The 70,207-nt window shown below is 47.8% G+C and overlaps 2 protein-coding genes across 2 annotated transcripts in view; one reads left to right on the top strand and one right to left on the bottom strand.

The window, feature by feature from the left end:
- Positions 1-7,930, bottom strand: part of CEACAM20 (CEA cell adhesion molecule 20) — a 14,309-nt gene extending 6,379 nt beyond the window's left edge. Inside the window, 7 exon segments of the mRNA XM_032613410.1 lie at positions 38-292; positions 1,685-1,978; positions 2,321-2,376; positions 2,496-2,709; positions 3,041-3,099; positions 3,270-3,387; positions 7,867-7,930. Of these exon segments, the coding sequence (XP_032469301.1) occupies positions 38-292; positions 1,685-1,978; positions 2,321-2,376; positions 2,496-2,709; positions 3,041-3,099; positions 3,270-3,387; positions 7,867-7,930 (1,060 nt within the window).
- A 45,425-nt stretch (positions 7,931-53,355) lies between these two features.
- On the top strand, positions 53,356-69,978 carry IGSF23 (immunoglobulin superfamily member 23). The gene is given in 6 exon segments (XM_032613409.1): positions 53,356-53,422; positions 59,977-60,063; positions 60,066-60,317; positions 64,223-64,492; positions 66,459-66,603; positions 69,891-69,978. Coding segments are annotated over 6 exon segments (909 nt in total).
- Positions 69,979-70,207: the final 229 nt, after the last annotated feature.

Genomic DNA, 70,207 nt, shown 5'->3' with positions numbered 1-70,207 from the left:
GAGGAGAAGAAGGTCCAGGCTCGGGGCGACTCATAGCTGATGTTCAACTTGAGGGGGTCACTCCATACCCGGCTGCTCCAGTTCCAGACCTCACACTCATAGGGCCCTGTGTCATTGCACTGAAGGCCATGGATGACCAGGGTCCTGTTGTCAGCTGACAGCCCCAGGTGCTTGCTGGGCAGAAGGAGCTGGCCCCGCAGGAACCACTGGACTGCAGCTCCCTTAGGGGTGGCCTGGCAGGTCAGGGCCACCAGCTGGTTCAGAGGCAAGACGCAAGGCTTGGTCAGCCTTTCTGGAAACACATAGAGAGACAGGATGGGGTCCAGGGTCCCTCTGCCAGTCTCCCACCCATATGGGGCCCGCAGAATTTTCGAGGGATGTGTGTATATGTTGTGGGTGGTGTGTGTGTGTATATGTGTTTTGCATATGACTGTATTGTGTGGGTGGTACGTCTAAGTCTTTTGTGTATGAGTGTGTGTTGTGTGACAGTTATGTGAATGTGTCATGGGTTTTGTGTGTCTGGAGAGTGTGTGGTATGTGGATGTGTTCTGAGTGTGTGCTTTGTGTCTATTTATATGTGTGTGTTGTGTGTATATGTTTTGTGACTGTGAGGTACGGTGGTGTAAATATAGGTACTTTGAGTGTGTGTTGTGTGAGTATATATTTTCTGTGCAGGAGAATATGCTATGTGTCTGTGGTAAGTGTATATATTGTACTGTGTGCGTATATGCTTTGTGTATCACTAAATTGTGTGTGTAGTACAGCTATGCATTGTGTGTGTGTTCTGTGTCATTGTGTATGTGTTGATGGTGTTGAATGTATGGTATGTGGGGTGTTTTCTGTGTTGTACATGAGGATGTTGAGTGTCTGTGATGTGTGTGTGTGCGTCTATTGTGTGCCTATTATATTTTGTGTGTATGTGTTTTACGGGAGAATATGTTGTGTGTCTGTGGTATTGTTTGCTCCATATGTGAGATACGTGTCTGTGTTTTGTGTGTGAGTATTGTGTATGTATATGTGTGAGTGCATGGTATGTACATGTTGTGGGTTTGTGTGTATGTTATGTGTATGCGTTGTGGGTCTGTGATGTGTTATGTACTGTGTGTTTCATGTATTGTGTGTATCTGTTGGGTACGTGTTATATGTATCTTGTGTGAGTGTGTATTCTGTGCTTTTGTATGTTGTGTGAGTTGTACGTGCCTGTGGTGCACATGTGTGAGTGTGCTATGCGTGTGTGATTGGTTTGTTTTTTTGGCCGCACCGTGCAGCATGCGGGACCTTAGTTCCCTGACCAGGGATCGAACCTGTGCCCCCGCAGTGGAAGCGCGGAGTCCTAACCCCTGGACCTCCAGGGAAGTCCCCTGCATGTGTGATTGTTATTTGTGTGTGTGTCCCTATGTGTGTATGGGGTCTGTGAGTGTTGTGTTAGTGTTTGTATGTATAGAGAATCGCCTCCCCCACTTCCAGAGAATCAAGTGACAGACGCCCCACGGAGAGCCTACAAGGCCTTGTAGAGGATGTGTCAAGCCAGGACCCAGGTCCTTGCCTGTGGCCCGAGCCACGATCTGCCACCAGCCACATGGGAAGTCCCCAGCCCACTGGGTCCTCCTCAGACTCTCGGATATTGGTGTAGCTCTGATTCTCAGAGAAACAAAGGAGAGAAATATAGGGAAAAGAGACTCACCAAGGACGTGGAATTTAAGAGCAGCCTTGTGGGACAGCTGGGTGGCACTGTTGGACACCAAGCAGCTACACGTGCCCTCATCTTCCCTGGACACGGCATAGATGGTAAATGTGCTTGCGGTGAGAAACGAGCTCGTGATGGGCTTGGAGTCATTGGGGAAAAACCATAATTAGGCAGCGGGTGGGTGAGACTGAGTTTCTACCGAGAAGGTCACATTGCTGCCCTCTATCACCTCAACTGCCTCCCCGTTGGGTACACCGGACTCCACCTTGATTTTGACGGGGTCACGACCATCTGGGAGGACAAGGACAATTGTAGCAGTAATAACAGCGTCAGTGACAGCTCTCTTAGGGGGACGTAGACAGTCAATAACATTTATTTTTCTCTTCTCCCCACTCAAGCTCTAGAAACATTACAAAGGAGATGCGAGAGTCTGACAGTGATGACATGTTGGCTTCATCCCTGGGTAAAGCAGGATTGGAAGAAATATCTAAAACATGCCGGCAAATGCTCTTTCCTCACCACTACCTAGGCAATATTTTGGATCAAACATCCGAAGGTTAAGGAGCTCAGTTTTAGGTATGTCAAGTTGGACATTCCCAGGAGAATCCAAGTAGAGACATCAAACAGTTATACGTCTGGAGTTAAAGCGTGGACAAGTCCGCATTCGGATGGTATTTAAAGCTGCGAGACTGAGGACTCCCCTGGTGGCCAGTGGTTGGGAATCCGCCTGCCAATGCGGGAGACACGGGTTCCAGCCCTGGTCTGGGAAGATCCCATATGCTAAGGAGCAGCTAAGCCCGTGCGTCACTAAGTCCCGGTGTCTTCCCGCTGGACAGGGAAGATGGTGAGGGTCTTGCCATCTGTGGACAGCTGCATGCACTCATGGAACACCAGGGGCTGATTGTTGGAGACCCAGTGGATGGTAATGTTGACATCTTTGGTGTCACAGTAGAAGGTCACATTTCCCCTGTGCTCTATGGCTGTGCCCTGGCTGATTGAAATGGTGGGCTTGGCCAGCGATTCTACAGAGGAAGAAACAGAGAGAGGGAAACAAGAGTCAGAGACACAGATAAAGGAAGACCAAGCAAGATATAGCCACAGAGGGACCCAGAGAAACAGGGGTGGGTTGGAATTGCATGCAGACACCCTGGAGCTCCATGACTGGGCTCAAATGCTGGATCTACTTCTCATTCTAGGTGTGATCTTGGGCCACTCACTTCCCCTCTCCAAGGCCCATTAAATGGGATGGTACAAATCAAATGGAGGGTCTGGGATATGACAGTGGGTCGTGCAAAGAAATCAAGCTTGTAACACGGATGACAGCCAGGTCCCCCAACCCACTTCTTAGCCAACCTTCCCCACCCACAGCCATGATAGCCACAGCCCACATCTTTACCACGCCCAACCCCCAGCTTCAACACAAATGATCGGACCAGTTGTTGCTGAGTGAGTGAGTGAGCCAATCAGGTGTGTCATGTTGGGGCTTTGGGCATGGAACCCTGATGGGCGCTTGAGGTGTGGAGACAGAGATCAGAATGACAGCCTTGTTTTCTGGGCCCTGAATCTATGAGTCTAGGGTGACCAAGGGGTCCCAAATATAGACGGAAAAACACCCTTCTCACTTTGGGTGACTTCAAGCAGGTTGGCATCAGGGGTGAGCTGGGCTGCAGCTGGCAGGCTCCACACGGTCAGAAGTGAGGCTGGAGGGGAAAGAGGAGGCATTCAGGGAGGAAGAGGTGTGTTGGGGGTGCCCAGTTACGGTCTTCCTAAGTGGAGGGAGGTCTGAGGTCATGGATGGGGCCCTCCACCCCTAGAGGCTTGACTTCTACCCATTACTTATTGGCCGCGTGACTTGAGGCATGTTTTCATCTTCTCTGAGCCTCAATTTCCCCATCTGCCTCCTAGGATTGTTGTGGGTGGTAATGAACACTGTAAAGCTTTAACTGGGTCTCCTGGGGGTTACTGTGCTCTCTCCAACGGTGCCCACTCCGTGGAAGATGCATGGTCAGCCTCCCGCTTCCACAGGGAGGTAAACAAATGCTCAGATTGGTGAAGTCACTTTCCAAGACCAGATAGTAAGTGTCAAAAGCTAACTGGAACCTGGCCTGCCAGCCCTTAAAGACTGCGCTCTCAACACCGTGTAATTCCTCTGGTCCAGGGATGGGCACAGAGCCAACCCCTGATAAAGGGGAACTTCTTTTATTATCTTTGATGGGAGAAGTTAACCTTTCGTACTTGCCCTCAGGCAGAGATTTCCCTTGCACAGGGGAAGGAAAGGGAACAAGGTAGTAGGAGCTTCCAGTTTTCCATGTGGCCATTTTGCACACAGTTCTGTGGAAACTTAAAGACTGTGGGCATAGATGGGGAGCCTCAACCCCAGCAGCCATGCCCATGTGCAGATGACCTTGACATTCCCCCCTTGCCCTAACCGTCAGCCCAATTAACAGAGGCTGGCAGCTATGCCCTTCTCTACCCCTCAAATGACCCCAGTTTAGCCCAAGCACTGCCCCATCCCCTGCTCAGTCAGGTTAAGTGCATGGGCTCTTAGTATATTTGGGAGCAAATATGGACTCTGCTGCTTACTTTCTCTATTATCATGGGCAAGGGGCTTTCTCTTTGTGAGCCTCAGTTTCTTCAACTGCGAAATGGGGAGAATAGTAGAACTTAGTTTATCAGGTTATTGTGAGGTCTGATATCAGATATGACAGCTCAGAGTAAGTGTCAGTCACTATTATTAGTACTGTTGTTTGTTTGTTTGTTTGTTGATTGGCTGCACTGTGCGGCATGCAGGATCTTGGTTTCCCAACCAGGGATCAAACCCAAGCCCCCTGCAGTGGAAGTGCAGAGTCTTAACCACTGGACCACCAGGGAAGTCCCATAGTATTATACTATTGTTATTATCACTATTATTATCATTATTATTTCCTGTGCTTGTATTTCTCTATCTTCAATGCTATTAGAGGTAAAGCCCATAGGCTCAGAGCCTGACTCCCTGGATTTTGAATCCCACTTTTGCTGTTTATTTGGGCAAGTGATGTCCTCTGTCTGAGTCTCAGTTTCCCCATTTGTAAAACAAGGGTAATAATAGTTCCCGCCTCATAACTGTCATAGGATAAATGAAAGAATGTGAGTGAAAGCATCAACAGTGGGCCTCATCATACCCATCTGAAAGAGGAAGCTTCTCTCTCTGCAAATCCTCCACCTGGACCCTTTCCCCCCGCCCCCTCCCCAGAGGGCCCTGCCTTCTGTCTCTCCAGGAGGAGGCAAATTTCAAAGGAAAACCCACAGATGATGGGGCTGATAAATGTCAGACCCCCATCCCCAGGAGGACTGCAAAGCCCCTGCAGCCTGCCGGGCTCAGCCAGGAAGCTCCAACCCGAGGGAAGGGCTGGTCTCAGGGCCACACAGCAAAGCCGGGCTGAGCCCTCACCTCTGCACGCCACACATTGCAAAATCATGTCTTTGCCTCCAAGACGCTTTTATAAAAGTTGAAGGATAGTTGATTTACAATGTTGTGTTACTGTCTGGTGTACAGCAAAGTGATTCATACACACACACATGCATATACATATTTATGTATAGTATATATATATATACACACATATACATATGTGTGTATATATATATACACACGCATATATAATACACACACACATATACACATATGTGTATAATATATATACACATGCACATACATATATATGTATAATATATACACACATATATAGGTATAATATGTATACACATGCATATACATATATAGGTATAATATATATATACACACACATATACATACATATGTCTAATATATATATTCTTTTTCCGATTCTTTTCCATTACAGGTTATTACAAGATATTGAATGCAGTTCCCTGTGCTGTACAGTAGGACCTTGCTGTTTATCTATTTTATATACAGCAGTGTGTATCTGTTAATCCCAAACTCCTAATTTATCCCTCTCCCCCTGCTTTCCCCTTTGGTAACCATAAGTTTGTTTTCTACATCTGTGAATCTGTTTCTGGTTTGTTTTTTTTTTTTGCGGTACGCGGGCCTCTCACTGTTGTGGCCTCTCCCGTTGCGGAGCACAGGCTCTGGACGCGCAGGCTCAGCGGCCATGGCTTACGGGCCCAGCTGCTCCGTGGCATGTGGGATCTTCCCGGACCGGGGCACGAACCCGTGTCCCCTGCATCGGCAGGCGGACTCTCAACCACTGAGCCACCAGGGAAGCCCCAAATAAATGTAAATTTACATACTGCAGTATTAATGAACAGGGGCAGGGTGCAATGGCAACGTGAAGGTGTAAAATTTAGACTGAGATCTGAAGGAGGAGTCATCCAGATTGAGAAAAAAAAAAATTGTGAGATGGGGGAAAGGACATCCAGGCAGAGGGAACAGTATGTGCAAAGACCCAGAGGAGGGAAGGAGCATAGACTGTCTGAGGAAATAAAAGAAGCCTGCATGGCCAGTGAATAGTGAGGAATGCAATTGTGTTTAGAAGATGATTTCCAACGATAAGGATGATGGTGCGGTGGTTTGAATGATGGTCCCCCAAAAGATACGTCCACCCGGAAACTATGGATGTGATCTTACTTGGAAAAGGGTCTTTGCAGATGTAATTAAATTAAAGCTCTCAAGATGAGATCATCCTGGATTATCTGGGTGGGCCCTAAATCCAGTGACACGTGTCCTTATAAGAGACAAAAGAGGAGAAGACATAGACACACAAAGGAGGAGGCCATGTGAAGATGGAGACAGAGATAAGAGAGATGCAGCCACAGGCCAGGGAACACCTGGAGCCACCAAAAGTTGGAAGAGGCAAGGAAGTCTCCTCCCCTGGAACCTTTAGAGGGAGTGCAGCCCTGCCAGTACCTTGATTTCAACTTCTGCCCTCCAGAATTGTGAGAGATAAAATTCTGTTGTTTTAAGCCACCAAGTTTGTAGTAATTTGTTATGACAGCCCTAGGAAACTAACACAGATAGTAACAGAAAAGTGTCAGAGGAACCAGATAACGTAACAGGCTGTGCAGGAGGCAAGGTGGTGATTTCCCTGTCACTGAAGGGGAAAAGGATGGGGACCTCCTCAGGAGGTCTTGTTTTCCAACTGGGATTCCCGCCCCCATCAGAAGCATCTCAAAACTAAAAGCCACTTGGTGTCATGTACTTGAACCTCTGTCCAGGTGTCAAACCCATGAACTGACCTCCCTCCCTCCTACGTTCCATCCTTCCCACCTGGCATCCATCCTACAAATCCCTCCAGGTCCCTCATCCTCAAATACCACTGTCCCCAGGACTTCAATGGAAACTTTTAATGGCATAAAATCACCAAAACTTCTTAAAGCAATAATACCCAATGTGGGCAAAGATGTTCAGAAACGGGCACTCTCATATACACTTTGTGGCAGGCTACATTGACATAGTTATTTTGAAGGGCAATTTTATGTCATGTATCAAGGATTAAAATGTGACCCGACTATTCTACTTGCAGGAATTCAGCCCAAGGAAATAATCTGTGACATGCAGAACAGATCTATACATGCAGCTCTTCATGGCGCATCTCTCGTCCCCCTCCCTAGCTCCGTCTCTTCATCTGGAAAATGGGGCTAATAGTAACAGTGCTCCCTCATAGAGGGACTGTGAGGACCAGATGAGCTGCTTATGAATGCACCTGGAGCAGTAGTGTCTGGCCCATCTTCAGCACCTGGTGAGGATCAGAGGGTATTATCACTTACTGGACTATAATCCTAGCCCCTGTCTTTTATCTTTTCATCATTCTCATTAATCACAGCCTAAAGCCCCCTGCTTACTATTTTCCAGGCACTCAAAACAGTGTTCATTTGGTCTTCACAGCAGCCCTAAGGGGGAGTCCAATTATTACCCATTTCCCAAATAAGGAAATTGAGCGGATCAGAGAGGTTGAGTGACTTACCTCAGGTCACAGAGGTGACAGAGCTAAAGCAAGACATTAACTTGGCTGGTGCCACACAAAGCCACCCTGCCCCACAGCCTCCCTTTTAGACATGATCACTTAACAGAGAGAAACTCCATCCCTGGATCTAGCACGATGAATATATGTCGAGTACGTGGGCTATGGGGAGTCAAAAGTGGGGCCAGCCAGGCCTTGAAGGCTGGCCAGACCCCCGAGAAACGCCCTCCCCCACCGCAGCCCTCAGTCACTCCTCACCTATGAGCAGGTTCCCCACCCAGGGCTCACCCCGGCCATGGGGAACATCCAGTTGCTGAGCCATGGGTCCTCAAAGTCCCCCAGAGCGCTTCCTCCTGAGGGGACCTTGGTCTGCAGAGAACATCCTGTGAAATCCCCAGGGCCTCTAGAGGCAGCCAGTGGTGGATCCAGCCCAGAGCCTCAGCTCTGAGGGGAGATGGCTTGGACTTCCATGCCCCGGACAAGGGCCGTGTGCAAGTGCGAGGCTGGCAGAGCCCTCCTCAGTATACCACTTTTCAGTGTCCCATTATCTCCTCATCTTTGACCATGTCCCTGGCCCGGAACTCATGCCCTTTGCTCACCCTGGTTACTCTCCTGGTAGGCAAACGTAGGCAGGGCCTGCTGGAAGTTCCCTGTCCTGCTGTAAAATTGGGGAAACAGAGGCCCAGAGAGAGCAAGAGACTTCCCTGGATGGCCCAGGGACTCAAGTCTGGCCCTGGCTGGGTTCCCATGTGTCCGGGCCAGTCTGAGGTCCCATGTGGAAATGGGAAGTGAAAACCTTCTTCGGGAGCCTTAGGTGGGCTCGTCAAAAAGAAAAGGAAATCCATATTTACTGGGAAACCAGCTTTGTCAATGCAACAGCAAAGTCTGTGGTTCAGCTTTCATGTCTCTCCAGAATCTGACTACTTCTTACTAGCTCCAACAGCATCTCCCACCTGGACCACTGCGGCTGCCTACCCACTGGGCTCCCTGCTCCTGCCCTCACCTTCCACTGTCTGTTCCCACACGACAGCCAGCTGGAGGGATCCTATGAGCGCCTAAGTCGGTATTGTCCCTTCCCTGGTCAAAAGCTTCCTCCCATCTCATGCTAAAGTCCCTATAGTGGCCCACAAGGCCCCACGAGATGTGGACCCATCACTGTTCTCACATCCCGTTTCTCCCCATCACTCCCCCCACTCCAGCCACTCTGTCTCTCCACTGTTTTGTAAACACACAGAGCACAGTCCTGCCTCAGGGCCTTTGCACTTGTTTTTCTTTCTGCCCCAAACACTCTTCCCTAGATATCCACAGGCTTCCTCCCTCACCTCATTCAGGTTCTTGTTCAGATGTCACCTCTTCAGAGAGACCTTCCCTTGTAACGAAGCAGGACCCTATGGGGCCTTCCCAGGACAGACCCCCACCCCCGTGTCCTCTTGCTTGTAGAAAAGCTTTAGTCTTCCAGGCCTCCCCTCAGTCTCAGAAGGCTGGCTCAAGAGCTAGAAAATGTGAGGATGTAGAAACAAAGAATCGCAGTTGGGCGGGGAAACTGGTAACAATTTGACTCTAAATCAGCCACATAGCAGAGTCACCAAGCTCCCAGTTCCCTGAAAGCTACAGATAAAGGTCTGACACACATTCTTGCGTTGTTGTTACAGGAAGCAGACCACACCAGATGAAAACTGCCGGCTGCAAGCACGTAGACCCCAGACCGGTTGAAACGAGATAGGTGATGCTCAGAACTGTATCTTGATGCCAAACAATATGAGAATTGTACACAAGCTGATCATAAACCCTGCCATGCCCTCCCTAACTCGGCCTTTAAAACCAATGTCTCCAGGACTTCCCTGGTGGCACAGTGGTTAAGAATAAGCCTGCCAATGCAGGGGACACAGGTTCGAGCCCTGGTTGGGGAAGATCCCACACGCTGCGGAGCAACTAAACCCGTGCGCTACAACTACTGAGCCTGCGCTCTAGAGCCCGTGAGCCACAACTACTGAGCACACGTGCCACAACTACTGAAGCCCACGCGCCTAGAGCTCACGCTCCGCAACAAGAGAAGCCTCCGCAATGAGAAGCCTGCGCACCACAAAGAAGAGTAGCCCCCGCTCGCTGCAACTACAGAAAGCCCGCGCGCAGCAACGAAGACCCAATGCAACCAAAAAAAGAAAAAAGAGAAAACAAACCTTTGTCTCCTAACCAGCAACTTGGAGATGGTCTTAGCACATTAGTCCATCATTTTCCCAGGTTGGTGGCCTCCTGAATAAAGCAACTTTTCCTTTTCCACCAACACTTGTCTCTTGAGTATTGGCCTTTCAAGCAGGGAGCTGCTGAACTTGGGTTTGCTACAAGTCTCCCCCCGTTACACCCTGACCACTCTCTGCACGCCCCAGCTCTCTCTGTGTCCCGCCTCTCTGGTTGATTTCACTCTGAAGCACTCATCACTGTCTGACACCGTCTCTCTGCCTTGTGTTTTTTTGTGGATTATCTGCCTCCCCCTAAATCAGCTCCATGAGGCCAGAATTTCTGTCTGTTTTGTCATCCACCCAAAGTTAGGACAGTGCCTGGCATATAATAGGTGCTCAATACATATTTCGTGACTGAATGTGTGAGATGTTGCCACCCAGCAGTTTATTTAATTTAATTTAAGTGAGGGTTTTCATTCCCATGGCACACAGACAGGAATGGAGGCTCAAAGAGGCCAGGTCACTTTCCAGTCACACAAAGCTCCGAAGGGGAAGAGCTGGGAGCAGCCTCCACATCTGTCTGATGCCAAAGCCCACATTCTTTTTTTTTTTTAATTTTATTATAGTTGATTTACAATGTTGTGTTTAATTTCTGCTGTACAGCAAAGTGATTCAGTTATATATATATATATATATATATATAATATATACACATATATATAAAAGAATATTCTTTTTCATACTTTTTCATTATGGTTTATCACAGGATATTGAATATAGTTCCCTGTGCTATACAGTAGGACCTTGTTGTTTATCCATCCTATGTATAATAGCTTGCATCTGCTAATCCCAAACTCCCAATCCTTCCCTCCCCCCACCACCCAAAGCCCATATTCTTAACTACCATTCTATACTGCCCCTAGACATGGGAGTGGTACTGCCGAGGCCCAGAGAAAGTGCCAGTGGCTGTCCGCCTTGATATCCCCTGAGTTAACCAGGAAATCTCTCAAAGATAAGAAGCAAAGGATATAAGGAGTCAGAGCAAGCCCTTCTGCAAGGAGATGCCCTGAATATCCCTCCCGATGCCAAAAGCCAGTCTTTCATACCTGGCTGAGGGGAGCTCCGACCCCTAGTGGCCATTCACGGGCCCTGCCCCATTAGTGTCCCGGGATGTGAATGTTGACAAGGGTAACACTTAGAAAAGGCAAATGCTTAAAATCCCTGATATACAAAAAGCTCCTAAATAGCAATAGGAAAAAGAAACACAGCACAATTTCTTAAATGGGTGAAATATGCAGCTAGGCGATTCGCAAAGCCTATCATCTTCAAAAGACCAACGCGCTTCGGAAAAGAGGTGCAGCTTCACTAGTGAAAGAAACGCAATTTAAAGCAATATTGAGGGCTTCCCTGGTGGCGCAGTGGTTGAGAGTCCGCCTGCCGATGCAGGGGATGCGGGTTCGTGCCCCGGTCCGGGAAGATCCCACGTGCCGCGGAGCGGCTGGGCCCGTGAGCCATGGCCGCTGAGCCTGCGCGTCCGGAGCCTGTGCTCCGCAACGGGAGAGGCCACAACAGTGAGAGGCCCGCGTACCGCAAAAAAAAAAAAATTGAGGAATGAACGTTCACACAAAGATGGGCAATAAAATGTGAACTATTAATTATATCCAGGACTGGGAAAAGAGACCCTTCCAAACACTGTTAGAGAAACTAAATTGATAAAATCTTTGGGATGTCAGTATTTATTAAAATGTGTAATACGTGTACCCTTTTCATCCAGAAATTCCACTTCTGAGAGTCTATCCTACAGAAAGAGTCACACGTGTGGACAAAGGTATAGGTATCAGATTGTTCACTGAGGCTTTGTTCTTAATTGCAAAGGATTAGAAACAAGCTGAATGTTGACTGATAACAGAGTGATTAAATAAATGCTAGTAAATTTCTACTATGAGATATTAGAAAGTCATTACAAATAATGAGGTAAGTCTACTGATATGGAAAGATCCCCCAAAACATACTATTAATTGGAAAGAAAACTACAAATAACAAAAAAAAAACAACCACCACGGGATTATGTAAGCATTTTTTGAGAGCTCTAGAAAGATCTACACCAAACTAATAAGAGATATGGTGCATATCTGTTGGAATTTTTAGCTGTCTGGTACCCCTTCCTGTGTTTGGAAAAATGCCGACCATGTGGGTCTTGGGAACAGGCTGAGCGCATCCTTCCCAACTGAAGCCTCAAAGCCCCTGGTTGGGGAACTGAGATCCCACAAACCGTGAGGTGCAGCCAAAAGAAAAAAAATTTTTTTAAAGCAGGACAATTCATTCTTCACATGGGGAGCAGAGGCACAGGTAGCAGACCGGTTCCAGCCCTGGGACATAAGCTGTGGACGCCCTTGCTGAGGGTTCCCCGGGGCTGTGCTCTTGAGTGCTGACCCCCTTTATTACTGCGGCAGGCAGAGTTCTCAGTTGCAGACAACAGGGTCCACTCTAGTGAGTCCAAGCAGGGCTGGATTTATTCTGAGTTTTGAGCAGCTTCTTGACAACTGGAAAGTTTGGAGGAACTGGCTCCAAGGTGGGCTTCCAGTTGAAGATCATAGGGGGCCCCAGAACCGGGTTGGCTTTGTCACAAAACAATAGTGGGGTCCAGTTTGGGGGAGATGAGCCTGGTGGAGGGATGGTTTTGATCACCCCAAAAGTGAGTATGAAAGGCAGGAGGTTGCCCAGACCCCCATCTTGTGCGCTCAGGGTAGGAACAAGGGAGGGAACCATTGGGAGACATATGATTACACACGACTGAACCAAGAGGGCTCAGAAGCCACGTCGAGGGTCTACATTTTTTTTTTTTTTTTTTTTTTTTTTTTTTTTTGCACTACATGGGCCTCTCACTGTTGTGGCCTCTCCCATTGCGGAGCACAGGCTCCGGACGCGCAGGCTCAGCGGCCATGGCTCACGGGCCCAGCCGCTCCGCGGCATGTGGGATCTTCCCGGACCGGGGCACGAACCCGTGTCCCCTGCATCGGCAGGCGGACTCTCAACCACTGCGCCCCCAGGGAAGCCCCGAGGGTCTACATTTAATAAGCACAGTCCCGGAGCTTACTCTTTTCCCCTTACTCTACACCAATTTTTTTTTTTATATTGTGCATGGTTTCTCTAACTTATATAGCCAGGCCCCTGTGTAGGGACATTTGAGTGGTTCCCAAGCTCATACCTGTGCAAGAGAATCTGTGGAATAAATGCCCAGAAACTGAGTCAACTGGTGAACGTATTGTAGTTACAGTTAAAACTTAGAGGGCAAGGTGACCCCAGCAAACTGGAGGACTCGGGGATGGCCAGGCAGGTGTGTCCTAAACACCTCAGACTTTCTTATGCGCTGGTCTCGCCTATCGACAAACGATGCTGTGGCCGGACCGGCCCTTGTGCTTTTTATTATGCTTGCAAGACACCCTTCATCAATATCGTTCAGGAAACTTTGGGGGAAAAGTTTTATCACAGGTCCTGGAAATTACACAGCACACGTGGGGTCACACAGTGAGGTCACGGGTAGAGAAAGAGAGAGAGAGAGAGGGAACCAGCACAGGCCTGGGGTTCTGCTTTCATTGGGGTCAAGGGTGGAGGCCTAAGGTTTCATGGGTTCACTCTTTATTGGTGAATTTAGAGCACAAAAGTGGGAATTTAAAGCATGGGAAGAGAAAAAACAAGTGGACCGAATGGTCAGCTATGGAAACCAACCAAGATCTCTAAAACAAAAGAGCCTGGGGCAGGGGGTGGGGTGAGAGTGGTGGGGTGTGGAAGTAGTCTGGGCGCTTTATCTATTGGGTTGGCCAAAACATTCTGGCCAACCCAATAGTTATGTGGCTGGTAACGTTTTTAGTCCAGATAGCCAAATTTGAAGTGGATGCCTCAACAATCAAAGCTTAAATCAGGCACTTGCATTACAAAAAAGAGAGAACCCAACTGTCAGGCCTTAAGCTACAGACTCTCGCCCCTCCCTGTCTCCAGCACCCACAGCCTTGGCAGTCACCTCTCTCCACAACTTTGCATCCACCGGAACTAACTCTGACCTTCATCCCATTTTCTGGTAGTCACCACAAGGGGTTCCAGAAGCCTAGATCGCCCTTCATCTTCTACACTTTAATCCCCTTATGGCTCAGCAAGTTCTACTTTCCATCCCCGACTTTCCCACCTCTCACCACAGCTCCTGAAACCTTTCCACTGAGCTCCCAGAAAGTCAGGTTCTGTACCAACCAGATCACAGAAGGCAACCTCTTCTGCCTTCTCTTTGCTCCAAAGGAAACCTGCAAGGGAAACATCTCTTCCCCGTAGCCTTCTCTAGGGGTGGTTATTTTCTTCTCTCCCACAGCCCTTTGCCAACAAGATTAGAGGCAGGTGGGTGGCCCTTTTTCTCTTCACTGCTGCTTCCAGACCACAGAAGTCCTCATGGAAGGTTCTCTGACCTGACATCTCAGCTCACTTATTCATCTTTAGCTGCCTGCATTCTATGACACCTACGTATTGAGCTTTTCATTTCAGCTGTTTTACTTTTCACAACGAATGCCTCTGGTTGCGTCGTCTTTACAGTGTTCTCCCCTGGCTTCTCACTTCCAGTACCCTTTCATCTACCAGAGGATATCATGTTTATTTTCACTTCTTGTTCTGTCTGCTCCAGTTATTCTGCTGTCCGGAATAGTGATTCATCTTCTCTTTATTGTATGCCGTTAGCTGTCTTAAGTGTTAGTTTTCCTAAAAAACACGTGGAATTGAGGTTCATCTGTCTGAACTGACATCAGAGTCATGTGTGATCAGCACCTGGCCAGATCCACTCAGGAGGGAAGGAATAAAGGAAGCGAGAGAGGAGAGGAACGGACTGGGAGTTTGGGGTTATCAGATGCAAACTATTGTATATAGAATGGATAAACAACAAGGTCCTACTGTACAGCACAGGGAACTCTATTCAATACCCTGTGACAAACCATAATGGAAAAGAACATGAAAAAGAATATATATGTGTGTGTGTGTGTGTATAACTGAATCACTTTGCGCTACAGCAGAAATTACTACAACATTGTAAATCGACTACACTTCAATAAAATAAATTTTAAAAAAAGGAAGTGAGAGGTGTCAACAGCCTGGCTTCCGGAAGCAAAGGGCTCTGAACATATTGATTTAGGAAGCAAATTGGAAATGCTTCCAAGTATGGGCTCTGGGTTCGAATTCTGACTCACTGCTTTCCAGCTGAGTGATCTTGGGCAAGTTACTAGACCTCTCTGAGCCACCATTTCCTCATCTGATAAATAGAGGTTACTATATACTTTTTCTTTTTTTCTTCTTTTTGGCTGCGTCAGGTCTTTCTCTAGCTGCGGCGAGCAGTGGGCTGCTCTTCGTTGCAGTGCGCGGGTTTCTCATTGCGGTGGCTTCTCTTTGTTGTGGAGCATGGGCTCTAGGCGTGCAGGCTTCAGTAGTTGTGGCCCGCAGGCTCTAGAGCGCAGGCTCAGTAGCTGTGGCGCACGGGCTTAGTTGCTCCACGGCATGTGGGATCTTCCCGGACCAGGGCTCGAACCAGTGTCCCCTGCATTGGCAGGCGGGTTCTTAACCACTGCGCCACCGGGGAAGTCCCAATATTACGTTTATCGTGAGGTTGTTAAGATATTAAAGTGGCTGCTAATTCTTTGTCACTCCTCTCACGAAAAGGTGGGGACCACAACCCCTCCCCTGGAATCTGGGCCAGCCTGGGACTCTTTCAACCAAGAGTGTAAGACAGAAGTGATGCTGCCTGACTTTCCTGGTGAGGTCATAAAAGGCCATGGAGCTTCCGTCTAGTTCTCTTGGTAGATTAGCTTCCTGTGGCTGCTATAACAAACTCCACAAGCACGGCGGCTTAAGAATAAGAAAACATCAATGTATTATTTCACCGTTCAGGAAGTCAGACATTTACGATGGCTTGGCAGTGCCGCATTCCTTCGGGTGCTAGGGCGGAATCCATTTCCTTCCCTTTCCCCTATTCTAGAGGCCATCTGCACTCCTTGGATTAGCTCGTGGCTCCTTCCCCGCATCACTCCGACCTCTGCTTCCACCATCACGCCTCCTTCTCGGACTCAGACCCTCTGCTTCCCTCTTATGAGGACTCTTGTGATTACACTGGGTCCATCTACCTAAGCCAGGATGATCTCTCCATCTCATTAGCCTAATTACATCTGCAAAGTCCCTTTTGCCATGGGAAGTAACATATTCACAGGTTCAAGAGACTAAGACGTGGACATCTTTAGGGGACCATTACTCAGCTGACCACAGTTGGATAGATGTCTCCTCCCTGTGCCTCAGTTTCCTCATCCTTAAAATGGGGGTAACAACAGTACCCACCTCTGAGGTTGCGGTGAAGATTAAGTGAAATCATAAGTGATTGGAACCAGACCTGGCACCAAAAAGGGCTCAAAAGTATTAGCTATTGTCTTAGTTTAGAATCTCCCGGAACATGACCCTGAAACTTCCTAGTTAGTCTGGGAAGTGCAGTGAACAGTGGTGGGAGGTGATACAGGGAAGGGAAATTAAATAATAAAGGGTGGCCACTAAGCCAGCTGCCACTTCAGGTAACCAGAGATCAAGCCAACAGGGAGAGTCTGGGAAGTGGGACAGAGTGCACACCTGAGGGGCGAGGGCGCTGTTTTTGCTCCAGTTTCCCTCAGTTGTCACCTGAGGGCTGCTCCCCCGGGGTGTTAACTTCCTGGCACTCCCAGTCTGGCCCATGCTGTGGTTCCAGAAAATAGCTCACAGGTACCAAGATGCACACTGGAAGTCCACTAGAGTGCCACGAAACATATGAGGGATATGGGCAAGGCTCTGAGAGCATTGCTGCAACTGTTGTTTTTTTTTAGTATTGCATTTTTAATAATATACCACATCTTGAGACAGTTTTTATGATCATAAGTATGTAAAGGAAAAACTTGAAATTATATTCAAACTATACCTTGTTAAATACACTATGATCTTCAAAATTTCCTATAGCAAAGTTTGTAGTTCGCGTTTTTATTCAAAGGATGGCAGCATATTTAAAATTATGTAAAAATGATTCCATGAGTCTCAGAGTAAAACATTACAGCATATACAGGTGTATAAGATTGTGGGTGATTAGATCACATTTCACTCTAAGAATGAGTTGAATCGTTAGAGAAGGCTTCCCATCAAAGATACACATAAATCAACTTTAAATCCTCTTTAAAAATAGTATTTTATGGTTCAGCCACTATGGAGAACAGTATGGAGGTTCCTTAAAAAACTACAAATAGGATTACCATATGACCCAGCAATCCCACTACTGGGCATATACCCTGAGAAAACCAAAATTCAAAAAGAGTCATGTACCAAAATGTTCATTGCAGCTCTATTTACAATAGCCCGGAGATGGAAAGAACCTAAGCGCCCATCATCGGACGAATGGATAAAGAAGATGTGGCACATATACACAATGGAATATTACTCAGCCTTAAAAAGAAATGAAATTGAGATATTTGTAATGAGATGGATAGACCTAGAGTCTGTCATACAGAGTGAAGTAAGTCAGAAAGACAAAGACAAATACCGTATGCTAACACATATATATGGAATTTAAGGGGAAAAAATGTCATGAAGAACCTAGGGATAAGACAGGAATAGAGGCGCAGACCTACTGGAGAACGGACTTGAGGATATGGGGAGGGGGAAGGGTGAGTTTTGACAGGGCGAGAGAGAGTCATGGACATATACACACTAACAAACGTAGTAAGGTAGATAGCTGGGGGGAAGCAGCCGCAAGGCACAGGGATATTAGCTCGGGGCTTTGGGACAGCCTGGAGGGGTGGGAGGGGGAGAGTGGGAGGGAGGGAGACGCAAGAGGGAGGACACATGGGAGCACATGTATATGTGTGGCTGATTCGCTTTGTTGTGGATCAGAAACTAACACACCATTGTAAAGCAATTATACCCCAATAAAGATGTTAAAAAAAAAAAAAAAATAGTATTTTAAAAGGATTTTAAAAGAATACCTCACATTTGCAATGTCATTTTCCTTATGAGCTAAGCCTCCCCTTGCTTTTTAAATTCATAACATTAGCCTGTGTTTTTTGAGTGTTCAATTTACACTATTGGAAGCTGTATGGAGATATATGAGATATACCTTGCATCTTCAATTTTACATTTAATTAAGTGATAAACACGTTAAACCCCCATTGTTTTTAATATTATACCCAGCTAAATTGGATAAGAATTCATGCAAGCTGTGTGAATGATCCTGAAACCGAGTCCCCCTAAAACCGAGTCCCTCTGTCCAGTTTATAATTAACCTGTCTGTCCACAGCTTTATTCCCTTTCTTGTCCTGAAACTTCTCCCCATCAAGATTGAGGAGTATCAGAGAAAGGGGGGTTTTCACCAAGCAGGACCACCTGCTCGGGACAGACACCCCCCCCCCCAGAAGTCCTCCACCTGCCTCTTGTTTATAGAAAAGCTTTAGCCTCCTAGGCCTTCCCCAACTTTCAAGTCAGAGAAGTGAGAAAAATGCAGAAACAAAGGAAAACAAACAAGACAAAACAACAATAGTTTAGCCGTTAAACAAAGTCAAGGACCGTTAGTTCCTCCTCAAGGACTATAGATAATATCCTGAGCCATATCCTCGAAGAAGCTAACTGTATGCTGACCACAAGCACAGAGATTCCAAACTAGTTGGAACCAGAAGGTTGATGATGCTGACTCCCAATTACCTCACCACCAACCAGGCAGAAGAACGTCCACAAGCTGACCACGCACCCCGCAACACTCTCCCTCACCCTGTCTTTACAACCTTTCCCTGAAAGCCACTGGAGGGTTTGGGTCTTTTGAGCATTAGATGCCCATACTCCTTGCTTGGTGCCCTGCAATAAACACTGCACTTTCCTTCACCACAACCCAGCGTCAGGAGATCGGCTTTACGGCAAGCCGGCGAGCAGACCCAAGCGTGGTTGAGTGACAGTCCTGAGGCTGTGGAAGAGAAGTGCTAAAGGCGCAGCCCTCTAGCTCTTAGTGCCTGCCGAGGCTGCCTGAGCCTTCTGCTTGAGGTTTTGTGTCGTGGGTCACCCCCACCTCATCCCCTTGGCATGAGACATGAGCTAGGTATCAATGGGCAGTGGACAAAGGAGGCCACACAAGAGGGAGGAAAACCACTCCCAAGAGGCTCGGCAGGAAACTGCCCCACTAGATGGACACCATATTCAATGCAGCAAACCACCCCCAAGAAGGGCACTCAAAGCAAATCAGGGTTTGGGGCCCCTGAGGAGGCCCATGCACTGCCAACACACTGCTGGCCTCAAAGGGCAGGAAATCCCAATGTGAAATCATTCAAGTGTGAAGAGGTTTTTTTATCAAGAGGTCAAAGGCTGCCTCCAAATCAAAGACAGGATGGGGCTGGGTCTCATGCACCTGAGCATCCAGGGCCCCCCACACCCTCAGAGCAGCTTCTCTCCATTCCCCTGAACTCAGACGGACCAGGTTCAAATCCCACTTCATGCCCCACAAGCTGTGTGATCTCCAGTTGCGTGAGCCCTCTGACCCTCAGTATCCTCATCTTGTTCTCATGCACAAGAGGGAAAATATTAACTTTCCTTCCTGTGGGAATACTGCCTGGCCCACAGCGTGGCTTTGGGTTTGTTATCGTATATGTGTATATATTATGTGTGACTATAACATATAATTATATACGTTACATATAATGTGCATTATTATTCTTAATATTAATTATCCTCTTGGGGACTTCCCTGGTGGCTCAGTGGTTAAGAATCCACCTGCCAATGCAGGGGACATGGGTTTGAGCCTTGGTCCGGGAAGATCCCACATGCTGCGGAGCAACTAAGCCCGTGCGCCACCACCACTGAGCCTGCACTCTAGAGCCCACAAGCCACAACTACTGAGCCTGCGAGCCACAACTACTGAGGCCTGTGCACCTAGAGCCCATGCTCCGCAACAAGAGAAGCCCCCGCAACGAGAAGCCCACGCACCACAACGATGAGTAGCCCCCGCTTGCCGCAACTAGAGAAAGCCTACGCGCAGCAACAAAGACCCAACGCAGCCAACAAAAAATAAAGAATTAAAAAAAAAAATTCCTCTCACTGACAAGCTCTCTCCACCAAGGGAAGAAAATGGCTGCAGCGGACCCCGACTTTGTCTCTGAAAGTCAGCCACCAGGGGGCGCACGACTCCCTGGTTTTAAGTCCCAGACACCACTTCTCCCTGAAGCCTGCTGGTGCCAGTCTTGGACATTCCGAGGCCTCTTCTCTAGACAGTTCATGGAAATGGAATCAGATGTCATGTGGTCTTTCGTGTCCAACGTCTTTTGCTCAGCATCACGCATCTGAGACGCATCCAAGTTGTGTGGATCAAGAGCTCATTCCGTTTTATGTAAATTGGTGCAGCCACTATGGAAAACAGTACGGAAGTTCCTCAAAACACTGAAGTTACAGTTGCCATATGATCCAGCAATCCCACTCCTGGGCATATAACCAGACAAAACTCTAATTCGAAAAGATACATGCACCCATATGTTCATAGCAGCACTATTCACAGTAGCCAAGATGTGGAAGCAACCTAAATGTCCATTGACAGACGAATGGATAAAGAAGATGTGGTACATATATACAATGGGATATTACTCAGCCATAAAAAAAAAAGAATGAAATAATGCCATTTGCAGTAACATGGCTGGATCTAGAGATTATCATACTAGGTGAAGTAAGCCAGACAAAGATAAATGTCATATGATATCACTTATATGTGGAATGTAAAATATGACACAAATGAACTTATTTATGAAACAGAAACAGACTCACAGACATAGAGAACAGACTTGAGGTTGCCAAGGGCAGGGGGGTGGTGCGGGAGGGAAGAATTCGGAGTTTGAGGTTAGCAGATGCAAACTATTATATATAGAATGGATAAACAACAAGGTCCTACTGTATAGCACATGGGGCTATATTCAGTAGCCTATAATAAACCATAATGGAAAAGAATATGAAAAAGAATATATATATATAACTGAATCACTTTGCTCTATAGCAGAAATTAACACATCGTAAATCAACTATACTTCAATAAAATAAGTTTTTTTTAAAACAGAGCTCATTCTGTTTTATTGCCAAGTGGTCTTCCACTGTATGGATGGTCCGCAATTGGTTTCTCTGTTCTTCTGGTGATGGACATTTGGATTATTCCCAGTTGGGGCTTTTATGAATAATGCATGAACATACAGATAGTGCTCTGGACACATATGCCCAAGTCTTCATGTGGAGGCTCTACCTCAGCTTTGAACTGCATTTATGCTATTTGGGGAATGGCCCCCTCAGTGATTGAAGTTGGTGGGGCCACTGGAGCCTAGACATTTCTGCCCAGTGCAGGACCTCTCCAAGGGGCCGTCATGGCTCCAGAGCTCCTCCCTGGGTGGCTGGTACTGTCAGGTCAGCACACGGTCTGTGTCCCCCTCTCCTCTCCTGTCACAGGTGTGCCTTTCTAGCAAACCTCTTGTACCACTAACGCAGTCTTGGTGTCTGCTTGCCAGAGAACCCAGCCTGAGACACACTTGTAAAGTGCTCGGAAGGGTACCTGGCACACTGCTCATCACTGTGATTACCGTGCAGAGGAAGCCACACGGATTCCGGTGCTGGATGCCAGGGTTCAGCTCCAACCCACAAAAGCCACCGCTGAGGGGAGAACAGCAGTGCCAGTGTCTGCCCCACCTGGGCCCACCCGTGGAGAGCTTTCCAGGAGCCTCCATGGCTCAGCCCAAAAGAGGGAGAGGGTGAGGAAGGAGGGGGTCAGAATCCCAAGCAGAGAAAATAGAGGAGAATTTCCCACGCTCTTTGTTCTGCCCTCAGCTTCCCAGCCTGAAGCCGCCTTCACTGGAGGAAGCAAGAATCTCTGTAACATTCTGAGTTTCCATGATGAAATGGTGCTGCATATTTTTATTACTGAACTGAGACAGCTCTTGGGACAAAAAGTGGCTTCAGGATCTCTTATAACTGAAGAGGATCTGAAACATATGCGTCCTTCCTGATGCAGTTGTGTCCAAAGAGCATGGGAGAATTGGCCCACATAGCAATCTACACGGACAGGGAAGGAAAAAAACAGATATGAGGTCGGCTTGTGCCCCCGGAATCCTGATACCTCCACTTGGGAGACGGGGTGGTTCCACCATGGTGATTCCCTGCCCCTCCCTGAAGACTCTGGGACAAAAACCATTAGGTGGGGCACCCAGTAGGCAGGGGTTGAGGGGGAGCTGTCTGGCCCAGAGCAGGGAGTCAGAGCCTGACCAGGGTGAAGCGGACGTCTACACATGGGGGCAGGGAGCAGGCATGGGAGAAGGTTACACATAACACTAAGAGGGCCCATCAAGTAAGCAAATGAATTCACGATAACAGGAGCTGGTCATCTCAGTGTCAGAGGGGGGAGGCCCAAAAACAGGAAGGGAGAAAGCTAGCATGGCACTGTGGCAGTGGGTTGGAATTGAAGGCATCAGTGTGTACCTGAGGTTTTCCCCAGGTAGTCAGAGATACAGGCAGACATAAATGTGTGTGTGCACGAAATGGTACCGAGCACGCAGATTTTGGCTTCTAAGTACCATTAACCACTAACAGGAAGCAGGGCTCTTTGAAGATAGGGCTCATTCTGAGGACAGGGCAGCAAAAGTTCAAGGTGAGCCTGGCACATCTTGTTGTGTCAGAAAGTAAAGACATGCACAAGGAAGGATGGGGCCATGTTGACAGGATACAGAAGCCACCTGACATCTGATGGCCAAAAAAGGGATAATTGGGGCATCAAAATAAATAATGATAACGTGTTTGTTTTCTATGGTTGAGGTAACCAAGTGCCACAGAGTGGCTCAAACAACAGAAATTGATTGTCTCACAGTCCTGGAGCCCAAGATCAAGGTGTCGGCAGAGTTGGTTCCTTCTGAGGTCTGTGAGGGAGCGTCGTCTGTCCCCCTGCCGCTCTCTCAGCTTCTGGTGGTCTGCAAGCAAACTTCGCTTTCCTTGGCTTGTAGAAGCATCACCCCGATCTCCACTTTCATTTTCACATGGCAGTCTCCCCATGAATCTGTGACTAAATCTCCCCTTTTAATAAGGACACCAATCATTTTGGAGTAGGGACCCACCCTACTTCAGTATGACCTCATCTTAAATAATTACATCTGCGATGACCCTATTTCCAAATAAGGTCACATTCTGAGGCCCTAGGGAGTTAGGACTTCAATAGATTTTGAATTTTGAGGGGGACACAACTCAACCCATGATACACAATAACATTATAATGCAATGAATAGGAAGCCACATGTCCATACTGACATATAAATACTGATTTATATAAATTAATTCACAAAGTAAATGTATGATAAGGAACATGATATTTACATAGTCTCAAAGTACCTCCCCACTAGTTAGTTATTCATTACAAAGGGGGAAAGAAGAACGTTTAAAGAGGCCCCATCTCCAAATACAGTCACATGGGGGTTAAGGACTTCAACCTATGAATTTCAGGGGCAGGGGACAAGATTTGGTCCATAACAACTGCCCTGCCCCGAGGAGGGGAACTCTGAGGGGATGTTGTACAGTGATTCTCAGAAGTCCCCAGCAGTAACCTGCTCATCAGTACCCCCAGGGTTGCCTCCTTCTCCTCCCACTTCCCCACCCGTTATGGGTGCTTCCTGGGGTCGTGCAACCAACCGAACTACACATCCTTGAATCCTGGTCACCGGGGCTGCTTCTGGGGACCCTGAACTCACCCGGTGCCCCTACCTCCAGCCTTGGACCACATGCCCAGCCTGGCAGTAGGGGAGGGGGGCGGCCAGATACCAGCGTCCCTTGGGGCAGGGGCGAGCACATCTCATGCAACTTCAGAATCCCAGTCTGGACACCAGACTTTTGCTGGCTGACAAGAGTCTCTTTCCCAGGGAATCTGGGACCAAGACCAAGAGATCCTGGCTCAGCCTCTTAAAGGACGTGAAAACAGGAGCGGGAGGCAGCCTCCTTTCTCCATGCTGGGCACTGAGAGGCAGGGGAAGCAGAGTTGCAGGAGAGGAGAAGAAAGATGGACAGAGACACATAGAGGTGAGGTAGTGTGGGGCTTGGATGAGGCTGTGAGGCTGTCCACTTCTGCTTCCTTTCTCTTCTGAGACCTGGCTGAGCCCTCTCACAACCTATGCTGTGTCCTAGGATACGCTCCTTCCTGTTTTAAGGTGTCCTGGGTTAGTGCCCCAGTTACTATTGCTGCAAAACAAAGTCCCCCAACATCAAGCACCTTGAAACAACCATGCTATTCTCTCTCCCAACTTCTACGGGTCAGGAATGCAGGAAGGGCTCCGTGGAGTGGTCCTAGCTTGGGACCCCTCAGGCAGGTGCAATCAGCCATGCCACTCCTACAAGCAGTGAGACAATTCCTTCTTATTTAAGCCACTACATTTGGGGATAATTTGTTTACACAGCAATTGATAATGAATACACCTAGAAAGTGGCAGAGCTGAGGCTTGGACTGAGATCCCAGTCTAAGATTGGTGTTTTCCGCCTTAGAAAATATGGAAGCTCCAAGCCCGGGCAGGGCTGGGAAGACTTTTGGGGGGATTGCAGGTGGTGACGATCGGGGAAGGGGGCAGCTGTAATGATCTCCTGAAAGGGAAGGCTGGAAACTTTTGTGAATGAACCCTGAAACAAGACAGACACACACACACAAGGGTGTAGAAGGTGGTCTGACTCCTGCCTGTTTCTTTGGGAAAGCTTTTTGGTTTGAGTTTTAGTGTAGTATGTGTTTGTTTCTTTGTGATTCTACCCAACGTTTACTGAGGAAAAATGTCAAGCCTACTCACAGGTGAGAGCAGTACAATGAACATCTATATCTCTTTACGTAGATCTCACAAATTGTTAACGTTTTGCCACATCCGTTTTAACACACTCCAAACTTTTTCTCGTGCGTTTAAAGGACAAATATGCAGGACCTAAAGAGACAGCTCAAGTTCTCACAAAGCTAACACCCACGTAAGCATGAGCTAGAGTCTGCCAGGGACAGAGGCTGCCCTTGAGTCTCACTCCAACTCACCACCTCCACCCTCCTCCCCAAAGGCACACCACATCATTGGGGCAGGTTTGAAAGGAGATTGTTCATCTTCTGGGGAGGGTTAAAGTTTCCTAGGAAAGTCAGCAGAAAGCTCTCCAGGCCTCTCTCCGAGCTGAAAATGCAGATAGGCACAACAGTTGCCACTCAATTTGGAGAGATTTCCCAGCCCTGAAGTTCACCCCGGGCGTGAACCTCCTCCGGGAAAGGGTGGAAGCAGGTACCTACAGCTGGCTCCAGGGGGCGCCTGGGAGACTCTGGGCTCAGGCAGCTCTGCAAGGCCCAGCAAGAGTTCCCGGCCTTCCTCTTCCTCCCACAGGAATCTAGCTGCTCCCCCGGCTTCCCTCTGCAAGCGACCAGAGGACGCACTTCTGCACGGATGCTGGCTTTGTCAATGCGGGGCATCGGGGAGCAGATGTGAACAAGCAGATCCTGGGCCGGAGGGAAAATCGGAGCTCACCCAGATGGAGTCTGGGCTGACCGATGGGTTTGTGAGCACAGGTGGGACGTTTTAAAATGTAGATGTTATTTTTATTCAGCCATGGTGAGGTCAAGGGGTCGGGAGACGACTGCCACTAGAAAGATAGTTTATGACTCACAGGTCCCAAGATGCGGGGGATGATCCAAGCATGAAGGGTCCCATGAGAGAACAGTGAGGTTGGTCTCAGGCCTGGGTGGGGAGGGGGGTAAGTGGGCGAGAGCCTTTATTGTGGTTTTTACAGGAAGGAACGGTGGCGGGGGGGGGCGCGGGGGAGCAGGGTTAAGCACGTTTAAAATTGGCTAGTTTGAATCATTTCAGTGGGCTCTGGGGCGTAAGGGGCTGTCCCTAGTCGACTGATGCCTGGCCCTCAGGTAATTAGGACAGGGAGATAGTGGCCCAAAACTGGAAAGTCCCAGGAAAAGAAAGTAGCTGGGGTAGTGAGCTCCGGCTCGGTTATTTTTCATGTGAAAGGCCCGCTGGCAGGCAAGTCATTTGCCATCTCTAGGAATCAGCCAACCCTGTAGCCGTCCAGGGTCAGCAAGGCCTCAGGTGCATCATAATACAGAACACTTTTAAATGCAGTTAAAACAATCCACGAGCCGAGAAATCTGCTACACACTTTCTCCGCGTTAGCTCTTTCAGCCCTCACAGCAAAATATAAGGCATGATCAAATTTATCTGAGGGACTTCCCTGTTGTTCTGGTGGTAAACCATCAGCCTTCCAATGCAGAGGATGAGGCTTCCATCCCCGGTCGGGAAACTAAGACCCCCCCATGCCTCGGGGCAAGGAAGCCCGCATGCCACAACTACTGAGCTCACACGCCTCAGCTAGAGCCCACGTGCCACAACTAGAGAAGAGAAAACCCGCACGCCACAACTAGAGAAGCCCACGCGCCACACCTAGAGAAGCCCACGCACCACAACGAAGACCCCGCGCACCGCAACCAAGACCCGACGCAGCCAAAATTAAAATAAATAAATAAATCCTTTTTAAAAAAAAATTATCTTATAAAGACACTGGGAACATTTCCTGCAGTTTGACAACTCAGAATTATTCACGCTGCAGCAAAGGAGTTCGAATCCCCATGGGCTGTCTCCCCAAACAGGAGACCCAGTGTTATATGAGATGTGGGGAAGGGGTAGTGTGTAGGTGAAATTTAAATGACACGGGGCTTTTTGGGTTTGTTTTGCCTCACCCCAGTCTTGTGGGATCTTAGTTCCCCGACCAGAGATTGAACGCACGCCCTCAGCAGTGAAAGCACAGAGTCCTAACCACTGGACCACCAGGGAATTCCTGACAGGGTGTCGACTGACACAGAGAAAAGCAGGCCTGTGAGCAAGAGGGTTAATAAGACCCGGGCTGTGAAGAGAACTCAGGGCCCCGTTGCCTTGGAAGCTACTAAATTAGGCTAAATATGTAATACTGAGTCTCGAAATCCCTTATCTGAAGCTCTGAACCTGGGTTAGGAAAGGAAGCTGTGTCTCCAGATCAGAGCTGTTTAGATCCCCCAGGCAAGCATGGGACGTCCCATTCTCATTAATTTGATTTCAAATACTCAAGTCTCTGACAACTGATTTTAGAGAATGATGTGTCTCCGCCTTTTGTCCTTGGAAGTTAATTAACAAAAGCAATTTTACAGATTCACAGACAAGTCCTATTCAACACCCATTTCACAGATGAGGAAACTGAGGCTCAGCAGTTATCAGTCACTTGCTCTGAGTCATGATTGAATCAGCAGCAAACCACACCTATGTGGCCCCAGAGCCTGGGGTCTAATACTTCCTAGACTGTAGTGGGGGCACTCAGAATCCCCTCCCTCCCCCACCCCAAGGCTTCTAATCCATCCAAGTGGAAGGTGCTAGGCGTACATTTCTTAAATGAGTCTTGAGCGTGTGTCAAAGTCGAGTTCTCGCCAACGGGGCCAGCCAGCAGATAGCGTGAGCCTGGCGGCCAGCGGGGCAGCCCAGCACAGTCTTGTTTATTTCCCGAGGATGTCAAAGCGCCATGTTCTCGGCAGTGGTAGTGTTAGATTTGGGAGGACATCTTGAGGCAGGAGACATTCATCAGAAATAATAAGCAACTTCTGAGAAACAAACCAATCAACCTGAGGCAATGGAGTTGATTCCAGCAGGGTCAGGTGGGGGGTCTGTCAGGCAAAGGGGCTCCGCTAGCAGTGATCTCTACATTTCTCTAGTGGGCAGAGATACGGAACACACAGTGGGCTTCGGTCTCAGTTTGGGGACAAAATGTTTTCTTTCTCAGAAGCGAGTGAGGGTGGGATGGTGTTTTTGTTTGGGGCAAATTGTGCTTCGACCCTGAGATGGTCTTTACCAATATTTTATCTAACACAGGCTCACTGTGGGAATTATAATAATTTCACAAGGCAGTAGCATATAGGATAACGTCTCTTAAGAAGCCAATAAAGAAAGAACCTTCCCCAAATCAATGATAGATGATTTGTTTCAGGCAAGGGGAGATGAAAGAAATAAAGTCCAAATTTAGTTGAGCTGTACCTTTATACATGTTGGTTCTCGGGAGAGGCAACTTAACCACGAGCTGAGGTCCAGCTACCCACCGGTGAAAATGGAAGTCCCTCACTGCTAGAGCACGTTGCTAGGGAACAAAGGAGGCGTTGGCAGGCAGGACCATCTTCCTCCAGGCTGCTGATGGCTTTTTGCCCCTGTGGAGAAAAGAGTTGCCTTTACCATGGCAGGAGCTAATGCCCCAAGGTCTTCAGAGAGCTATTTCTTTCTTTCTTTTTAAAAAATTTTTATTGGAATATAGTTGATTTACAATGTTGTGTTAGTTTCAGGTGTACAGCAAAGTGAATCAGTTATACATATACATATAACCACACTTTTTTCTTTTTCTTGATTCTTTGCCCATATAGGCCATTACAGAGTATTGAGTAGAGTTCCCTGTGCTATACAGCAGGTTCTTATTAGTTACCTATTTTATATATAGTAGTGTGTATATGTCAATCCCAATCTCCCAATTTATCCCTCCCCCCCATCCCCTGGTAACCATAAGTTTGTTTTCTACATCCGTGACTCGACTTCCATTTTGTAAATTAAGTTCATTTGTGCCCTCTTTTATTTTAAGATTCCACAGAGAGCTATTTAGATCAGCAAAGGGTAACTTTGCCCAGACTGGACACTCCTATATGGTCCTCACTGACAAGCCCCCCAGCGGGGTCCTCGAGCAGCTGAGCTACTGAGGGCTTAATAGCAACCACAGATGTAGATGATGACATCCTGATACACGATTTCACTTTTACATCAAAACCATAACTTCATTCCTGAAAACAACTTCACTCTTAAAAAACAACTTCATTTTTGTCATAAACCAATGGATCTGAAATCGTATCAAACTGCTACACGGCAGACAGACTGGCTGGGCCCAGGAATCTAGCAGTTCACTATAGAGCACTGCATCCATCTGGTGCTTTACGCTTGGGTCTAGCAGCCTGCAGCTGTCGGGGAATTTACCTAAAACTGGCACCCAGCAGATGGTTTCCTTGAGATCCAGCCAGAATCTTGCGTAGTTTACCTACAATTCGCCCCCTCCTGAAAGGGGTTTTTCATTCTTTCGTTTTTGTTTTCCTAAGTACTTTAAAGGCTTTTTCAAAAAACAATGTGATACTGAATTAATAGCACTGTCCCAACATCCATTTCCTGATTTTTGACAAGGTGCTATTGTTATACAAAATAAGAGCATCGGTGGAAGGCTGGGTGTGACACGATAAAAACTAAACATTAGGGCTTCCCTGGTAGCGCAGCGGTGGAGAGTCCGCCTGCCGATGCGGGGGACACGGGTTCGTGCCCCGGTCCGGGAAGATCCCACATGCCGCGGAGCGGCTGGGCCCGTGAGTCATGGCCGCTGGGCCTGCGCGCCCGGAGCCTGTGCTCCGCGACGGGAGACGCCGCAACAGTGAGAGGCCCGCGTACCGCAAAAAAAAAAAAAAAAACAACCTAAACATTTGGTCTTTGACCCAAGTTCCTGACACACAGCTCCTAAAACCCTTGGAATCTCCAAAGTGAGAGTGTCTTGTGTATGCTGAGGTGGATGGTCACCGGGAGCCCCTAGATAGCTTCAGGATTGGGGCTGGTCACCAGAAAGGCCAAGGCGTGATTAGAGGATTGGAACTTTCAGCCTCATACCACCCTGGACCACTGGGGAGGAGAGAGGGACTGGAGGCTGAATTAATCACCAAGGGCCAATGATGTAATCAATCATGCCTGTGTAATGAAACGTCCATAAAACCATAAACGGCAGGGTTCAGAGCGCTTCCGGGTTGGGGAAGACATCAAGGTTCTAGGAAGGTGGTGATCCCGGAGAGGGTGTGGAAGTTCTACACACACACACACACACACACACACACACACACACACACACACCCATACCAAGCCTTGTGCATCTATTTGGCTGTTCCTGAGTTGCATCCTTTATAATAAGCCAGAGGGACTTCCCTGGCTGTCCAGGTTAAGCCTCTGAGCTTCCACTGCAGGGGGCGCGAGTTCAATCCCTGGTCGGGGAACTAAGATCCTGCATGCCATGCGGCGTCACCAAAAAAAAATAAAATAAAATAAAGCACAAAATGCAAGTTAAGTGGCTCCCCGAGTTTTGTAAGCTGTTCTGGCAAATGACTGAACCTGAAAGGGAGGGGGGTTGTAGAAACCCCCAACTCTGTAGCCAAGTCCGACAGAAGTTCTGGTATCTTGGGGACCCAAGGATCGCTACTGGCCTCTGAAGTGAGGGCCGCCTTGTGGGACTGAGCCCTGAACCTGTGGAGTCTGACACTGACTCTGGGCAGCTAGTGTCAAACTGAACTGCAGGACACACTGGTTGGTGTTAGAGAATCAGAGACACTATAAGAAAAGCAAACCACACATTTGGTATTAGTGCTGTGAGTAAGAACACCACAGTAAGTGAAGGGTGTGTACAGGAACTCTCGCTCCTATTTCTGCAAATTCTTTTGAGTCAAACTATTTCAAAATGGAAAGTTATAATTAAAAAACAATGTGAAAAAAAAACAATGTGAAGGGCACTTGGATTTAATTCTGTATTTACAGTAAACTCTTTGCAAATTTGCAGCCTCTTGCAAAGGACTGGGTTATTTCACACACCTGTACCTCTAGTTTATCGACCTTTGTGGACTTATGAAGCAACTCCCCTAAGCACATTTCCTTTCTAAAACAAAATTAAAATTTAGCTTTCACTGCCCATTAAATGTAACGTGAAATTTTACAGTACTCTGACAGATGCAAATACATTGCAGAGGGGTTGAATTTAAGGTGAGCTGGTCATTCGGAGAAGTCACCAGAGACTTAGAAGCGGAAGTGCGGGACCCAGAAGCCTGCCTCCTTTGGGTGTGTGGAGGTGTTGTCTGTAGACCAGCTCAACCTAAACCTGGACAATGCAAGTGAACGTGTATTGAGTGCGTACTGTGTGCCGGGCTTAGAGCTTTATTGGATTAACTCAACCCTCACGTTAACCCTAGGAAGAAGGTATTAGTAACTTTACACGATCACACAGCCAACAAGTGGCAGGACTGAAAGTTGAACCCTGGCCATCCAGCACGAGGCCTTCACCGTCCTGCTTCAGAAGCAGGACATGACACAGGCCTGCCTCACAGGAGGCGGTCACAATGTGTGGCCCCTTCAGAATCCATCATCAGCCTTCACTGAGAGCAAAGCTGACTCGGAGTTTCTGTGTCCCTGTGTTTGCCCCGGGGTCCCCGGACAGGAAGTTGCATGCGAGAGGTTTGCCTGCATTCTCAGATCCAGCCTTGTGAGGTGCTGAGGAGGCCGGGCTAGGTGGACAGATACGCTGATCTACTGACAGACAGAAGGTGAGGCCTCGGTCCACTCTGAGACCCCACAGGGAGCTCTGAGATTGGGCTGGCCCAAAGTGAGACGAAAAGGTTATTGTGGGTTGACTTGTGTTCCCACAAAGAAGTTGAAGTTCCAGATTCCCAGGACCTGTGAATGTGACCTTATTTGGAAATAGGGTCCTTGCGTTCATCAAGCTAAGATGAGGTCACTAGGGTGGGCCCTCATCCAATAGGACTGTGTCCTTATAAAAGGGGAAATTTAGACACAGAGACAGACACCCAAAGAGGGAAGATGAAGTGAAAACACAGGGAGATCGCCATCTACGGGGCAGGGAACTCCTGAGGCTACCAGACGCTGGGAGAGGTGCCTAGAACTGCTTCTCCCTCCCAGCCCTCAGAAGGAACCAACCCCGCCAACACACTGACTTCAGACCTCTAGACTCCAGAACTAGGAGCATATAAATGTCTGTTGCCTAAGCCACCCAGGTGGTGGTACTTCATTACGGCAGCCCCAGGAAATTAATACGAGGGTTGGCTTTGGCATCCCTGTACTGACCTGTGGATGCTGACCACCTGGGAGGGGCATGAGCTTGGGCGAGGCGGTTCCCTTCAGAGGGGTAATTCCTAGGGAGGGAGGGAGCAGGAGGCCTCGGCAGCTGGCATCTCTGGCAGGTGGGATGGTGTGCCAGCCCTGAAAGAGCGGTTCTGGGGAAAGCAGCGTAGCACCCACTACACAGGCACAAAGTGAGTGGAGAGTATGCGTGGTTGTGTTCTTGTCAAAGGTGAACCTCTAAGCACCCAGACTCATTTCTTTGGGCCCACACTGGCCCCTCTTCCCCACTGACACACTGGCACATCTGGGGTTATGAAGACAGCTAAGACCTAACCCCACCCTCAGGACTCTCAAAGGCTGGTGGGTCCATGGTAAGAAAACTTGCCACCCAGAACACGCTCGTGAGAGCTGGGACAGGCATGAAAACAGAGGACGTGGCATCAGAGCGGATGCCCCAACCCACCTGGGGCGGAAGCCAAGCTTCGAGGTAGAAGTCACATTCAGGGGAGACCTGAAGGATGGCCGTGAATGGAGCCCAGGGGCAGGAAAGAACAGAGCACATTTGAGAAAATGCCAGAAGCTCAGTCTGTCTGGTGCATGTGCCAGGATCGTATAGGATCTCAGGAGCCATGTGGGGACAGGTGGACCTGATTCTGATTCAGCGGCAAAGGTGAAGCCACTGAAGGGTTTCAAGCAGAAGAACAGGACGAGTTCTGTTTCGGCAGTGATAGAACTCATGGAGATCCATCTGATGCTGTCCCTCCGGATAAGGCTCCACCCGCTCTGACAGTGACACTTCCCCCCTCAGCTCCCTCCGCCAGGATGCCTCTCCCTCCCATTCTCCACCCCCGACCCCCTCCTGCCACTGGAAACTCAGCTGACACTTCATGGCTGAATGGCGAATGAATGGATGGATTAACGAATTAATGAAAGATTGAAGACCCACCTCTCTTCAATCCCCCCCCAACAAGGACTCCCAGAACACTGTTTTCCCCTCCCTTGTGGCCCGGAGAGCAACGGGAAGGCAGCTTTATAGTTTGCTTTTTTACAGTGTGAAAATATGCTTTAATGAGAGTATTAACAAAATAATGTGGAACACAGAGGGGAGGGAGCAACTAGGTGCCCGGGAGCGTTTTTAGGAGAGGTGGCTGGAGCTGGGTGGCGATGGGAGAGGCGGCATCACCAGGAGAAGAGAGAGTGGACTGTCTTTGGGGAAGGCAAGGAAGATTTGGGTGGGGTTTCAGACTGCTCAGAAGAACTGGGACGCCAGTAGGCATATCTTACAGCTACCAACTGAGCAGCTACTATGTGCCAGGCACTGTGCTAGGTGCTGGGGCTACAGCCGTGAACAAGGCAAAGTCTCTGCCCTTGGGGAGGTGACATGGCCGGGAGGGAGGCAGCCAATGAACATTGCAAATAAGTAAATGATAGGGTAGGTGAGTCGGTGATCACTGCTGTGGAGAAAAGAAAGCAGAAAAGGGAGATGAGAAGCGTTGGACGTGCTGGGAGTTTGGGAGGCGGGGCGCCCTCCAAGGAGGAGATGTTGAAGCAGGAAACCAGTGGAGGTGAGAGGAGGAGCTGCATGCAGATCTGGGGGAGGAGCGTCCAGACGGAGGGAGCAGCCCAGGCAGAGGATAGGGGTCCACCCGGAGTTGGAGCATGGCAGGGCATGGTGAAGGAACAAACAGCTAGGAGAGGGGGCAGCCGGGGGATAATGAGTGGGGCGGCGGGGCAGGGAGAGTGGGAGATGAGGGCAGAAAGCTAACAGTGAGCGGTGGGGTGAATATGTGGGTGAGGGGAGGACTTTGGCTTTTACTCTGCTTGAGACAGAGTAGAGCAAAGACACGATTTCTGTTTTAATGGAATCCCTGTGGCTACATGTGGGGGAAAGACGGCAGGGAGACCAGGGAGACTGCGATGACCCAGACCACAGGGGACAGGGCTCAGACCAGGGTATTCCTCGTTTCTTGAAACTGGAATGACCCAGGGGTCCATCAACAGGGGAGTGGATAAAACAAATGATGGGAAATCTGTACAATGGACTACTAGCGGCCATGAACAGGAATAAGCTGTTGATAACCCGATAACATGGATAAATCTCCAAATAGTTATGCTGAGTTTAAAAAGCCAGGTGGAAACAGAGTACCCGGTATGTGGTTCCATTTACCCAAAAGATGAGAAAATGTAAACTAACCTATAGTGACAGAAAGCTGACCAGTGGATGCCTGGGGACGAGGGCGGTGCACAGGGAAAGCAATGGGAGATTCGGGAGATATTCTGGAGGTAGAGTTAATAGGATTTGATGACCGATTGGATGGGGGTGTGTGATACAGGAGCTGGGGATGACTGCAAGGTCTGGGAGGGCTGAGGGTAACCACGGAGGTGCTGGGGGCAGGGCAGAGTGGAGGTGACAACGTTGAGTTCCCACATGGGGCTTGAGGGACCAGTGGGTCTGTACATGACAACTTGCAGGAGACAGCTGCATGGATTGTTCTGGGTCTCAGCAAGGAGGTGGGCAAGAGAAGGATTTTCAGGAAACATGGAGCAGGGGGCAATGGTGTGTGCTAGTAAACTAGTTCTCTGAAGAGTAAAAGCCCTGATTTGTCCTGCTTGTCAATTTCCATGGTGTGTATATTCCCACCATGGCCAATTTCAAGCTACTAATGGCTGAACAAGGAGCTGGCATTCCTGAATATTTAACAGCTCAATGAAGCTGCTAGGAGCAGGCTCCAGCAGCCACTGGAAGGGGTGGAGACAATAACAACCCTGATAATTAACATCTGGCAAACATTAACTCTTGTCCCAACTGCATCGCATCCTGTCTCGTTCAATCCTTACAATGCACTCTGTGGAGACACAGAGAGGGGCTTTACTCAAAGCCCCAGCCACCAACCAGCAAGTGGAAAGACTGGGATTCGAACCCAGCAGACAGATGCGATGTTGCATACGTGTTTTGTTTCGTTGAGTATAGTTGATTGACAATGTTGTGTTAGTTTCTGCTGTACAGCAAAGTGAACCAGTTGTACATATTCACATATCCACACTTTTTAAGATTCTTTTCCCATATATATCATTACAGAGTAGAGGTCCCTGTGCTATACAGTAGGTCCTTATTAGTTACGTATTTTATATATAGTAGTGTGTATATGTCAATGCCAATCTCCCAGTTTATCCCTCCCCCCTTCCTCCTTGGTAACCATAAGTTTGTTTTTTACATCCGTGACTCTATTTCTGTTTTGTACCCTTTTTTTAGATTCCACATATAAACGATATCATATGATATTTGTCTTTCTCTGACTTACTTCACTCAGTATGACAATCTCTAGGTCCATCCATGTTGCTGCAAATGGCATTATTTCGTCCTTTTTTATGGCCGAGTACTATTCCATTGTATGTATGTACCACATCTTCTTTATCCATTCCTTTGTTGATGGACATATAGGTTGCTTCCATGTCCTGGCTATTGTAAATAATGCTGCAATGAACATTGGGGTGCATGTATCTTTTCGAATTAGAGTTTTTGTCTTTTACAGTCCAGGAGTGGGATTGCTGGATCCTAGGTAGCTCTATTTTTAATTTTTTAAGGAACCTTCATACTGTTCTCCATAATGGTTGTACTAATTTACATTCCCACCAACAGTGCAAGAGGGTTCCCTTTTCTCCACACCCTCTCCAGCATTTGTCGCTTGTAGATTTTCTGATGAAGCCCATTCTAACTGGTGTGAGGTGACACCTCATTGTAGTTTTGATTTGCATTTCTCTAATAATTAGTGATGTTGAGCAGCTTTTCACGTGCCTCTTAGCACATCTGTATGTCTTCTTTGGAGAAACGTCTATTTAGGTCTTCTGCCCATTTTCTGATTGGGTTGTTTTCTCGATATTGAGCTGCATGAGCTGTTTGTATATTTTGGAGATTAATCCCTTGTCAGTCAATTCGTTTGCAAATATTTTCTCCCATTCTGTGAGTTGTCTTTTCATTTTGTTTATGGTTTCCTTTGCTGTGCAAAGGCTTTTAAGCTTAATTAGGTCCGATTTATTTTTGTTTTTAATTTTCATTACTCTAGGAGATGGATCCAAAAAGATCTTGCTGTGATTTATGTCAGAGCGTGTTCTGCCTATGTCTTCCTCTAAGAGTCTTATAGTGTCCGATCTTACATTTAGGTCTCTAATCCATTTTGAGTTTATTTTTGTGTATGGTGTTAGGCTGCGTAAGGGTTGATACTTTAATTGCTGTGCCCCAGAAGGTTCCCAACCTGAGCCACTCAGCACCCGGCAGGCACTGGCCTCGGACTCTTCTTCCTAACAACCCTCCAAGGTAGATTCTATTATTATTCCCATTTTAGATAGGGAAGCTGTGGGTAGAATGAACAATAGCTTGCCCGATGGCTCACAGCTGGCTAGTGGTGAAAGCAGGACTGGTACCCAGGAAGGCTGGCTCCGAAGCTGTGCCCTCAACCTCTGGGCTATGCCACCCGCAGGCTTCATCCTCCACCCTTAATTCAATTCAGATCATTGAATCTTATTGAGAAGCTGAGCTCAGGAGTTTCAGGAGTAAGCAATTTTAACATGCTTTTATTCCAGTCCGTATTATGTCACCAACATTTCCTCCCATGGTTCAATCTGTCTAGCAACCCCAGATTTTAGTGGCTGCGTGATTGTTCCATTTGGCACAATCAGGACAAAGGACATCAGTAAAAAGGAATGGGGGTTGGGGGGGTGGGAAGATAGATACTGGAGGTGGAAGTGGGCATGGCTTGGGAGGCTGCGATGTGGGGAAGCTCAGACCCTCCCAGTGGTCTGAGCCTTCAAGTCAGCACCCCTCCAGCACACCACTGGCCCTGCTGAAATGAGGGGCTGCATCTGTGCCCACTTGAGATTCACAACCGGGGGAGCTTGAGAGAATTTGTCTCCCTGTGGGCAGCCAAAAATGCAAGAGAGCTTACGGCTATGAGCAGCTATGTTCTTGCCTCCATGGAGAAAGCCGGGCTGTAAGAAGAGAGAAGAATGAATCCACGGTACGGAGAGAGGCAGACATGAAAGAGAGAGAAAAAAAAATCCCCACAGGGGTTTGAGCCTGTTTCTGGGTGTCCTACCTTGGAGTTCCCTTACAACAAATTTCCCTTTTTCCTTAAACTACTTCCAGTTGGGTTCCTGCCATGTGGACCCAAAAGAATTTCAAGAGATACACCTGCCTTGACAGGATGTACCCTGAATTTCTCCTCCATGAGAGAGTATTTTGTCAAGACTAGGTTCGGCAGCAAGTAACAGAAAAACCTAAAATCATATGACATAAACAAGTTGGAAGCTTAATTAACTTTTACATACACAGAGTCTGGAGGTAGGGCATGCAGGGCTAATGTGGCAGTTTCATAATCAAGAGGACCCAGCCTCCTTTCTTATTATTGCTCTGTCATCTTGAGTATATAACTTGTGATCCAAGATGGCTGCTGGAGCTCCAGCCATGACATCCACATTCCAGTCAGTAATGCAAAGGAAGAAAGGCTTAGAAACATTCTCTTTAAGGCCAATCCCTAGAAGTCCCACACAACACTTCTATACTTGTATCTACTGGCCAAAATATAGGGGAACATAGACAATGTAATTTTTGCTGTTCCAATGTATCCATTTAAAAATCAAGGTTTGTATTACTAAAGAAGAAAGCGTCGTGGATATCAGGGGACTCTCTTCCAAAATCTTATCCTTCCACAGAGATGGAAGGCATCCTGCATCTTCAGTCCAAGGCCTTCTAAACTGAGGAATTTCCCGACAGGCCTTCGGAGAACTGATTCCACCAAAAAGAAACTATCAACAGTGGGCCAGGGGATGTAGCTCACTGGGGGCAGGTGATGGCCCGGGAAGCAGGCACAAGGCCAAGGGGTTGTTGATCTCCTGTTAGAACCCAGCTCTGTCCTTTCTTACCAAAAGAAGAAACCATCCCTGCTCCACCCAGGGCAAGGTCCCTGCCTGACAAGCTGGGAGCTGACACTAATCGATAATCCAGTCTTCCCATGAGGCAACCACAGCGAGTGCTTACCTGTGACTCTCAAGAGCTGTAAATGGGGTGGGGCCCTGCTGTCCTGCAGCCCCCAGAGATAGAAGACCCAGCCCCCCAACCACTCTCTGGACAAACACCCATCCTATCACTGTCATTCAAAATACACACCTCTACCACCAGGAGGCACCATTCACAAGGAGTACATCCAACGGAATTATGCAAGGCAGTGGCACCCTGGTCCACATCCTCATGGGGTGGGAAGAGGGGATAGAAGAACTAGATTGAGGGGGTATATTCCCCGCACCACCACCTCCCCGGTATCAGCTTCCAGAGAACAGCATGGTAAGGCGGAGCGGATGGAGTGGAAAGTAACAGTTCCTGTTACAGCCCAAATGACAGGGTCACAGCCAAGAAACAGGAAGAATATGGTAGCAAGTGGATGATGGGCTGGAGCTGGGGGGATAGGCAGACCAGTTGGAAGGGTCTCAGAGCCTCCGGGAGAAGAGCAGAGGGTGCCCTGACCCAGACAGCACATCCTGAACTAACTAGTACCTTGGCCATATTCGTTAGGGTTCTGACCAGCTCTCTGGGGAGGAGGAATTGTGGGCTGAGAGCAGAAACCACTAGGCATCCTTTGGATACTTGGAGAAAATGGGAAGGGTGTCTCAGACACAGGGAACAGCAGGGGCAAAGACATGGGTGTAGCCTTCTCACTGGTATCCCCAAACCACAAGGCAGGTACATGGCTGGGAGAGTTACGTTTTGGAAGCACAGGCTTCATCCCATCACCCATCCCTGTCTTTCTCACACTCAGCAGTTGAAGACATCAGCATCGCATTTAGGAGACCATAAATGTATAGGATTGTGGGTTTATAGATTAAAAGCCCCAAGCTCAGAGCAAGACTTCTCAACCTTGTTCACCCATCAGAAACACTGGAGGAGACTTTCAAATACTGATGAGTGTATAAGAGAGCTGTGATACATCCACACAAGGGAATACGGTTGCCCCTTGAACAACGTGGGGATTAGGGGCACGGACCCCCTGTGCAGTCGAAAATCCACGTATAAGTTTCGGCTCCCCAAAAACTTAACTACTAATAGCCTACCATTGACCAGAAGCCTTACTGATAACATAGACAGTTGATAAACACATATTCTATATGTTATATGTATTATATTAATATACTGCATTCTTACAATAAACTAAGCTAGAGAGAAGAAGATATTAAGAAAATCATAAGGAAGAGAAAATACATTTACAATACTGTGCTATATTTATCGAAACCACTGTTTACAAGATGAGCCATCTGTCAGTACCTATATCGGTACAGTATACAAAACACTGTAGATGTTAGACGTTTTACTGACACGACATCAAAAACGAAAAGATAATGTGAACAAAGACATTCATATTTACTTACAGGCATAACAAATCATGCACTGATAATGAAGCAGCAGCAGTATGACTGCTTTATGGTAGCCTAGCCTAATTGATACTGTTGCTTCCTGGTAGCCAAGTCAATCAATTTTAATGGCATACCAATATTACAGTCGTACTCATAATACAGTATTGGAAACACTGCCACATTTTTTAAAAAATCACTTACCTGACACACAGTTTCCCAACTATGAGGGGGAGGGAGGGACGGAGGGAGGAGGGCATACTCTAATGTAATTCTTTGAAAGTCATAAAAACAGTACAAAAACACATTAATTTTATAATATATAAAATATATTTGTATATTAAATATATAAATATAGTCACCTTATGCCTATGTAAACAAGTCAAAACAAGTCTTGCACAGGATGTTCTACACATATATTCTTGTATGTTTATTGAAAAATATCTGCATATAAGTGGACCTGTGCAGTTCAAACCCATGTTATTCAAGGGTCAGCTGTACTCAACAATAAAAAGGAATGAAATACTAAGACAGGCAACCACACAGCTGAATTTCAAAAACAATATGCTGCGTGAAATGACTGCTCAGAACGTACTCGACTCCACTGATAAGAAATGCTGAGAGAGACAAATCTAACCTTTTTTTCTGAAAAAAAAAAAAAAAAAAGGCCAATCAGTGGTTGCCTGAGGTAGAGGGATTAACTGCAAAAGGGGCACAAAGGAATCTTTGGGGTCACGAAAATGTTCTGTATCTTGACCGTAGTGGTGGTTACATGGGTTGAATATATCAAAACTTACACTTAAAAAAATTATTTTTGGCTGCATTGGGTCTTAGTTGGTGTGCGTGGGCTTTTCTCTAGTTGGGGCGAGCAGGGGCTACTCTTCGTTGCGGTGCGCGGGCTACTCTTCGTTGCGGTGCGCGGGCTTCTCGTTGCGGTGGCTTCTCTTGTTGCGGAGCACGGGCTCTAGGCGCACGGGCTTCAGTATTTGTGGCACATGGACTCAGTAGTTGTGGCTTGCGGGCTCTAGAGCGCGGGCTCAGAAGTTGTGGTGCAGGGGCTTAGCTGCTCTGTGGCATGTGGGATCTTCCCGGACCAGGGCTCAAACCCATGTCTCCTGCACTGGCAGGCGGATTGTTTATTTATTTATTTTTTAAATAAATTTATTTATTTTTTAAAATATATTTATTTATTTATTTTTGACTGTGTTGGGTGGGTCTTTGTTGCTGAGCGTGGGCTTTCTCTAGTTGTGGTGAACGGGGGCTACTCTTCATTGTGGTGCGCAGGCTTCTTTTTCATTTTTGCGGCTTCTCTTGTTGCGGAGCACGGGTTCTAGGCGCGCAGGCTTCAGTAGTTTTGGCTTGCGGGCTCTAGAGCTCAGGCTCAGTAGTTGTGGCGCACGCGCTTAGATGCTCCATGGCATGTGGGATCTTCCCGGGCCAGGGCTCAAACCCCTGTCCCCTGCGTTGGCAGGCGGATTCCCAACCACTGAGCCACCAGGGAAGCCATACACTTTTTTAAAAATTGAGGTATACCTGATTTACAATGTTGTGTTAGTTTCAGGTGTACAGCAAAGTGATTCAGATATATATATATATATATATTATTTTTCAGATTCTTTTCCCTTATAGATTATTACAAGATATTGAGTAGAGTTCCCTGTGCTATATAGCAAGTCCTTGTTGGTTATCTATTTTATATATAGTAATGTGTATATGTTAATCTCACACTTCTAATTTATCCCGGCCCCCACAAAGTTACACTTTAAATAGGTGCATCTTTTTTTTTTTTTTCGGTACGCGGGCCTCTCACTGTTGTGGCCTTTCCCGTTGCGGAGCACAGGCTCCGGACGCGCAGGCTCAGCGGCCATGGCTCACGGGAACAGCCGCTCCGCGGCATGTGGGATCCTCCCGGACCGGGGCACGAACCCGTGTCCCCTGCATCAGCAGGCGGACTCTCAACCACTGCGCCACCAGAGAAGCCCTAAATAGGTGCATCTTAATGGATATAAATTATACCTCAATAAAGTAGATTTTTAAAGGTAAATCGATATTCTGGTCCACCTTTAGAGATTAGGTTGATCTGGGGTGCAGGCTGGGCACTGGAATTCTGATAAGCTCCCCAACTGATTCCAAAATGTCTGGGAGCAGTGGTCCTCCAGGTGTGCCCTGCAGATGTGCATCGGAAACACAGGGAATTGGTTAATGCAGATCCCTGGCTTCCACCCCTGGAGGTTCTGATGCTGTACATCTGGGGTGGGGCTGGGACCCTCATTTTAACAATGTTAACAAGCTCCCCAGGTGATTCTCCAATGCTCTAGAATTCTCTAGAACTTGAGAGCAATTGGCTTAGAATGTGCTGTGGGTTGGGCCCCACTCCCGGGGAAAACCAGGGGCTGAGAAGAAAGTTGAGCTGGGCCCTGCTGTGTGTCCTTGAGCTAGACTCCAGACCTCTCTGATCCTGCTTTATGGTGCATACTTCAGAACCCAGGGCTGTCCACTACCAACATGTGGCTAGTGGTCTGCTTTGAGATGCGCTATAAGTGTAAAATACACACTGGAGTTGCAAGACTTTGTATGAAGAAAAGAATGTAAAGCATCTCATTAGTAATTTATTATATTGAATACGTGTTGAAATGACAACATTCTGGATATATTGGGTTAAATAAAATATACTATTAAAATTAATTTTACCTGCTTCTTTTTGCTTTTTTTTTAACACCTAAATTCATTTAACCATGGAACCATTTCTTTTTATCAAAGAGGAATTTGTTTTCTGTGGAATTCTACTCAAAGGCAAGGGATAAATATGTACTTTTAGTTCTAAAATTTTATGATTCTTTAATTCATAAATTTCTCAAGAAAGGTTTCAGAGAAATATTTTTTTATGGATGAGGGCTTCCTCATCCTTTTTCATAAACAAGTTACCCTCTTTCTGAAAACGTGCTGCCATGACAAGATTCAACAACGCACCATCTCTAAGACTGTCAGCCTCTGTTGACTGCTGGAGTCAGCACAGATTTTCAAAGTCCCCCACGATCTGTCCCTATCACGCTCATCCACAATTAGCAGGTATTACTCTCACACAAACCATCTATTCAAAAATCTGGTCTCTTGGGCTTCCCTGGTGGCACAGTGGTTGAGAGTCTGCCTGCCGATGCAGGGGACACGGGTTCGTGCCCCAGTCCGGGAAGATCCCACATGCCGCAGAGCGGCTGGGCCCATGAGCCATGGCCGCTGAGCCTGCGCGTCCGGAGCCTGTGCTCCGCAACGGGAAAGGCCACAACAGTGAGAGGCCCGCATACCGCAAAAAAAGAAAAAAAAAAATCTGGTCTCCTTACTGTCATCTTGACTTTCATGTCTGTACTTCTGTCTTTTATTTTTAATTGACCTGGTATATCTTTCCCCAAAACTTCAAAGTTTGGTGCATGCCCCATCCTCCACAAACTTTCCCTGGCAGTTCTAGTCTATATTGATCTACCTCTTTACAAACTCCATTGTTCACACGTTAGAATCTGTGTGGAGCTTCTGCCCCAGATGCACAAACCCAGACCCACCCCCGTGAGATACTGACTTAGTGGCTCCGGTATGGAGCCCTGGTACCTGTATGTTCACAAAGCTCCGCTGACGATTCTGATAACACACGGGAGTGAAAAGTACCTCCCTGACATAGAGTGTGCAGTGCTGTATCAATCAATTAAACACGTGTTCAGTGCTGCCTCCGGGCCATTGCTTGGGGATACGCAGAACACAGCAGCATCCTTGAGTGTAGCTGCAGAGTTCCCTCAACTAAACGTGATGGGCACTATGAAGGAGGTATGAGTCCAGTGCTTTGGGAGCACAGAGAGTGGTGAACGGTTACCAAAGAGACCGTGGAGGAAGCTGAGGTGGCCCCTGAAGAAGAGTTGGCTATTGCAGTAACACAGGTGGACCTAGAGATGATCACACTAAGTGAAGTAAGGCAGAAAGAGAAATACCATATGATATCACTTATATGTAGAATCTAAAATACCACACAGATGAACTTATCTACAAAACAGAAACAGACTTCACAGACACAGAGAACAGACTTGTGGTTGCCAAGGGGGAGGGGGCTGGGGGAGTGAAGTATCAGGAGTTTGGGATTAGCAGATGCAAACTATTATATATAGAATGGATAAACAACAAGGTCCTACTGTATAGCACAGGGAACTATATTCAATATCCTGTGATAAACCATGATGGAAAAGAACATGAAAAAGAATGTCTATATATGTATAACTGAATCACTTTGCTGTATCGCAGAAATGAACACAACATTGTAAATCAGCTATACTTCAATAAAATAATTTTTTTTTAAAAAAGAGTTGGATTTTACCAACTCTCAAATAATTGGGTTATTTTAGCTGGAGCCATATATGGAGTATACGCCTCCAGATGCTCTGGCAGACAGTATATGGAGGGAATGGTAGGGAGTCAGAATGGAAATGTTGGTAGAGGTCAGAATATGAAGGACTTCAAATACCATGCTAAGAATGTCACTGTTTTCCTCTGGACAATAGAAAATAATTTAAGGAAGAAGCATCCAACTTTGTTGTTGTTACTGTTTTCTAGCACTGATTCACATGATAGAAATCTCTATGAGGATGGTGCCCATTCACTTTTTTTTTTTTTTTTTTTTTTTTGCGGTACGCGGGCCTCTCACTGTTGTGGCCTCTCCCGTTGCGGAGCACAAGCTCCGGACGCGCAGGCTCAGCCGCCATGGCTCACGGGCCCAGCCGCTCCGCGGCACGTGGGATCTTCCCGGACCGGGGCACGAACCCGTGTCCCCTGCATCGGCAGGCGGACTCTCAACCACTGCGCCACCAGGGAAGCCCCACCATTCACTTTTATTAATGTGTCAAGACAACCCATTTTTTGTAAGAAACACTAAATCAGCAACATTCTAAATGTATAAGAATAACATATTCTCATCTAGTTTTTCTTTAGCTGATAATTCATGATACCCAAGTTTCAAGTTATAATTTTCCATGGTTCTTAAAGCTTATATTAACTACATCTAGTTTCAGTTACAATTACTGATAAATTCAAATCCACCAGAATGAGGACAACCTGAAACCAATTTTATGTAGGTAGTGGCAAACAGGTGAAAATAATTATCCTGTCGTTCTGCTTTTTTTTTTTTAATGAAACGCCTAGAAATTTTCAAAATACATCTGTGGCTTGCATTGTATTTCCACTGTTCAGTGCTGCTTCAGACTTTAATGACACCCACTTCCCAAGGATTGGTACATGGCTCAGTTCAGCCTAACGTTACATGTAAAAGAGACTGGTTTTAAACCATTGGGGGAAGTTTGATAAACTACAGTAAAAATAAAAATAGTAATAGGTAGCATTTAAACTGAGGCCAAGCACATGTTCTTAGATACTACTTCGTTGAATCCTATGAATCCACCTGGTGTCCCTGTGAAGGAGTGTATCTATTGCTGTATAACAAATTACTCCAAAAATTCATGGCTTAAAAACAACAACAGTTATTAAGCGCACAGTTTCTGTGCGTCAGGAATTTGGGAGCGGCTTACCTGGGTGGTTCTGGCTCAGAGTCTCTCATGAGGTTTCGGTCAAGATGAGGGCCGAAGCTGCAGTGAACTAAAGGTTAGAAGATCCGCTTTCTAGATGGCTCATTCCCATGGCTGTTGGCTGGAAGCCTAAGATCCCCGCCAGGTGGACCTCTCTAGAGCGCTGCTTTTAAGTGTGAGGAAACACAGAGAGAAGAGCCTGAGGCTGGAACTGGGGGAAGGGAGGGCTGTAAACTGGGCTTGGAGAGGAGGATGCTCGCCTCAAATGTAGCCGGTGTGGGAGACTGGTGGAGGTTGGTGCGGTACCTCCCCGTAGCATCCATTCCTCCCTGTGTTCCTTGCTGGAAGAGCCCCAGAGCTGAAAAAGGACCACCTTCCTCCCTGCCCTCGGCGGTGAATTAAGGACAGGAGCCCTCCAGCCAAGACAAGTCCTGATTGGTCAAAAGCTGAGCCAATCATGATGCTCCTACTCCCAGCAACAGCCATGTGACCTGGTTCTGGCCAATAGCAAATGAGAGGATGTCTCCTGGGGGCTGGGGGGAAAGATTTTATTGTATCTTAAAGAGAACTAGCAACAGGTGATCTTTTTTTCTGCGTTTGGAAGCTGTTGTTGGCCCATGTGGTATCCATCTTGGACTGTGAAGGAATTCTGCCTCAGAGTTCGACCTGCTGAGGGCGGGGAAGGGAGATGCAGAACTTGGGTCTTTGGTGTTATCACCGAGCCACTGTGTTAACCAACCTAGAACGGCCCTCGTTGGAATTCCTGCTACATGGGATAACACATGTCGGATTTTCATATCATTTTGAGTTGGGTTATCCATTTTTTGCAACCAAAAGCATCTAAACTGATACTTTGGAGGCTGATTTTCTCACCTATCATAGTCCTGGCTCAATTAACCATGAGATGGGGTGAGAAGCGGCAAGAAGGAATGTCTATTAAAAGGTTTTAAAATGTGAGGTGAACATTAAGGGGAAGAGCCCCACCCACGACCCAAGTAAGACTTGAAGACTGGAATTGTCACCACTGTGGACTTCTTAAGTTTGCAAGAAGACAAGAGATTTTTCAAATGCAACTCTCTGAGAAGTGAGGCGATTGTGCTTTTTCCCCCAAGATTTGGGATAGCGGAATGTCACCATTAACATCCAAATGGGTTACAGCTTAAAGTGACAGGTTATTGAGTCCAAAAGACTGGCCTGGGTTCACAGCCATCCTGGAACGGCTCAAACTAAAATTTTTACTTTTCTCTCCTACTTCGTTTCTTCATTTTGATGGATGCAAAACGTCGCATGCCTCGTGTTCTATTTGTTAATATTATTCCCATTTCCTTTTATATTGTAAGTTTTGACCATATTGAAGCTGTTTCTTTGTTCTCTTAACACTAAAAAAAAGCCGGGGGGGGGGGGGCGGCTGCGGGGGGAGGATTGCAAGACTGCCTTGAAACTCTAGGCTGTTCTAACTGGTAACAAAAATCTCAGCAACAAGAAGGAGAAAATATTCCCTCTTCTGCAGCTTATGGAAAGCAGAGACTTTTTGCCTCGTGAAATTCTCCTTGTAAATGTATTTCGAATAAAGGAGTCTTATATGAAAGCCAGACTTCAAAAATTGATGTTTGCTGCATCCTTTGAAAGCCCTCATTAACCTGCTGTATTAGTTTGCTAGGGCTGCCTTAATAAACTACTACAGGCTAGGTGGCTTAAACTACCAGAACTCATTGTTCTGGTAGTCCAAAGTCAAGGTGTTAGCAGAGTTGGCTTCTCCTGAGGCCTCTCTTTTTGGCTTGCAGACGGGTGACATCTTGCTGTGTCCTCAGATGACCTTTTCCCTGTGTGCACTCGCATCCCTGGTGTCTTTTTCTCTTCTTAAGAGATCACTGGGCCTGTTGGATTAGGGCTCCACCCTTATAACCTCATTAAGGTTAATTACCTCTTTAAAGAACTGTCTCCAATACAGTTACTTGGGGGTTTAGGACTTCAACATATGAATTTGGGGTGATACAATTTAGTTGCTAATACCTCCCAAATCTGGACTGGTTGTCTTAATAATAATCTGTTGCCCCTGGTAATAATATCTACATTGATACTGCCTTTTCCTGAAAAGTGCAAAGACCGGTTTTCATTGTCACTTCTCTCTTTTTCCACCCTCATGGAGCTAAAAAGAACACCCATAACTCTGCTAGGTCCTTTTATTTAAACAAATAGTGTTGTGTCATTTAAATTAATGTTTTACCTCCTATTGCTATATGGCTGTGACTGAAAACAGCAAGGTAAGAAAAATTGCTTTCACTCAGGAGATGCTATTTCACTTGTGTTTTATATATATTGGGAGGATAGATCTGGTGCTGTGACATTCTTGTGCATATTATTTGACTTCAGATTGGATTAATTTAAATTGGCTGAAAGGGACAGACCCATGCCAGAGAAAGACAGCTGGGTGCCCTCTGATGGAAAAGGTAAAGGAAGCTGACTCTATCAGACCCCACAACTGCAGCACTGAAACTGCAGAACTGACCCACCGCGGGAGCTGCTGCCTCCACCATCACAGAAAGGTGGGGAATCAAAAAGCTGTTACTACAGGCATACAGATATTACACGTTCAGTTCCAGACCATTGTAATAAAGGGAATATCACACTAAAGCAAGTCACAGGAATTTCTTGGTTTCCCAGTGCAGGCAGAAGTTACGTTTACACTATACTGGAGTCTATTAAGTGTGCAGTAGCATTATGTCTAAAAAAATGCACACACCTTAATTTAAAAATACATTATTGCTAAAAAGTGCTAACCATCATCTGAGCCTTCAGCCAGTTGTAGTAGCAACATCAAAGATCACCGATCACAGATCTCCATAACAAATATAATAATGAGAAAGTTTGAGATATTGTGAGAATTACCAAAATGTGACACAAGAGACACGAAGTGTGCAAATGCTGTTGGAAAATGACACCAATCGACTTGCTCAACACAGGGTCGTCAACCTTCAATTTGTGAAAAACGTAATATCTACGAAGCGCGATGAAACGAGTAGGCCTGTACTGGAATTGTCAGCTCCAGAACCACATCACATTTGCTGGATTCACAGAGATGAGAGCCTCTCAAAACGCACAAAGCCAGTCACTTGTGGTACCTCAGAAAAAAAAAGAGCAGCCCTTCCGTGACTGTGCTTGCCGAAATTCACAGCAGAAGCATCATGAGCAGAACCTCCATTTCACTTTCACTTTCCAAATCTCATGCAAGTATGTCAGACTGACAGAAATACGGCTTCAAGGGGAGTGAGGAAGTGTAGTCTTAGCTGTGGTACTGGAAGGCACGTCGGAAGGGGGAAGGCTCCCATGGTGAGCAAACGAATCCACAACCTAAAACCCCTGGGACATTTTCTCTTCAGCTTCCTACATCCAGGGGGAAATCCGCTTCTGGCCTTTCCCCTGCGTAGGTAGGGCCTGCTTTGCAGAAGAAGGTCCAGATGTCGTCTGGTTTCTTCGCACGTATTTTTCTACCAGCAACCGGGTGGAGCTTTAAGATCTCAGTAAATATCACCCCTTGTCCTCGCCTGCAGGCAGAAACAATTGAGAGAGAGAAAGAGATGCAGGAGTAAGCGAGAGAGAGGATAACATGATGGATTTATTACCCGAACGATAGGCAATAGCAGGGAACGTGGCCGAGTCCTGTGACCCAGCGGGTTTGCCATCACCTCCCCCTCCTTTCTGCTGCCCCCAAACTGAACAGCTTAAAATGTAGCTGCGTGTGACAGCTTCAAAATAACGATAGCTTAAATTACGCAGAGATGTATTTCTCTCTCCTGCAACAGCCCAAGCTGGTGGGCAGCTCTGCTCTGTGAAGGTGCCAAGGAGCCTGGGCTCTTCCATCCTGTTGCACTTGTCCCCTTGGCCCAGGATGCCAACGCACTACGTCCCCACTCTAGCCAGAAGAAAGGGAAAACGAGAAAGGAAGGCCCTCTTACTTTAAGGGCATGACCTAAAAACTACATCTCTGCTCACATCTCATTGACCAGAATCTGGTCACATGGCCACACTTGCTGCAAGGGAAGCTGGGAAATGTAGTCTTTATTCCAAGCAATTAAAGGTCCAGCTAAAATTTCTTTACCTGAAATGAAAGAGGAGGTTAATAGGTCAGCTGTGGGGGCACCACTAATTTCTCTTCCTTATAAACTTACCTCCAATAGGCTCTTTATCACCTGGCAGGAGGCAACAGACCAAAATATACAGATCCAAAAACAGAGAAGGACACAAAACAGGACAAAAAACAGAGCCACGCAAGCTTAGTTTCCTCTCCCAGACTCATCAATCTCATAATAACAGGAGGGTGGGGACAAAAGCCGGGAGCCTTACTCTAACTCCACCGTTCTAACTGGTGTGCTGTTGGCTTTTCAGGTGAGACAAGTCTCTGTTGTATGGGACAGTCCCACCTATTACTGCAGGACCTTTACCCCAATAAATGTCAGTACTGTTTCACCCTCAGGCATGTGACGAGCAAAATGTAAGCAGATATTTCCAAAACCCCTGGAAGGGGCTGTGGATGCCTCTGACAGATGACAGGACACCCTTCCATGGAAATGTGAAACATGTGGGATAAGGCTTTCCCCACCCAAACTTCTCCCCTGGTGGGACAGGGAGTTCTTTTGGCTTTCAAGCTGCTTTTTTTACAATTCTGTCCAGAACTGCCCAGCATTGGCTATTTGTCATGTTATTAATAAAATGATGCTTTACTGCTCCCCTCCAACACACCATCACACACACACATACTCACACACACACAGCGCAGCAGAAATAAATGATGCTACAAGGACTCAAGGAGCCAAGCAAAGAGGATCTGACCTTGTGCCTCATTGTCTTGAGGATGGGAGGAAGGAAGTGAGGCTGGCTTGGGGTGAATGTGGCTTACATCTGTGTGACCTTGAACAATTTATTTAACCTCATCCATGTATCTCTGTTTTCTCATATGAAAAGATGAAAACAATAATAAGGATGTTAGAAGGCCCAAGTGACTTTACTTTTTAAAATTTTATTGGAGTATAGTTGATTTACAATGTGTTGGTTTCCCAAATGACTTTATTTCTTTTAATATTTATTTCTTTGTTTGTTTATTATTTATTTTTGGCTGCGTCGGGTCTTAGTTGCGGCACATAGGATCTTTCCTTGCGACACACAGGCTCTCTAGTTGTGGTACACAGGTTTAGTTGCCCCATGGCATGTGGGATCTTAGTTCCCCGACCAGGGATTGAACCCTAGTCCCCTGCATTGGAAGGCAGATTCTTAGCCACTGGACCATCAGGGAAGTCCCCGCAGACGACTTTAAAAGATTGTTGCATATAATGTTTAAGATCACAGACTCCAGAATCTGGCAGCTGGATCTACCCAGCCATCCACCAGCTGTGTAGCCTTGGGTAAGACACTTACCCTCTCTGTGCCTCTGTTTCCTCCTTTGTGATAGGAAAATGGCAGCACCCGCCTTAGAGGGCTGTTGAAAGGATGAATGAACTAATATTTGTAAAGTGTTTAGAGCAGTGCCCCACTCAGAGTTGAGTTCTCTGTAAATGTTAGCAATTGTCATGCCACGATTATTTCCTCCAAGTGGGACTCGTGTATTTTTTTAATTAAACTCTCGACTTTATTCTAATTTCACCAATATTTCCACTAACATCCTTCTACTGTTTCAGGATGCAATCAAGATACCATATCACATGTCGTTTTCATGACTCCTGAATCTCCTTTGTGACAGTTTCTTAGTCTTACCTTGTTTTTCATGGCTGTCATAGTTTTGAGGAATACTGGTCAGATATTTTGTAGAATGTCCCTCAATTTGGGTTTGTCTGAGTTTTTCTCAGACTGGAGTATGGGTTTGTTGGGGGCGGGGGCGGGGCAAGAAATACCATAGAGGTGAAGTGCCCTTCTTATCACATCATATTAGGAGCTACATAGTACTCACATGACATCACTAGTGACGGTAGACTAAGCTATTTTTTTTTTGGTTTTTTTTTTTGCGGTACGCGGGCCTCTCACTGTTGTGGCCTCTCCCGTTGCGGAGCACAGGCTCTGGACGCGCAGGCTCAGCGGCCATGGCTCACGGGCACAGCCGCTCCGCGGCATGTGGGATCCTCCCGGACCGGGGCACGAACCCGTGTCCCCTGCATCGGCAGGCGGACTCTCAACCACTGCGCCACCAGGGAAGCCCTAGACTAAGCTATTTGACCCTAATGAAAGAGAAGTGACTTATTAGATATTACATCTGCCATTTGCATTCTTTCTTCCTACTTAAGCAGTCAATCCCTTCCCCAAGTTAACTATGGACTTGATGATGGTTTGTTATGATTTCCACATAATTTAGCTATTTCTTGGAATATAAGCAAGGGTTTATTTTAGACTGTAAAGGCAAGCTATGTACATGACTGTTCCTGGCCTTCTTCTGTTTTTTAAAAAACAATTAAAAAAAATTTAATTGTGATTTTAAAAAACCCTCATGATACAAAATTTACCATCTTAACCATTTTTAAGGTACAGTTCAGTAGTGTTAAGTATCTTCACATGGTGATGCAACAAACAGGCTTGTGTTCTTTTTGTGACACACGAAAAATTTACACAGTTATGTGGACACGTTTTATTTTCATCATTATGTTTTTATTTTCATCTGCATTAATGTAATTGGCATATAAGTATAAAATTTTGTGAATGTTACTGTTTAAAAAGTGAGTTGAGGGCTTCCCTGGTGGCGCAGTGGTTGAGAGTCCGCCTGCCGATGCAGGGGACACGGGTTCGTGCCCCGGTCCGGGAAGATCCCACATGCCGCGGAGCGGCTGGGCCCGTGAGCCATGGCCGCTGAGCCTGCACGTCCGGAGCCTGTGCTCCGCGACGGAAGAGGCCACAACAGTGAGAGGCCCGCGTACAGCAAAAAAAAGAAAAAAACGAGCTCCAGGTGCTGTTACCCGGATAAAAGAGAATGAGTACTGGTGGAGCAGAAACCACAGGGTCCTCATCCATAGATGGTTATTAATCATGTTGCAAATACTTGTTTATTACCCATCAGTGGGCCCCTGGCCTGGCTAGTTGGTCTAGCAGAGGCCTTCAGAAAAATCATAAAAGAGGCAGTATGGCTAATATTAATAAAGATGTAACCACGTCACTTGATAATGACTATTTTTAGAGACTCACGGGGGAGACTTTGCCCCAGGGTGAGGTAGAACCTGGACATCTCTGGGAAAGAAAAGCATGAACTTCTGAGTCAGATCTGAGTTCAAATTCCAACACTCTCATTATACGCACTCACTCATTTTTTCATGCATTCGCTAAAGGAAATTAATTGGGCACCCATGATGTGCCAGGTACGTTCTAGACCCTGGGAAAACCGTCATGAGCCAAACAAAATCCCTACCCTCCTGGATCTGACATTCTAGCTAGGGAGGTGGATGTGGGGGATAAGAGACAAACAATAAACAAGCAGACAAAGAAATAAGTAATTTCAGATAGCAGTAAATATTGTAAAGAAAAGAAAGCAGCGTGTCTTGCTAGCAAGAAGCTAGGGGCCTGATTTGTAGTAGGTATTAGGGAAGGCCTTTGTGGAGAGTTGATATTTGATTTGAGACTGGAATAATGAGATGCAGTCAGCCATGAGATGATCTGTGAAAGCCTCCAAGAGGGAGTAGCAGTGCTAAGGCCCTGAGGTGGCCCGCTCCAAGAACTGACAAAAGTCACTGTGAATAGCTCTGTGACATTAGGTGAATTACTTAGCCTCTGTGCACTGCTAGAAAATGAGGATGATCATACCAACCCCTCAAGGTTACAATGAGGATTCAATCAGACAACAGCCGTAAGACGCAATAGCTAGGGCCGGCACACAACAGGTGTTCAGTAAATATTAGCTATTACTTGGACAATACTATTATTAACTTAAGAAGGAAAGAATGGGCCTGGAGGGTAAAAAGGATGAGAGAAAGAAGCTTTTGTGGCTTATCCTTCCAGAATCCAAAATTCAGGATACAGTATGAGCGAGGCTCTGAGAAGGGGCTTCTGATCATGACTCCAGGACATCCGAGATACCAATATTAATAATAACTAGCATTATCGTAATAGCTACGGCCATTCATTGGGCATCTACGATATTCCAGACACTCTGCTGGGCACCTGATGTCCATGGGCCCCTCTGCCCCTGCGGTAGGCACTGTTATTAACACCCCCATTTTACAGAGGCTCAGAGCCAATAGTCACCAAGTCTGGAGCAAAGCCAGGAGGCCAGCATGAGGCCCAGCCACCGCCTACCTGATGACCTTTGGCCGGTCGTTGCCTCTGATGTGGGGTTACAGGGGCAGGACACTTCTGCCCCACTCTCCATCTTCACCATTCTCCCGGCCTGGAGGGGCTGGGAGGGGGAGGCAGAGAGGAGAGCCCCTTCTCCAGGGACCCCGCCCCAGCCTGCTCCCCACCCACACTGCCACCAACTCAGTGCTAGAGAAGAGCGCACACCTGGCGGTGACTTCCCAGCCCACAGCTGGAGCCCGAGGCCTGGGGAGGCGGGGGTTGGGCCGGGAATGGGCGGGGCCGGTGCGGGGGCGGGGGCGGGGCCAAGGCTGCGTGCTTGACTGTGCGCTCTAGGGGACCCCACTTCCGACAGGGCAACTTCCCCTGAGCCACCGCAGGACGGAAAACGGTATGAGGTGTCTTCTGGGCGCCGCCGGCTCCGGCCACAGCCCCGCCTGGAGAAGGATGCTTCTAACAGGTGCGTGAGAGACAGGGGCTGCACCCACGGGTTGGAGACAAAGAGGGGACATCCCCGGGGAGAGCCTTTATTCAAATCAGAGACGCCCCGACTCTGAGCTCTGACTCTGGTCAGTTTAAAGCCCATGCAGCACGGGCGCCCGACGCACAGGAGCTCTTGAAATCCCCAAGAGGCCGTGCAATTGATCCCTTCTACAAAGGAGGAAAGTGAGGCTCAAATAGGGGTGGGGTCATTCGCTCAAGAGCACGTGACTGACAAAGGCAAAATCAGGATTCAGGACCCCATCCCAGTCCCTTTCCACCAGAGCACCGTGTCTCACCCTAGCTATCCACATCTAATAATAATTTTAAAATAATAGAACAACAATAATAAAATAACCATAATATTAAAGAGGTCGTTGTGACTGAGTACTTCTACATGTCAGCCTGTCCTAAGTGGCTTTCTTATAGTAACATTTAATTCTTAACCCCATGAGGCAAGAGCTATCTGATCCCCATTTCATAGAGTGAAACTGAGACACAGAGAGGTTATGGGTCCTCCCCAGGCCACACAGACTGAAAGTAACAGAAGGAGGACTCGAACCCAGATGGTCTGGCCACCAAGACCACACTTTCCAGAGACCACACACATCTGCCTCTCAGAGAATAAATGAATTGCCTCTTTTTCCAGGTCTTAAAAAGTCCAGTTCTGTGTAATTTCAAAACCCCACCCACAGTTTAAGGCTTCACCTCCTCTCCAGCTCTGGCGTGGGTCAGACTGCAGTGGAGACATGGTGGCAAGTGGTGGGCCTCGTTCCTATTTCTCTCTGTAGGTCCTTTCTCCCCACCCAGAGCTGAGGTCTGTGCCCACCCCGCCCCCAAAGGCCATGCGCAGGGGAGAGGAAAGCAAGGAAGGGGCAGGAAAGTTTCGACTTGGCTGCTGTAGTTGTAAGGTGGGGACATGGCCTTCTGTGTGGCTGAGGCATGATGGTTAGATCTTTCTGGGCGGGGAATCCACCCAGCAGGTCGTCTCCCATGGGGCTCTTTGCCAGGACAGCCTCCAGCCGGCTCCCTTCAGAGGCATCCACACTGGCTCAAGGAAAACTCGTGAACATCTTTGTTATCCCACCGAACGCTGGAGGCGTGGGCCATTTCCACCCAGCCCACTCCCCCTCCATCCCTCACCTGGAGACTTAGAGGTCTAAGTTCCCACAGACTCCGGAGCACACATCTCCAGCCCTCCAAGAGGTTTCCTTGGGGCCTCCCTGACCTGGCAGGAGGTGGAGGAAAGCCCCAGCCCCCAGCCCCAGGGGGCACCCCCAGTTCATCCTCAGCTCTCCCCCAGGAAGCCTCACTCTGTGCTATCCCCTCCTCTCCACGAGCGCTCGGCCTCCCTTCCCAAGGCCTGGCGGGGGTAGAGCAGCTGGTGCAGGCAGAACTGGTGACGGGTAACCCCTGTTAGCTAGACCTTAGTTGGGAATGGGGAGCTCTTAGCATCTGTTAGTTTGTTCTCAGCCTCTGGAACCTCTGGGGAGATTTTGAGACAATGGGAGAGTCAAGTGTGACATTGTGGTGTATTTATATTTATACTTATATTTATATTTATACATAGTGATTCAGGGAGTGTCCTGGGCTCAAACGGGGAAAAATTGAATAGAGACTTTTTCTCATTTGATTGAAGATTAGAGATGAAATAAAATAGCCATGCTCCCGGCAAGTAAGAGTTCTGGAGCCATCTCTATGGTTCCAGCTCTGAAATTCCATATATATATATATATATATATATATATATATATATTTTATAGGTATTATATATAAGGTATTATTATGGTATATATTGTATATATAGTATATAGTATTTATAGGTATATATATGGTATTATTATAGTATATTTATATATTTTTATAGGTATTTTATATATATAAGTATTATTATAGTATATAAATCTTATATATAAGGTATATATGATATTTAGGTATTATATGTATTTAATACCTAAGTTAGACTGTCCTGAGCCCTGAAAATTCATAATCTCATTGAATCTCAGGCACTCAGTTGGTTACTATCAACCACCCTCCTTGATGAGCGGGAAAACTGAGGCTCAGGGCCCTGAATAAAGAGCAGCCGAGTCAGGGTTATGAACCCAGGTCCAGCGGCCGCGGAGTCTATGAATGAAACCATGATTTTACATCAGCTGGAGTAAGGATTGCTAAGATGTGGGGTTTTCTTCTTAAGATGCCTTGAGGACACTCCCTGAATCACCAGGCACCTGCAGCGGCATCAGAGTCAGAATTTGATAACAGAACACGGACTGCGTGACCTGGGATCTTCCCCTTCCATCGTGTATTCCACAAACACCCCTAATGCCTACTCAGGGCCCAGCCTGTGCTGGGGACACAGCTGGGGACACAGCAGCCCTGCCCTCCTGGGGCTTACAGTCCAGAGAGAAGACAGACCCGTCCCCAGACAGTGATGACCCAGAATGGGTGGGGCAGGAATGGGTTGGGGGAGGGAGACCCAGACGAAAGGGCTCAGGTCTGAAGCTAGGAAGGTGGTGGTCGGGGGAGAACCTTTCAAAGCTGTCAAAATCGAAATAGGACCTCGGAAAGATATGACGTCAGCTATGCAAATTGCATCCCTGTGCTCTTTGTTTCATAAAACCGTAAGACAACAAACTCTTCTATCAAGATAGAAAAGCAAAACCTTGAGCAGCTTCTTTGGTATAACACTTTATTCCTGTCACTTTGACAAGAGCTTCCATTGCCCCATCAAGTCAATTAAGGTCCCTGCCCAAACACTGTATAATAGTATCTATTACCAAGCGCACCTGAGGGTCAGGGAAGATTTCAGAAGGCGGGATGCCTGAGCCAAAACTTGAATCACAGCTTGATAAAGAGTTGGTGCGGAACAGCATTCTATGTAGGGAGAACAGCACGGGCAGGGGCCTGGAGGCTAGAGCAACTGCACGGCGTTCAGTCGGACTGATGCAGAGGATGAGGGAAGAGTGGAAAACGGAGCGCAGAGATGTAGCAAGAGTGACAGGTGAAGGAGTCTCCACTATGTCCTGAGGGCACTGGGGAGCCATGGAAGGTTTATGAGCAGGGGGAGTAGAAAGGTCACACCAGCTGCCGACTCAGAGAGAAAAATCAATGGAGGTGGGAGGTGGGCAGTGAGCCTGTCAGAAGACCCTGTGGTGAGATGACTCCTAACTCTCCACTTATGACCTTGGCTCTAAGACGCATGCTTGCTGTGCCTCAGTTTCCCTGCCTGGAAAACAGTGCCAACTTCTGAGTTGTTGAGAGGGACCACACACACACACACACACACACACACACACACACACACACACACACACACACACCCTCCCTGGGCACATCACGTTTGTACCTGATGACGCCGCCTGCCCTGGAAGATGTCCTCTCTGGCCACGGCTTCTCCTTCATTTACCCAGAAGAGAGCTGAGGTTTCACATTTGTTCTGTAAGTGGGTATTTCTGATCCTCAAAATGTAACAACTTATCATGTGTGTTTTTTATCTTAAAAGGCATATTTACGGTACACCCGGTACTTGCAAGTGTGGCGGCAAGAATGATAATGATGAAAATTATAAGGAATGTCCAGCATTGACCTGGCAGTCGCTTTGTTAGTGCACTAGTCTAAGCGCTTTCCAAGCACTAGATCAGGGCTTCTGAACATCGGCACTACTGACATTTTGGACCCGATGACACCTTGCTGTGCGGGCCCGTCCTGCTCACTGCAGGATGTTTAGCAGTATCCGTGGCCTCTACCCACCAGATGCCAACGGCACACCCTCCCAAGTCGTGACAACCAAAAAGATTTCCAGACATTGTCAGTGTCCCCTGGCAGGGGGGTGGACTGGGGTGGGGGGGATCATCCCCACTGAAAATCATTAGAGACATTATTATTCTCATTTTATAGATAAGGAAACCGAGGCTCAGAGAGGTTAACTAACTTTCCCAAAGTCACCAGAGCTAGTAAGTTCTGGGACGTGCATGCCGGCAATCCAGTTCTGGAGCCTGCCATCTGGGGTGTGTGCATTTGTGTGTGCAAAACAAGAACCTAGTTTATACTCTCTTATTTCATTTATTCAGATTTTACTTAATTTTTGAATGGGTTATACATTCCCATGGTTCAAGTCTCAATGATATATAAAAAGGCCTTAAGTGAAGTCTCTGTCCTCCCCAACCCACCCAGTTCCCCATGTACCTTCCCTCCCTCCCACCTCCCGCATACAGATAACCACTATTTTTTTTTTTTTTTTTACGGTACGTGGGCCTCTCACTCTTGTGGCCTCTCCCATTGCGAAGCACAGGCTCCGGACACGCAGGCTCAGCGGCCATGGCTCATGGGCCCAGCCGCTCCGCGGCACGTGGGATCTTCCCGGACCGGGGCACGAACCCGCATCCCCTGCATCGGCAGGCGGACTCTCAACCGCTGCACCACCAGGGAAGCCCAACCACTATTTTTATATATCCTTCCAGAGATTCTTTATGTTTACAAAAAATGCAAATACATTTATTTTTCTCCCATTTTTACACCAAAGATAGCATACCATATAAACCGCTCAGCAGCTTGCATTTGGATCTTAACTACTTACCTTGGTGATCTTTCTCTGAGTTCTTCCTCATCCTTTTGTAGAGCTGTATTGTTCCATTGCGTGAATGGACCATAATTTACTTAATCAGTTCCTTATGGATGGGCAGTTGGGTATTTCCAATCTTCTGCCATTATAAGCAAAGTGTGGCAAATAACCCTGTACCTTAGTCATTTCATACCGGGAAAGTGTATCTATAGAATACATTTCCTGATGTTTAATTACAGGGTCAATGGTTATGGGGATTTTTTTCATCCTGAAAGACTTTGCCAGACTGTCCTCTACATGGGGTTGCACCAGCCCTGTGTTTCCTTTTGCGCTCAGCCTCACCAACACATGTCATCAAACTTTTGGATTTCTGCCAACCTGACAGATGAAAAGTTTTACCTTGGTTTGTTTAATTTGCATTTCTCTTACTATGAGTACAACTGAACATTTTCCCTATGTCAAGAGACATTTGAATTTTCTTTTCTAAGAACCGCCAACCTATACCTTTTGTACATTTTTCTGTTAGGTTGCCAATACTTTTATTTTTTTTGTTTGTTTGTTTGCGGTACGTGGGCCTCTCACTCTTGTGGCCTCTCCCGTTGCGGAGCACAGGCTCCGGACGCGCAGGCTCAGCGGCCATGGCTCACGGGCACAGCCGCTCCGCGGCATGTGGGATCTTCCCGGACCGGGGCACGAACCCTCGTCCCCTGCATCGGCAGGCGGACTCTCAACCACTGCGCCACCAGGGAAGCCCAATACTTTTCTTATTGATGCCTAGGAGCTCTATATATAGTAGTGAAATGGGCTCTTCATCTGTGATATCAGTTGCAGATTATTTTTCGTAGTATGTCATTGTCCTTTTGACTTTGTGGGTTGTTTTGTTTTTAACTTTGCAAAAGTTTCTTTTTATTATTATGTCAAAATTTTCAGCCTTTTATGACTGGAGTTGATGTTCTCACTGCAATAGTCACCATTCTAGTGAGAGGCAGAAGAATGGGGTGGGCAAGTGCATAGGGTCTGGAGCCAGACTCCAAGGGTTTGCCTCCATGCTCTATGCAATATGGAAAATTAGGGGAAATGAGAGAAACAGGGATGGGGGATACACTGGACAGTATCGTTTAGTGGCTAAGAATTTCAGCTGCCTGGGCATGGATCACAACTCAAATGTTTATCACTTATGAAATTCTGAAAGAACATCTTAAATTCTCTGAACCTCCATTTCCTCATCTCTGATAGGGGTATAATAGCTGTATCAGTCAGAGGTGAGGCAAGACACAGATGGTCCACTCAAAAGGAGTAATGAGGAGAGTTTAATAGGGGGACTAGGCAGGGTATAGGTAAACTGACATGGGATTCTGCAGCACCCAGGGGCTAGCAACAGCGGGAAGCTGTTACCTCTCCTGGGCTAGAAGCTGTAAAAGGAACAGCAGACCCCCAAACCCCAAAAGAGTGGTGTATGGAGAGGGTCACCCAATAGGATCTCTAATAGGGGGACCTATTGAACCAGGGCTGAGGCAGCAGGGAGGGAGCTGTGGGACCAGCTACCTCAAGGTCACTCCCTTCAGCCCTCCTGTCTTCCACCAATGCTCCCATTGGCAGAAGCCAACCAGAAACAAAAGGCGAGGGATCCCCAGAGATGCAGCTCAGGGAAGTCAGCCTTTTGGGGAGCAGAGCAGAGCAAGATGGAGGGCGAATCTGCGTGACATCCAGCATAATAAGTGCCTTGTGGGGCCGATGTAGGAATAAGTAAGATAATATATGTTCAACATTTTAGACGGTGTCTGGCTTGTAGGAGGTTCTTAAGGAATGTTCCTTTTTATTTCTTTATTATTATTATTATTATCACCGTTGTCATCATCAACTCTCGATGGCACCCATTCTCACCAGCACAGGAAGGGTTACTTGCTGGGACAGCATCCTGCCTTTGATCCCATCGCTTCCTGCTCTCTCTTCTCCCTCCCACCCCCTCCAAGGCAGCCTGCTGGCATTCTTCACCTGCTCTGCCTCCTCGGAGCTGCCCTCTTCTGGGTCTCTGGACCCCTTGACCGAAGGAGCCGAAGGGACCTGCCAGTCCCCAGAAGCCTCGATGGGGTTCTCTCCACTTCTTGGTTTTGAGGGCATGAGGCCCAGCCGGAAGCCACGATCTTCTCCCCTGAGGGCCTCCCAGGGCCCGGCCACACTGGCCGGGAGACGCTGGATACCCAAGGGAGCCTGGTCGTCAGAAATGTGACAACTCAAGCTGCAGGCAGCTCCACCGTGGTGCTGGGAAGCAGCAGGGGACGCAAGAGCGTGCTGGCGTAGATACAGGTCAATGGTGAGCGGGGCCCCATGGCGGGAGGCACCCGGTTCTCAGTCAGCAGTGCCCATCGGGACCCATTCTGTCACCAATCCTCCCTAACAAGCCACCCCAGAACTTAAAATAGCAACCGTATTTTCAGCTCAGGACTCTGCTGAACAGTTCTTTTGGTCTCAGCTAATTTTAGTCGGGCTCACTCATGTTTCTGCAGCCAGCTGGGGGAAGGGATTGCATAGGCACTGGTCCAGGATGGCCTCCTTCCCATGTCTGGCAGTGGCCTGGCTGGCAGCTGGGGCAGTGGGGGTAATTGGGCCACGAGGCTTCTCATCCTCCAGCAGGACAGCCTAGGCTTGTTCACTCAGCAAAGGATGAGGAACAAGAGCAGACGCTTCAAGGCCTCCCGAGGCCCCGGCTCAGAACGCGCATGCCATCGCTTCTGCCATGTTTTTATTGGCCAAAGCGAGTCACATGACCGGCTTTGCTCCAACGGGAGGGAAATAGGCTCCGCCTCTTGGTGAGAAAAGTTGCAGTCTCCTCTCTATTTCTTTGTCATCTATCACACTTTCCAACACATATTCATTAAATATTTGTTCATTATCACTTGGGGAAGGACAAGGGTCTCTGGTGGTAGCCTTCAGAACTCACCTCTGTTTTTTTTTTTGTTTTCTCTGTTTTTTGGGGTTTTTTTTGCGGTGCGCGGGCCCCTCACTGTTGTGGCCTCTCCTGTTGCAGAGCACAGGCTCCGGACGCGCAGGCTCGGCGGCCATGGCTCACGGGCCCAGCCACTCTGCGGCATGTGGGATCCTCCCGGACCGGGGCACGAACCCATGTCCCCTGCATCAGCAGGCGGACTCTCAACCACTGTGCCACCAGGGAAGCCCTCACCTCTGTTTTTATGAGCTATTCAGCTCTGGACTTGCACTTTCACACCTGAACCAGAAAAAACAAGCCCTGAGGTTAACCAGAGCCATCGTCCTTAGAAGGTAGTTTAGAGACGTATTAATCTACTAGGGCTGCCACTCCAAAATACCACATGCTGGGAGGCTTAAAAAACAGAAATTTATTTCTCACAGTTCCGGAGGCTGGAAGTCCAAGATCAAGGTGTGGGCAGGGGTGGTTTCTTCTGAGGCCTCTCTCCTTGGCTTGCAGATGGCTGCCTTCTCACTGTGTCCTCACATGACCTTCCTTCTTTGTGTGCACCCCTGGTGTCTCCCTGTGTGTCCTAGTCTCTCTTCTTATAAGGACATCAGTCAGATTGTATTAGGGCCCACCCTCACCGCCCCATTAAAGGCCCTATCACCAAATACAGTCACATTCTGAGGTACTGGGCGTTAGCACTTCATATGAATTTGGAGTGGTGGGGGCGGGGAGGGTAGGGGCACAATTCAGTCCTATAATAGTTAGGGTTCAGATTCTGGTGTGCTAATAAAGACCCAAAACAACAGTGTCTTAAATAAGATAGAAATTTATCTCTCTCACGTAGTTGTCTGGCATGAACGGTGTAGGGATGATGTGATGGCTTCAGGGTGGCGGGACCCAGGCTCCTTCTAATTGTTCTGTCCTCACTAGGTTCTATCCTGCCGGGGGGACCCAAGAGAGCTCCCATCACATTTGCACTCCAACCAACATAACAGGAGAGGAGAAGGGGAGGGAGGATGCCTTCCTTTTATGGCCCAACACAGAGGTTGCTCACATCCCATTGGCTGGGAACTAGTCACATGGTCATACTTAGCTATAAGAGAAGCTGAAAATGTAGGCTTTATCCTGGGCAACCATATACCTAGATAAAATGTAGGATTCTGTGACTAAAGGAAGAAGGGCAGAAAAGATGGAGGGAGATGCCAAAGGCAGGGATATCTGAGCTGGGACCTGAAGCCTGAGCGGGAGTGTGCCAGGTGAGGAGCTGGGGAAAGTGCTCGTGCAGAGAGACCAGCCAGCGTAAACACAGGAAGCATGAATGAGCGGCTCCAATTTACTGAGCCCTCCCTATGGACCAAACACTGGGGGACTTCACAACAGCATGAGAAACAAGAAGCTCTAAGCACCACCCCCCTTGCACAAGTGGGGGAACCGAGGCTTGGAGAGGTGACATCCACAGCCTGTGGTCACGTAGAAGCAAAGGGCCAAGCTAGGATTCGCACCACTCTCTGTGATCCAGGAGCTCATCTCCTTCCACGCTGCCTCTCTAGCCCTGCAACATCTCTCAGGTACAAGCAAAGGTGGAGAGAGGCGGCTAGGAACCGTGCTTCTGCACCGGGATTTTTTTTTTTTTTACCTCCACCAGGACACGTAAGGGCTGCTGAGGTCCATCAGGCTACATATCTGTGATTTGAAGGCCAGTTCTTCTAGAAGCCCACCTCCACACCTTTGCCTGTGCCGTTCTCTGCCTGCTGCTTGTGCAGGCTCTGAAACCGGAACCGCTCGCATTCAAATCCCTGGCGCCTTCACTTACTAGCCACGTGCCTTTGCAAAGTGACTTCCCATTTGTGTGTTTCAGTGTCCTCCTCTGTAAATGGAGTCACTGTAGACCCTCCCTCGTAGGAGCGCCGTGAACAACAAATGAGTTGTTCACGTCAAGCGCCTACAACAGTGCCTGGCACAGAGTAAGCAAATGTTCGCCATGAGTTTTTCAGGGGACTTGACCTCTTCGAGCTTTCGTTTTCCCATTCAAAGGGGGATAACAATAAGACCTACCTCATAGGGTTGCTGTGAGGATTAAATGAGTAAATCCAGTGGCTTTTGAGCTTTTAAAATCATGACCCACAGCAAGAATTGCATTTCATATCATGACCCAGTGTGTCCGTATATCCACACACCACCAGTCACTGAAAGACAAGTGTCATAAAATAACAATTATTGCTATGAGTAATGCATTCTGATATTTTCTATTATATTTCATGTTTTAAATGCTGGTTACACCCTACTAAATGATTTCACCCAAGCATGGGTCTCATTCGCAATATAACAAGCCAGTAAGATAACAAGCTATCGTCAACATGTGTTTAGAATGGTGCTTGGCTCGTAGTAACAGCCCGGTCTAGGTGGCTGTTACATATTGATTCTTGTTTCCACACCTGGTGGGCTCTTTCTCCTCCTGCAAGGCTTAGCTCAGGCACCACCTCCTCCAGGAAGCCTTCCGTGAGCTCTCTGGTTGGACTGAAGTTTTTTTCACTTTTCATGTTGCACGGAAATTGGAAATCATCTCCGTGTGGTGGTCCCCAACACTCATCACGACATCAGATTCAAATCCCAGCTATGCCTCTCTCTCTGACCATGAGGCCTGGCCCTAAGCACCCCCAGACCTCAGAGTCTTTCACCTGAGAAAAAAAGAAAAAAAAAAAAAACACGAAAAGAGAACTATGGTGAGGATTATATATGTTCTCTGTAAGGAGCCCTCCCGGCAGCCAGTGGCTGAGGCCCCAAGCCTTGGAGGTCCCCTTGACCCCTCACTCTCTCCCACCCACATCCAATCCATCGGCAAGTCCTGTGGGCTCTGCCTGCAAAATGATCCAGGATCCAACAGCTCCTCCTAGCTCCTTGGCTTTTATCCTGGCCCAGCTGAGGGTAGGGGAGCTGGGGTATTTCTATACCAGCCCGCGTCAGTCACTGTGGAAGGCTGCCCCCCAGTGTGCCCACCCTCCAGCACTCTGGCCTGTTGCCTCCATGGTCAGAGCAGGCTCTGGCAGCTAGCAAAAGCCCTGAAGCAACAGATACAGTGTTGGCAGTTGAAAGGGCTGAGGGTGAGGGCATCAACAGCTCTGCTACATCCAGTGTCTGGGCACAGACCGGGCACTCCAAACGCATTTGCTGGTGAATGAGTGAGTGGATGAATTAATGAATGAATGCCTCTGTGGTGAACAGAAGAAGTGCCCAGCCTCTCTGAGTGGTCTCCACCCATGTGATCTTGCTCCCTGTTTGCACAGCCAACTCTGACGGGGTGCTGCCGCTGACATTCCCGGAGAATACACAAGGTATCCTCCGGAGTGAACTCAACTACTCAGTGATCCTGCAGTGGGTGGCCTCCGTCGAACCTGAACCTGTGCTATGATGGACCTTCAATGGGCACCCTCGTGGGATCGGGGAGAGGCTGATTCTCCAGAGGTTGTCCCTGGAGGATCTGGGCACCTATGTATGCTTGGCCGAGGATAGCCAGGGAATGTATTTCTCCCAGCCTGTGACCACGATGCTGCCACGTGAGTACCCCACCCTCACCCCGGACCCTGTACCCTTGCTGGTCAGTGGCCAGCTTTCCCAATTCCACTGAGCCACATTCTATGCTCAGCCCCCTCTGATACCCTTTATAGCCAAGATGGTATCTCATTCTTTCATCCTCCTGGCAGAGTGGGGATTACTAGCCCATCTTACAGATGAGAGGCTGCAGGCCAAAGACATAAACTCTAGTGAAAGCTCAGGGCAGGATCTGGAGCCAGCTGCCTGGGTCCCGGCTCCAACCATCTGCTGGCTGTGTGAATCTGGGAAGCCTCTTCGCCTCTGAGTCTCAGCACATGCCGGAGAAAAAATTAAGGTGATAATATAATGAGTGGTTCCAAGCCTGGGCTTTGGAATTTGAATTTTGGCTCCACCACTTCCTGGCTGTGTGATTTTGGACCAGTGCCTTGACTTCTCTGTGCCTCAGTTTCCTCATCTATAAAATTGGAAAAATAATAGTGCCCACCCCGAAGCGTGGCTGTGAGCATTCGATGAGATAAGCCGGTGAACAGCTTAAAATAAGAGTGCCTAGCACTGTGCAACACTAGTGAGTGTTCAATAAACATGAATTAGTATCATTGTTGTGATCAGTGTTATCCATATTGTTATCAATTTTGTGCCTGTTACGGAGGCTCAGGAGGCAGTAACCAGAACGGTCAGTTAACTGGGATTAGAAAAGGGGTTTGGGAGCCCGTCAAAATGGGGTTCAATTCCTGTCCCTGTGCCTTCTTGGCTGGGTGACTTAGGACAAGTGACGTCCCTTCTCTGAGCCTCAGTTTCCTCCTGTGTATAATCAGAGTGATCGTGTAGACCTCCGCAAAATTGCTATAAGGAACTGAAATGGTGTATGTGTGAGGCTAGCGGAACACCAGTTAGCAGGTGCTTTAAGAATAGCAGCAGTTAATCGTGCATATTATTTCTAGTATTTCTGTACGTGGAGTGAGCTGGAAAGATACAGAGAAGCTGCCAGTGGAGAAGCAGGGAGGCATGTAGGCAGCGGGGATCACATGAGCAAAGGTCCAGAGCATGGAAAGGGCAGGGATAATGGAAAGCCTGGCTTGGCTACGTTCCTGAGACCTGTCTCTCTCCCCAGCCAGGGTTCAGTGGGAGCTTCAGGATTTGGTTTTGAGGTGATTTCCTGGGAGAAAAAAAAGGTAAAAAATGTAAATCTTGGAGCACCTGTTGACCCTGACACATTCATTGAGAATGACAATACTTCCAAGACCCCGTTTCCTCACTCATCAACTGTTCAGGAAATGCATATTGAGCACCTATTGTGACTGGCCCATGCTGGGCAGTGCTGAGGGCATCTGGTGACAGAGACAGTACTGGCCCTGCCCTCACAGGACTCCCAGTCCAGTAAGGGACAGACCTGTCCACAAACAGTAATGACCAGAGTGGGCAGGGCTGGGGTGGGGGAGCTCAGAGGGCTGTGAGACCCAAGGAGGTGCCTGACCCAGCAAGGGGATCAGGGCGGGCTTCCTGGAAGAGGGGACATCTGAGCTGATACTAGGATACATAGGAATTGTCCACGCCAAGGGAGAGAAAATGGCATAAATGGCATTCCAGGGGCATAGACAAAGGCCTGGAAGTAGGAGAGAGAGGGGAGTGAGCTTAGAAAATTGAGTAGACTCCAACAGGCCTTGGTTATAAAGGTAGGGGGTGGAGAGAGATGAGACTGGCCAGGTGGCAGGGCCTTGAAGGCCAAAGCGAAGTCCTGGGGAGCCACGGCAAGGTTCTGAGCAGGGGAGGAATAGGGTCAACTGTGAACTTTAAAAATACCCCTCTGGCTTCTGTGTGGTGGGAAGATGGGTCAGGGAGGGGCTGGGACAGGAGAGCGGGGATGAAGCTGGGGTGGAGACCCGGAGGACGGGGAGGAGGTGGAATGGTGGGAGTGGGGGGTGTGGAGGGAGGGTGTCTCCTCCAGTCTCTCTCCTTCTTGGTTCCCAGAAGCCGTCGTGGATCCCACAGACCCTGTGCCCATCAAGCCGAACCCTACCCTCTGCCTGTCAGGAAGCTCTGCCTTTGCCCTCATTGTGGCCACACCTGTGGTACTGGTTGGAAGCGCGGTCTTCACCATAATCTGGAAGCTAAGGTACCTGCCTTTCCTCCTTCCCATCCAGTCAGCCCCCACAAGGTGCAGAGCTCACTCTGCAGCAAGACTGAAGCCAAACCAACTGCCTCATCCCAAGGAGCTTAAAGCTCATTTGGAGAGGATGACATTGACCCCTGATGTGCCCATCCGACTCGTCAGTTCCCAAAGTGGCCCCAGGGGAGCAAAGAGACAGAAGAGGGTTCTGGAGGTGTGTCTTTGCCACAATGAGGGCAAAGGCAGAGCTTCTTCATCCCTTCGTTTTTGTCGAAGAGGAAACTAAGGCTGAGAGAGAACTGTGCCCCAGACCGCACAGTTGAAGAAGGATTCGAACCCAGAATACTGCCTCACTCAGTTCTAGCCCCTAACCTACACTGCCTCTTTTCCGTCATTAACGATACAAGCCTTCACAGCTGACATACTAAGGAGGAGAAACCTGAATGTTGAAATGGTTTGGAAAGGCCCTGTGGACCAGCTGGGAGGGACTGGGGCCAGGTCTCCTGTCCATGAGTGCCGTGTGGAACCTTCTAGGGCTGGGGGAGGGCCAGGCTGCTGCTGAAACACCCACATCGTCTTCGTCCCTGTGGCTCTAATTTCCTGGGCCCTCAGTAAGTGCCAGGAGCCCTCAAGTCACGGCTCTCAGGATGGGTGCTGTTCTTGTCCTCATTTCCCACATGAGTAGAACTAAATCTCAGAGAAATCCATCAACTTTCCCAAAGGACATGCCGCTGGCAAACAGCTGACCCTGAATCAAACCCAGGTCTAACTCCAAAGTCATGTTCTCAGAGGGGAGAGGTGAGAAATCGGGCTGGTGTGAAAAATCCTCACCCAGACCACCTGGAATCCCTCCCTCCATGAGTGGCAGGAGGGGTCACTTCCTGTCCTCCCCGCCATCTTGGCCAATACCTATTATGGCAGACCAATGCTGACATCATCCAGAAGGAACCAGCCTTGTCCAATCAGCTGTGACCTTGGAGACGAGGTCATGAGGACAAGCATGGCTGTGTTGACTCTCCCAGCGGAGAGGGGCAATCTTCAGAAAAGAGGGGTCTGGGCTGGGAGGCACCCTACACACACGTCTTCGATACGCATCAAGGGCCAAGAGAGATCCCCGTGGTTTACAGTGAAGGCCATGGACCCTGAAGCCAGGTCCCTTAGGTTCATCCCAGCTCTGCCATATGCTAGCCTGTGGGACGACTTTGGGTGACTCATTTAACTGCTCCATGGCCCATCAGTAAAACAAGGATAACGGTAACATAATACCTGCCTCAAAGGATAGGTGTGTGGATTACGTAAGATGGTGGGAGTAAAGAGCTGTAAATAATGCCTGGCACGTGGTGAGCCTTCAATGAATGTCAGCCACATGTATTATTATTATTGTTTTTGTTATTATTAATATTTCTCTCTCTCTCTTCACTGTAGGTGTGGCTGACAAAGAAGAAATGGGTGAACCACTTTGGGGTTGTTCTTTTTTCAGTTTAAATAAATTGAATAAAAATTAAAAAAACAAATAAATGAATCTAGACAAAAGGAGATATTACAAGCAGATCTTAATCATGAATTTTTATGTGGTACTCAAAAATACTAACAGCTATTTTACAATGTCCAGTTTCAAAAGATAAATTTTGTGCGGGGCTTCCCTGGTGGCACAGTGGTTGAGAGTCCACCTGCCGATGCAGGGGACGCGGGTTCGAGCCCCGGTCCGGGAAGATCCCACATGCCGCGGAGCGGCTGCGCCCGTGAGCCATGGCCGCTGAGCCTGCGCGTCCGGAGCCTGTGCTCCGCAACGGGAGAGGCCACAACAGTGAGAGGCCCGCATAATGCAAAAAAATTAAAAATAAAATAAATTTTGTGGAACACATGTGTATATTTCTGTTCAGTATATAATTAGTAGTGGAACTTCACAGTTATAGAATATGTATATCTTCAGCTTTTATCACTGCTCCCAAATTGTTTTCCAGTCAAATTCATTGTATTTTCATACAGTGGGTTCCACAGTGAGATACTACATAGTAATGGAACAAATTTAGATAAATCACAAAAACATGAAATCTCGTAAACACAGCTACAGGAGAGGGCAGAAGTTATACTACCATTTTTAATAATACAAGCATTACCAGGAACTCACTAGCGGTCCAGTGGTTAGTACTCTGCGCTCTCACTGCTGAGGGCCCAGGTTGGATCCCTGGTTGGGGAACTAAGATCACACAAGCTGCATGGCATGGCCAAAAATAAAACAAAAAAACCCCCTACTCTTTACTATTAGAAGACAGGATATGTGGGGTGGCAAAGAAAAAATAAGGAGTACAAATGTGCGTCTGAAGTGTGGGCGCCTATCAGCCCAACAGGTGATACCAAGAAGGAGTGTGGGGAGGGGAGAATCCTGGGGCTGGGGACAAGATGAAGGCCCTGGGAGCTCCATTTGAGACCTCCTCCCTCCAGGTTTTCTGGTCATTTTTCTGTGGGATGTTCCCATCTTGTTGAGAGCCCCAGGGACTGCTTTTGTCTCCTCTTGCCAGCTGCCAACACTCCATCTCCCCATCTCACCAAATCCCTTGGAGCACATAAACAATCAATCCAGATCTCTTAAAACTCTTGTACTGCAACCAAAAGAAACTCAATGAAGTAGCTCAAGAGAAAAACACAAGGAAGATTTAATATACGGATCCAGGAAGAGTTCCAGGAATCCAAGGGTGTATCAGTTAGCACTTGCTATGTAACAAACTACCTGCCAAAACTCAGTGGCTTGAAACAACAGCGATTTATTTAGCATACAGTTCTATGGGTTATCAATGTGGGTTGGGCACAGCTGGGCAGCTCTTCTGGTCTCTGCTGGGCTCACTTATGCATCCACAGTTGGTTGGCAGGTTACCTAGGGGCTGTCTGGACTAGGATAGCCTCAGCTGTGGTAACTAGCCATGTAACTGACTCTTCCATGTCATCTCTCATTCTCTAGCAAGCAGACACAAGCACGCTCATGACAGAGGCAGGATTCCGAGAGTGAGGGCAGAAGATGCAATGCCTCTTAGGGCCAAGGTTAAGAACTGGCAAATTATCACTTCTGTCACATTCTATTGCCCAAAGCAAGTCACACGACCAGCCCAGATTCAATAGGTGGGGAAATGACCTCACTTTTTGATGGGAGGGGAAGAATCTGTGGCCATTCTTGCGATCTACCACAAATGGCAGGACACCATGGTCAGAAAGCAGGAAAGCTACTGGAACCAGGGTAGTCGCTTGCTGCCTCTCCCAGCCTGCCACCCCTCAGCCCTTGTAATCCTCTTCTCCAGGAACATGGAATTCACAGTTCTCTGTCTCACTCTGCAGATGGGCCGTCGATGTTTCTCCATGCATGTGGAGAAAGGCACCATCCCATAGCTTGCAAATCCACAACACCCCTCTTCAAAGAAACTGCCCAACTTAGCCAGCATCCCTTTGCCTTATCTCTGACACCTCTGGAAAAGGTATCTGATTACCTTACTTTGGGATAGCTGTCGACCTTGGTCCTATCACTGTGGCTGCAGTGGGGAGCAGAGGTGTTTTGTACAATCAGAGGTCCAGGGGATCAGCCCCATTTGTGAGGGCTCAGTGCTCCGTAAAAAGTGGG

Source organism: Phocoena sinus, chromosome 19 (assembly GCF_008692025.1).
Source record: "Phocoena sinus isolate mPhoSin1 chromosome 19, mPhoSin1.pri, whole genome shotgun sequence".
NCBI lineage: Eukaryota > Metazoa > Chordata > Mammalia > Artiodactyla > Phocoenidae > Phocoena > Phocoena sinus.
The sequence above is the reverse complement of the archived record's forward strand: the minus strand, read 5'-3'. Positions and strand labels throughout refer to the sequence as shown.